This window comes from Columba livia, chromosome 3, assembly GCF_036013475.1.
Source record: "Columba livia isolate bColLiv1 breed racing homer chromosome 3, bColLiv1.pat.W.v2, whole genome shotgun sequence".
Lineage (NCBI taxonomy): Eukaryota > Metazoa > Chordata > Aves > Columbiformes > Columbidae > Columba > Columba livia.
The window spans coordinates 50,449,143-50,521,231 of NC_088604.1; the positions used below are offsets into that span (position 1 = coordinate 50,449,143).

Here is a 72,089-nt window from a genome sequence, read left to right on the forward strand (position 1 = left end):
CTGGGAGAGAGCTGACAATACACTCTAAAGCTTTTCATCCCTCATGTACCGAAGCAATGACAGCCACTCTGGCTTTTTCAAGTCAATTTGCCTTAACAGCTGGAGTTCTTGACAAATGTATCCATAACTGAGATGTCATTAAAGATATTCTTAGTAAATGAATCGCTGGCAAACTCATTTTAAACAAGGGTTTAAAACTAAATTAAGAAAAAGAGAGAGGGGAATAATGAAAGAGATCTACATAGTATGCAAAAAAAAATGGCAAGTTGATTTAAAACTCCTTAACCAATTTTCTTCAACCCGAGAGTGTTTTCTTGAAGTGGCTATATCATAAGTGAGTATAAAGACTTCTAGCTTGCCATTTTTGACTTAAACAGATGCAGACAATTTCAATAACAACATATGGAAGGTATTTTTTTTTTGCCATGTTCATTTAGCTGAAACTATTTTGTTCAAATTTTTCTGACATAATCCAAGAGTAAAACCAAATATGGAGATCCTCAGTGCCAGAAGAATGTAAGAAATTAATGAGAAGTGCTAAGTTGAAGCTAAAATGAAAGTTGGCACTGAACTATGCTTAAACAGTCATTAGAATGGATTTTTAATAGAGCTGTAGTAATCGTGGGTACTTCATTAAGAAAGAAAAAAATACACCCACAAAAATCCTCCCTGGTCATTCATGTATCTTTTAAGGGCAGCCTCACCAAGCTCATTACTAGAATTTGAGATGTTCCAGCAGGCCTTTTAAAAAATACCACTTTTACAGTATGTGTATATATATACATATATATATGTATAAATCTCCATATGTTTTGCAGGAGATGAGTATTGGCATAGAGCACAAATGAACATCAGCTGCAGCTTTGAAAGCCAGTATTAAGCATGGCTGCAAACGTTTCGGTGAACAATGGAAGTGGTAACTGTGAAGTGTAACTGTCAGAATAGAAATTGGTAAAGTCATCCCACCCCCCCATCTAAGTCATGGCCTTATATAATACTAGAATCTCTTTGTCGTATGTCAAAAAAAAAAAAAAGGTTTTATTTATAAATTCATTCTGTATACTGAATCTCGGGGTTGGTAATTTTACCAAATAAGTTATACAATCCACGGTGAGAGCACAGCTGTACCTGCGTGAAGCAAATTTTTGCAGCATAAGTTATTCTCCTCCCATGGAAGAATGAACTGTCAGCGGGATGTCTGACAGAATGAGCTGTCAGAGGGATGTTTTCTTACACCAGCCCAAATGCTCTCAGGCAGGGTGGACAGGGAAGCAGATGCTGGGGATCTTGCACTGCTGAGAAAGCCAGTGCAGCTCATGCAGTATACTCATGAGGACAACGCTGTTCCCCCAGACCATGGGGACAACCATGAGCAGACAGGCATGGATGTGGTGGCACCCACACCGACATGTCCTGCAGGAGCAGTGTGGGTGGCTGGAAGAGGCGAGGCTCCAACTGCCCTGGCTGGGTCTTCTCCTGGCCACCACCCCATCCATGAGTTGCAGCATGAGCTTCCTCCAGCTGCAGACCAGACTGTGCAGCCCTGGGTGGTGGCTGCGCTTGGACTCTGCTCAGAAAAACCTCCTCGGGGATGCTGAGTGCTGCCAGAAGTGTAATGCAGCCTGGCTCCTTGCAGTTGGGGAGCAAAGTTAGCTGGCTTTTGGCCACCTCTTTCATAGGAGCCCAGCAGGAGACTAAGGGTTCCCTCTGCAGAAACATAATTCTCTGTAGCTTGCTTGCAATTTGAGCTATAGCTGTCAAGAGTGAATGCTGCCTGTACTTACCAAGATGCACAAAATAGTGTGAACAAGGATGTCCCTTGTTAAGGAACACCCATTGTTTAACAGTATTAAAGAATGGAATGAATCATGATATTTTTACAGAGAGCATTGCACTAAATCCCTAGCAAAAAATGTTTTGTGTGCAGGCCACAACTGCTAATTGATTTTATCTTGCTGTGCTTTATTCAGCCTTTGCTATGACTGCCTGAAATAAACAGCAAAACTTCAGGGTTTTTCCTGTCAAAGACTGAATTCTGCATGCTTGCTTCATGGGAACCATCTAAACAACTTTATTGCCAGTATATGGAGCCCCTACATACAGCAGGAGCAAGAGCTTATTCTCATGTACAGCACTGCAGTGTAGTAAGTGCTGACTTATAAACAGCTAATGATATAATTAGTGCCCAGACTGGTTCATTTTCGTTATCTTGTTCAGCTAAGCAAACATATTTCAAAGCTCCAAAGGAGTCAGTCAACTTCCAGAAAAGTTGATTTATCAGGAACAGGCAGCCAAAGCTGTTCTGTATCCCTTTCAAACAAAGAATCCTTTCCAAAATTAAACAAGTATATGAACTGCTTCCTGAAAGAAATGTGTCATTTGTGCAATGAAAAAAACATGAGTTGTAAGATGGTTTCTGCTTCTTTTTCGCCTTTACCCCTCCAGGTTTTCTATACTGCCAGCAATTTGAAATCCTACAAAAAACACATCAGATTATAAATGAGACAGAAAACTTAATCAAAGCCTCTAATTTTTAACAAACTGACCATACGAATTATCTAGTATGGAAGTGGAACAGCTACAATGGAAACATTGTGTCATGCTATTGTACAGATTAGGAAGCACCTGATTATTGTTCACTTTTAAATAAAATTCTAATTTATTCTCCAAAATCTATGTTTTCCTTTTTTAAAAATTCAATGAAGCAGCTTTTGCAGTCCATTGTTCATATTCAAACCATCAGGTGAATGCAGATCTAAGAACAGACTTTGCCTCGATACTCTATGTCAGCTGTTTATGTGGCTCTGTCTTCTTGAGATGTTTCCTTTTCAAGAATCACTAAATACTACCAGTTTGAAAAATAAAGCACTTCTGACATATTTCAAGTAGGGAAACCATTAAATGAAAATTATCAAAATCATGGGTCATTTTTTGAAGTGCAGATCATGAAATTTAATTGTCCCTTACAAGAACTGGGCAAATCAAACTCTTATTTTTTTTAAAAAAGATCTAGCTGCTAAGTTTGAGGGAGGTATAACTGTTCACTTCTTTTTTTTTTTTTTTTTTTTTGATTGCACAGTAGTAAAAAACACTGTATAGTGTTTTAAACAACTGTATTAAATACAACCCTCTCTGACCATTTTTGAAATAGAGATACTGTCATTTTCTTAGCATTACAAAATAATTTAGGCACTGTAGATTAGAGATATTAGAAAACTCTTCTGGATCATAAGATCTGTAGTAATTATCCTTCTCAGGAACATTATTTTATTTTATAAGGGATTTAGAACTGATGAAAACAACACAACAAAAGACATCTGTGTGAGGTTTTGAAGACGCTGTGAGAAAAAGAGCTATGGTCAGCAAACTATCGGATTAGCAATCCCATGAGCTAACACTGGTCTCCTCACCATGGTGGGGTCTGCCCAGCTGCTCCATGGATTGCTGTGCCAGCAAGGGTGTCCCATCTCAGTGAAGGAGCTTTTCTCCCAAATTCATAGGGTGCCCTAGACTGCCACGAGCAAGTCCCCACCACACAGAATTTCAGCTGTCCCAGACAGAACATCTGTCTCTCAATTCATTACGACACTCTCTAGGAAGGTACTACCCCTTCTCATTTGCTGTATGCCATTAGTCCTACACACAACCCCATGACCTACTTTCCAGCCTATCCCATTTTTTTCAAATATCCACAATTATCGCATAAGGCTAGAAAGAAAGAAGGATCCCAAATATTCCCTGATGGCCACAGAAAGGGAAAGGAAAAACATTTGCAATCCTTAGTGCCTGACCCCTCTCAGCATTACGCTACACTGGTGAAACACCTTTCACTGTATCAAGAACAGGGCAAAGCTCCTGGAGCTGCTGCCCAGCCTCCTGGCCACTTGGGGTTAGCCCTGCTCCTGGGACCACACTTCCCTCCAGACGTGAGGTGATCAGTCTGGAGGTGACAATTTCAGAAAGTAAAAGTCCTCTATATGTCCCAGTGCTGAAGTGAGCTCCAGCCCTGCAGGGCAGATCACTTCTTTCTGACCCAGCAAGGCTGCATGGAGTGCTGAAATGCCTCCCTGATCACCGCAGGCCATCCCTATGCTGCAATGCGTATCAGTCATATGCTTATGTCCCAAACCAGTGTGGTTCAAAGAGACACACTGGCTAAACTAAAAACACTTGTCCTCGGCTTGCCTTTTTTATTTAAAATCTCTAGCAGGGAGAGAAGTAGAAGAGAAAGACTCATGCTGGAGGAGGACATGTCATCTACCCATCCAACCGTTAAAAAAAACCCAAGTTCCCAAGCATCATTAATCAGGATAGATAGAACATGTATCCTGACTCTGAGTCGGGCCTTGGAAGTTCCCCTATGCCCTTTCTCTTCTGTAAGTGATCAGTCTTCTTCCTTTGGCCCCTCAGTGTGGGCAGCACACGCTGGGTGAGAAAAAGGGTGAACAAAGGGGGCCTACATTGCATGATCTGCCCCTAGACCCACAGGAAGAACAGCTAGCTGCACCACAGTTCTACCACATCTCAATGCCTCTTCAAAGAACACCCTTCACCCAGGAGTTATTTGACTTCAGAGCTAAGTTCCACTTCTCCAGCTTTTATCCCTCCTTTGACCCCTTTTAGGTGTGTGCTAGGAAGCAACTCCTCTCCAGCCAATCTGCAAGCCCACCCCAGCATTTATAGCAGTCATCATCTTCTAGAGACAGGGCATGAAAGGGTGGTGTCTTCACTCTGCATGGGATAAAGGGGAGGGATAGACCTAAGGGCCTTCCCAAACAGCAGTTAGTCCAGAGGAGACATACTGTGAAGTGCAAAAATACTCTATTGTTGTCAAGTGCAAACAAATTTTATTGGCCTCACATAAAGAGGCTGCTGGCAAGGAGTAAACTCTGAAAGCCAGTCCATGCTTGATAGCCTTCCAGGGACTCTCTGCCCCGCTGGGACACTAAAAGAAGAGAAAATATGTACACACAAGCCAGGATTTCTGACTAGAGTCAGCCTACATTGCAATGTCCACAACCAGAAAACATTTTCAGATAGGCCACCCTTGTTTATTTGTGCCATTTGAATACCCTCGGAGTTCATTCAGATTAAATGTACGTAGAAGTCTTTCTCAAGCAGTGGCATGAGTTGGGTTTTTCCAAGAAAAACAGAACACAAACAGGCGATGTTCTGGCCTGGCCCATAAAAACACCTGAAAGACAGAAAGGCCTCCATCCTTCTAAGGACCACACATCCTTAGAAACAGAGTAAACAAAAGCAAGTGCCAATAGCCCTTCCCACCATGTAGTTCTGAGGCACAAACCCAGACAATAGGCTGTCTGTAAATGCACTCATTAAAAAGCATCTGTTATTACAGGCTATGAAAACATAGACAGGGCACTCTGCCCCTAGAGATGAAAGCAACCAAAACCAAGAAGCCCAGGAAGAGAACTTTACATCCCCCAGTGGTCTTATAACACCCTTCTTCTGACCTCCATACCTATGAGCTCCTTTGCTCCCTACAGCTACTTGTTCATCTGCCTCTGGGCAGGGTGCACACTGCCAGCATTCAGGAAGCTGCAGCCTCTCCCACCCTTGTCTGCAGAGCTCCAGGCAGTCCCACCACTGCAGCCTCCTGCCAGCTGCAGAGGGGCTGTGCTGGGAGACTCCAGGGGGAAGATCTCTCCTCATAGAAAAGCTGTGGTCCTGTACCTTCCGAATAGCCCTGATACTACCCTGCTCCTTATTCCCCGTGTTTGCTAGAGCCCAAGGTTATACTCTTCCCACTTAGCCCATCCTTCCAAGTGGCCTGGAGAAAGTAAATGTAGTCCCACATGACATCTACAAGAGCTTTGACTTTCTGGAGGCAACATGTGAAGGGATCTGTGGGAAAGAAAGTGAACAAGGCAAGATCTGTGCTGCTCCTACCCTTGCTCTGTTCATACAACAGAAATGAGATTAGCTAGAAAGGACAGCACGGAAATACATTTTTGAGGGACAAAGTAAAGACAGTTTATCCATCTCTTCATATTGTGTGCCCTAGAAAGGAAGAATAAGTTAATCTTTTCTTTGGCTGTTGCAATTATACAGCTCGGAGCAGACTGTCTACCTTCCTACAGGAGATGTGACAGCTCTCAGTGCCAGAAAGCTGCATTCCTTTGCTTTGAAGAGCAGACTTGTAATTCATGAGCAACAAAATCTAAAGGGAGCTATGAAGGTTTTCTCAAGTAATAATAAAAAAGAAACAACAGTTACAGCCTCAATTGTATGTGAAGGCTTTGGATCTGTTTTTAGTATTTTCACATGATAAAAGGCATTGGCTGAACCAGAAAAAAAGATGACATGGGCCAGATGTTAGGATGCATTATAGACGATTTCTGTCACTGCCCAGTGTCAAGCTGTCTTGGCCATCAGCAGACCCATCCTAGGGTCAGGGTGGATTCTTCTTGCTCCTTCCACACCACACCCTCATGCAGGCAGTGTGGCAAAGGCGGGCGGGAGCTGCAGGCAGCCACTTCAAAGCAGCCAGCACCACTCAGAACTTGCCTCTGGTGGCCCAGAATAAGGAAGATCCCAAAGACACTCATTTTGGCTTTCTTCCTTATCTGCTCCGTTTTGTACAAGTCACATTAGTGGGTCTCTTCCAGTTCAGCTTACAGGAAAAAAGATCTTCGATGATTTTCAACAGAAGACTCAATGCTCAATGAATTGTCAATGCTCAAAAGTTTTTCTCCATACAAATAATAGAGGTGCAGATTTTTTTTCTTTCAAAAACAGTGTAGAAAATTCATCAGGCAGTCACAAAATCCTCTCTCTGTCTGTTTTCCTTGTAAGGACAAAGGCCTTTTTAAAATGGGCCTGAAGAGTAACAACTGGAATAATTTTGGTTTGAACTAATATCTTGTTAGTAGTGTACAAGTGTAGTTTGAGGGACACATAGATGCCTTTCCTCCCCCACAAAGCTTTTTCCTTCCAGTGTTTAGCCTACCTGATACATTAATGACACAGCAGGCTTTAAGATTGACCTTTTCTTAATAGCCATGGCAAGAGCTCTATAATCCTTATTTTCCTAATGAAAAAACAGGCCTGTAGGGAAGTTCTTCCTGTCTCACCAAATACGTCACATACAGAGTTCCCGCTGCTTTTTGCCCTCCTCCAAAGTCCCATATGATCAAGCTCCTCTTCAGTCCCTAAAGATTTATCTTTCCTGCTCCCACCTTCTCCCCAGAACGATCAGGGCCTTGCATGCGGAGGATGGATGAAGAGGAGGGACTGATCCTCCCAATTGCTTGGGTCCCCCATGTTCCTTCCTCAAAGCACGTGAAAGAACAAAAGATGCCAATAGCATCACCATGTGCCCTGGCTGTCAACAGCCAGAAAGGAGAATTAGAGTAACCCAGTCACTCACTCCCTGTCAGGTAGGCACCTCTGTATTTTTAGCCAGAATTTTGCCTATAAAGCCACACATACTTTCTCTGCGTAGCACAAACACAGGGACTTCAGTCCACAGGGACACCCCACACACATTGCCTGCCTGAATCCTGCATGTCAGGAACACTGCTCTTCCTAGCTGTGATTTGTCCAGGAAGAATGGACACAAGTATTGATAAATTCCAAACAGTAAACTAGACACATTCTGCCTAAACAAACTTTCTATTTTTTTCTGGAAATACTGTAGAAACACTACAGATTCCAAACGAGGAGCTTAGTGAAAAGCAGAAAAAGGACCATATATTCCCATTTACTGATTTCACAGCTTGTTAGTAGTTTTCTCTTCATTAGCTTACACAATTTTCCTTGACCTGAAGACTCCTTGAAGGAGCATGCTATCACTGGACTGCCTCCCTTGCAGCTGTTTTTTAAGTAGCCATTTGGTCAGAGACAGGGAAGGTAATTAAATCTCTAAGTACTTCTTCCCAGCTGTTGACAGGATCCTATCTTTGTGCTTTAAACTGAAGGGAAACAGCCATAAATTAAATCTGCTTTTCTGGGAGGAAGAAGACTAGACTTACAACTTAAAACTGTTCAGTCTTAATAAGAGATAAGAAGACCTAGAAAATAAGGTACTGTATGTGTGTTCATCTGTAACATAAGAACTGGCAGGTCTGTAGTACATTTGGTACAAAGTTCCTGTGTTCCCTGGGCAAGTCTTCTCACATGGAGTTATGTCTGAGGGCAATTTTAAAGAACAGGTGTAATACCCTACAATTCATATGGCTAAAGAAGAAAACACAAATGTAACTTTCTTATAGCAATTTTCCAGGCTTGAAGGGATCAGGAACTGATTTGGGGGCATTTCTGCAGAGCCTACCATCACACAACAGTGACACAACCTCCCTGCTGTCCATTCCCTCCCTGGAAGCTGAAGGGGGTCTCCTTTCGCGATGGTGAAGTGTTTGTTGGGCTGGTTTCATGCTGGTGGCTTTGTGAATGCAGCACGTTAGCTGGGGTGAGTGTCTGCAGAGACAGCTTGAGATTGGCCTTTGTGTGTGTCCCCTTGCAGCTGTTACACTGATGACTTTAACAGGATGCTGAAGAAAGCAGATGAGAGCCCTCCACAGTTTTTGCTGTGCACTGCTAGCACATGGTTCTCACTGGTTTCCACTGCTTAACACCTCAAACCAAAACAGACCCTGCCTTTGCGGTTGTCCTGTGCACAAGGGAAGCCCATGTCTGTGTAAGCCACTATGGGGGATTCTCCCTTCCCCACTCCACTGAAGCTGGACGACCCAATTTTCTGCCTTTTTTTACAGTTTGTTTTGTAGGTGTGAATGTCCCTTAGGAGACAGTGTTAAGAAGAACCTTAATTTTCTTGATTTCAGTAACTGTGCCTTACCTCTCAGGTGAGCCCTGCACAGGGTCAAAATAATTATGGTATTCAATGCCAACATGAGATGGAAACACAAGCGATCTCACATATTCAGGCAATTTTACTTGCTCATAATCCCTTATCTTCCTTCTAGATATTGTTTTCATTCTTGCGCACACTTCTGTTGTGAGTTTGTTTCTGCTGAAATAGATCTTTTCAAATTTGGGAGCTGAAGGGCTAAATTTGCTGATATTTGTGGAACTCATGAGAATGATCCAGGCTGAAACTGTTGCTGCACTGACTCTGTGCTGCCAAGCCACTGCATTCCCTGCCCAGCAGCCAGAGGAACTCCAAGCCTGTGTCCCAGAGAAGATTACTGCCTTCTCATTGGGAACAGAATATTGTTTGGTATGTAGCCATAAAGAGAACCTGAACCCTAAGAGCGTGAGAGAGACTGAAAGGTTCCCCTCATACTTAACCTTAGCCATGTTTTCTAATTGCCATTTCATTCACATAATTCTGTTTATAAGACTGGGGCTGAATAGGAGCAACCAAGATAAAAATTTGGTTCTTATTAAATTTCTGCAGCCAAGGGAGACAGAGTTTGTGGTCCCAGAGGATCAAGAAGGGATAGCCATGGAAACAAAAGAGTAAAAGCTGGGTCATAAAATAGCCCAAAGAATTTTTGTAGTTTTTCTTGAGCCATTCAAGGACAGGAGAATGGTGTACATAAAGAAGAACGGATTGAGACCTAGCTGGAAGAAGGAGGGTGTGTAGTCCACACCACATGTCAAACTCATTATCCTGGGAACCATCTTCATTGGACAGGTACCTAATGTAAGCCTCTGTATTTTTGATGAAAATATTTACACAGCTTGCTATGACAAAATCCACCTCTGTGTAACTCTACAGATGAAGAGTTCTCCATTCAGGCTAATTTTTCTCTGCTGCTGCTTTAACTTCATTATTTCTGTTCTGTTGTCATTAAAGAATGATAAGGATTCGATTGTAACCTGTTCTTTCAGTATCTCTTAAAAAAATCAACAATCATGTTAATTCCTGCTTCCACTTTCAAAATAAAACTTACAAGGCAATTAAGGTTGTTTGAGCAATATGCCACCATAACAATAATTGAAAGGACTCACCTTTCCAGGTCACTCTGTCCTCATTGTTTTTGACTTGTTTTCTCATCTGCATCCACTGCTTAAACCTCACAGGCTTTCTGCAAGACCTTTCAAACTTTGCATAATGACTCTCAGAAAATGTCATTTTTGTACTGGCTGTAACGATGGACTGGTGAAGTTTTGAATACAAGTTGTGTACAGCTTTGAGTTTCACTGAACAACTAGTGCTAAAGCCTGTCATACTAGCACCATAGGACTGACATTGCCAATGGACCTGAGTAGCTATGTTGCTTAGTGCTAATAAAATTCCACGAGATTAAGCTGAATAGAGGAGCAGCTCTTTGTATGACAGGTTCTTGCATTCTGTTGTAGATCAGTGTAGCACTAATGTCACTTTAGGCTGGATGAGAAATGGGCCTGCTGCTTTCAATTATCAGGTGGCCAAAGGCTTCCTTTAGCAAAAGTTAATTGGAACATTCGTGCAGTTAAAAATTTACTTTGGCTGTTTTAGCAACTTCAGTGGTGGAAACTAGAAATGCATGAAAATTGGAATTTTACAGGAAAAACAAAATAAAACAAAACAACAAACACACGCACACCAAACCAAAACAAACAAAAAAGCAAACAAACAAACAAAAACAAACAAAAAAACCCCAACCAACTAAAACCAAACCACCAAATAAAAAACCCCATAATTAATAGTCTTAACTCCATATTTTAATGTATTTTATATATTTAATAGATATAGTTCTTCTTTTGTGAAACTTTGGTGCCTACACAAGAGTTGTAATTCTCAAATTGTCTACCCAGCTTTAACTTATCTGAGTAACTAATTTTTGGGGCAATAGAGCCCCTCAGGCAGCCTGTGCTTTTGCTCTCGGGCACACAAATAACATTATTTTGACCTCAGCTTTGGACTACGATGCCTAAAGAAGGACCTTCCACAGAACAGAAATGTTAAAGTCCTGTTCTGAATCTATTCCTGAAAATGACTGAGCTTAAGGCATAACCCCTTCTTTCCTATTTCCAGTCAGTTTACAGGCCTGCATCCCAGTCTGCAGACTGATTTTTGTGGGTCTGATTCTCTGAGCTCCCAGGGACCATATTTAGACATCCTAAATTCCACCTAAAAGTTCATGTTTCCTCATGGCAGTGCTAAGCTCTCAGAGGCCTCTTGCTGACAAGAAACTGAGAGCTCTGGATAAGGCTGGAACTGAGGCCAGCTGAATATGACTCTGATGGCTCTTTGTATGAGGCTTTTATTACCTGAAGAGAAGGGGGTGCTTACAACTTAGGCACTGCAATGCCATTCTTATATCACCCTTGCCAATGTATCACCTCCATTCTTGCCAGATGTCTAATAAAATAGTCTGTGGAATTATATCTTCATGGATCAGTTTTAAAATAAAATCTCATGTTTTAAAAAGGAAAAATTCCAAGCTGTTAGCTAGTATTACAGAAAATAAGGATGACACAGTGTTATAGCTATAAGCTATAGGGTAAAAACAGTCTGCATAAGCTATTTCTGAATCTTTCTTGTCTCCAGGGAAACACAGGTAGTGCACAATTACACATACTCTTCCCTGCAGAAACTTCAGTGGCAGATTACTGATGGAGAAAGGGAAAAAACAAACAAACAAACAAACAACAACAATAAAACCCACAAACAACAACAACAACCGCAAACAAACAAAAACCCAAACAAACAAAAAACAACAAGAAAAACCAAACAAACAGGCTTTAGAGAGAATCACATGGTGAAACTCAAGCCGAGCTGAAATACTCCCGCTCTTTACACCCATTTTCCTTCTGGAGCACTATTGTTACAAACGGTATATTTTCATTTACCTAAATGCAGATCGTTTGCCTTTCCTTTTCAAAATTACATTCAGACTTTGTTTCTTCCATTTGCTATTCCTTGATGCATATTTTGATCTGTTCTTTGTTAGCTGGTACTTCATTACCTAGTCTAAAAGACCAAAAATTATCAACTGTGAGATAACATTATGTTAGTATTGATCAGATTGCCCTTTATATTCAAAACAGAGCAAATGTGCTGTAAGGGACATCTCAGCCACTCAGATAATCAGAAGCTTTTGTAAACAAAGTTCTTTTTGCTATAACTATCAAAATATTAATTCAGGAAAGCTGGAACTGAATAAGTGGAGTTAACCTGTATTTGCCCTTCTTTTTACACATACATATATTTACAGAAAGTTTCTGTCTCTTCTGGTTGTGAAGATAACCTTTCAAGTATAAACTGAGGGGAATGCTGGCTTGAGTCTGGAGCCAAACACATGGAAACAATAACACTAGACATAAGCTGCCTTCATTCATCTCAGTGGGATGCTAGCAATGAAGTCTGCTTATGACAATGTAAAAGCCAGACTTGTTAACTGTTTCACTGCCACATTTTGGTAACAGAAAATCTGATGCAGCTGATCTATTCATCATAGCCTGACAGTCTTTTCCTTTGAAAGGATATGCCATGTAATGTGACTATGTATTTGAAACACATACATTATTTTTGCCTTGACCAGATTATGCTTTCTTTGACTGTGTTAGTAACTGAAGTTCTGCACGTTGAAGTCTGCTCTGTACTAAATGAAGAACAAAGCCTTCTCTTGAATAAGTTTTCTTTTTCAAGCAATCTTTTTCCCCAAGGTGTATTGTTTTGTTTTTCTTTTCAAAAGAGAGTTGTGGCTGAGCAATCCAAGGACTAAACTTAATAGAAGGCATAGGGGCAGATACATCCATCCAAAGGTCTGTCTGTGCTGTGTTTTTTCCAGAGAGCAATGTGTCAGTTCATACAGAGGGGGAATGAACATGAAGCGCTCAGTCAGCAAACAAGGGCTCGGTCAAAGGAAGTTTGCTTTCTCTGGTTCCTTATGGGATTCACTGACAGGATCTGTAGGACCTGAAAATCAGTCTGCCTTAAAACTCTGTTGACTGGGATCTTTGGCTGTAGCTACCAACCTGAGAAGAGTGAAGTATGACAAACTTCATGGCTGAGCAGAAAGCCCGTATGGCAGAAAAGAAAATGTTAGGAAAACGTGCTTTGTAAAAGAAAATAACTTTGTTTACAATGAAATGCATCATAAGGAGAAACAACTGTCAGTTGTCCTGTCTCTGCTGTTCCCATGGAGGCATCTGCTCTTCCCCTCTGTCTGCCTCAGCAAGGGCCCCAGCTGGACACAGGAGCAGTGGTTCCTCTTATCACCTCTCTCCAGTTTGTATTGACAGGAAACAAATATATTTATTAATATAATGCTTTTATGTTATTTACTTTCTGTTGCTGCCTCTGTCCTCCTTCCTCTGTCCCTTGCAAGGCAAATGAAGCCAAAAGGGAACATGATAGCATCACTCTGAGGACTGGGCTGGGTTATAACATTGGAGGGATACAAGAACTTGGAGTAGTAATGTTATAGCAAGTTTTTTGGTTTTGTTTGTTTGTTTGTTTGTGTTTTGTTGTTGTTGTTGTTGTTGTTTTAAAAAAAAGCATCCTGGATCTCTAAAAGATGTTGACTATTCTTGATAATGAAGATTCAGTCCTGTATGGTACCTTGTAGTTTGTTCCTAAGAAATCCTCAATAATCCTTTCCTTCATTCTTGGCTGTTGTTTCCAGTTGCATTGTGTCCCATCCAACTCAGTCCCACTGGACAATGAGGAGAGGTCTTGGTTTTGGTGTATTTGTGATCAAACTTGTAATGGAGATACTAATGGCTGTGTCTCTCTGTGCAAATAGGCTGCCTTTTGCTGAATCCCATGAAGCTGAACAAGTCATAGCAATAGTAAGAAACATTTGAAATTACTTATTCTTATCAGAGACATCTGGTACACTGGATCTTGTTTGCAAAAGTTGTGAGTTCTTTCTTTAGAAATTTTTCTTTGGAAAACTGCACTTTCTCCCCATCAAACTGTTTAACATAATTCTTAATGATTACACATAAATGTTGTGGCATTCTCTTTCTCCAGCTGCAAGCTGCTGTATATTGCAAAGTGTTTAGGTTTGGAGCAAGCATTTATAGAAGAAGTTTACTAAGTTTACTTTCTTAGAAGTATCACTTAACTAATTGTTTTTGCAAGCACAAAACATAATTGTGATAATTGTTTAGTTCTGCGCTTGTGTTTTTGTTGAAGACTGCTGTTGGTGGGCCTGGAGAAGGCTCTTTAGGTTGCATGGGAGGCTTAGGAGAGGTCCTGTTCTCTTCCTTTGGCTTTTGGTCTTTAAATGTCACACTCTGAAGATACACCCCCTGAATCCAATTTAGCACACTGTTTTACAGATGTTAAAAACTGAATGTCTGGATGATTGAGGAAGATCAGGGAGGTAGGAATGGGATATGATGCTTTCTTACACTCAGGTTAGTTAGGTCCTACTCCTCCAGAAAACCACTCAGAGCTCTTAACTGCGGGCTCCTCAGTAGCTTATGTGAAATATGTGGGATGTGCTCAGCCTAACTCCCAAGGGAAACAGGTCTATCTGAAAAACAGATACTCCCTTTCACACCCTCCCTCAACACAGACAGGCAGCTCACTGGGACAGGGGGCTGTAAAATTTTACTTCCAGCTGTGACCTCTGTACAGGGATTTGATTGATCCTGTTCTTGGGCTGCCTTGGGGCTGGTTGCTCCTATTCAAACCCATGGAGAGGAGTAGCAGCTCTATGAAACAAGCTGAAGCAGCTCAAAATAGGTGGTATTGAGTGCAGTCTGTTCAAAGCAGAACACAAGTATGCTGATGGCACAACACGGATTCGTTTTTATTGTTTTCTTTCAAATGCCTCCTAGTGCTTTAAACGGAGAACAAAATCTGTCTTTTCATAAACATTAAAGCCACAATGTTCATCTCAATAGATAAATGCAGATGCAAATATCAGTCCTAGTAGCACAGACTTACCACCCTCACACCATATATAAACACAGTTTCCCGCCATTTGAAAGAAATATTGTATTCTCTGCATTCCAGCTTCACTATTATGTCACTGTTATATACCTGGATAAAATGCCAGCGCTGACAATGTTGGGAAGGTTCATACCTGTTAAACTGTCAATCAGTAAGTGATTTTCTTGTCAATCTGTGTGCTGCTGAAAAGAGCCAGTTCAACAGGCTTACTCCATTTCAGCTTTCTTCTTTCTCTTTTGTACTCTCTCAGTTCTTTTACTGGGCTTATAGGAAAATAAACTGTAAACTTATACACCTAAAAGGCTTTCTTAAAACCATGCAGTCCTTGTTGAAATAATCATTTGCAATTAGATTTTTTTTGAGGGGAGAGCAGCATATGCTTGCATGCACACACACACATGGATACGGAGAACTAAAATCTCAGCCATAATACTGTATTTTTTCTATTGCTGTGATGGGAATAATAAACATGTTCAACTTCCCTCTAGACCATTGTATAAGGTAAATGTAGCAATGTGGTGTTTTCCTTCAGTCTCTGTACCCTTGCCTGGAAATGCGGTTTGTCCTCAGCAGTGAAACACCTACCACTTTGTCTCAGTGTGGAAGGAATTTAAAGCTCTGGAAGTGTTGGAGCTGTTTTTCTCAGGAAGATGAACATCTTATCAGAGGAAAATACCTTGCCTTCAAACATAACTAGATTTGGTTAAATTAGTTTCTTCTTTTTCTGTCCATCTTAGCTCCTTGCATTTTTATTCCTTCTCCAGCACTAACACAGGCGTTTTTACCCTGAAACCCATGCTCTTGTGACTGAACTATCACTATTTTTTCTTTTTTGTTTGTACATATATTAATTTGTGATTCTCTTGAGCATTTGCCCATTCTCATAATTTAAATTTCTGTCATTATGAGGCTTTCATATTATGCATGGCAAAGAAACTGTATTATCTTAGGCTAAAAGAATGTTTCTAGGATTTACAAGTCCATCAGATCACTAAATGCTCCTATAGTAAAACTGAACAGAGCAAAATTGTATTTCATAGGATTAATGTTTGTTAGTTCAAGGCCTTGTCACTACGTAGTATAGGAACTGTCATTTATTCTATTAGCTGTGGGTACATGAGAGAATTTCATTAGCTGAACCACTTTGGAAAATTATGCATCCACAGTATCCACTGTAGTGACTGTGTTTCCATAGAAGATTTTCTTCCCTGGACTATGATGTACTGGTGCTGCCCACCTGGTGAACTCAGTCATCTCAAATCAAAATTAGCCTGAAGTTGCAAACAGCACAGAGTGGTTGCCAGGGCCATTGGGCATATGTGTGCTGACGCACAAGCAGCAGCTCTGGACAACTGCATGGACACGGAGAGCTGCAGGACATGGTGACAGCGCACTGTCCTCTGAGCAAAGTTTCCTTTGATGGCATTGGGGACACTTGGGTCCCATCATGAGAATACCAGAAGCTTGCAAGGCTGGTTGCAATGTTGGTTTTCATTGTTGTTTTGTTGTTGTTCTTGTTTGTTTGTGGGTTTTTTTGTGTTTTGTTTTGTCTTTTCTCCTGTAGTTACAGCGTTAGAGGAAACTGGGAGAACACAAGAGTTAAAAATGGCCTGACAGAGTGCAGGAAGGTCCCAGCCTGTGGGATCCTGACTGCACCAGAGGATGCAGTGCATCAGCTGTGCATGGGGCCAGTCTTACCAGCAGCTCAGCTACTGGGATGAAATGAAAATGCACTCACTCTGAATTTTTGTTTCAGTAAGGAGAGCACTTTAGGAAGCTGACACCTATTTAGTCACCTTGAGTTCTCCCTTTGAGCTCCTGGCACTCTGCTGAGGAGAAATCCAGCTCACCACACACATATTGCTTTGCAGAAGTGATTGCTGCCTGGCAGGGGCACACTGGGGAACAAGGATGGCACCAGGACCTCCTGCAGATGTCACTGCCACAGCTAATATCCATCCACTTGTGAAATTAAAACCAGAAGATTACTTTCCTGAGACAAATCACAGTTTCTTCCTCAAAAGCTTGCTTTTTCAATATTAATGCATGCCAACAAATCCAGGATAATTCATAGATGCATAGAAGTTAAGGCCAGAAGGGATGGTTAGATCGTCTACTCTGACCTTCTGTACATTCTAGACCAGTACATTTCACCCAGTTACCCTTGCACTGTGCTCATAACTGGTTCCTCAGAAAGTTGTTCAGTCTCAGTTTGGAGACATCAAGAAAATAAAATCCTTCAGTTTTTAGCCACGGATTCTTAGTACACTCCTCTCCACTAGATTAAATATCTTATTATAGTACTATCTTCTCATGAAGAAACTTATTCACTGTACTTCTCAATCTTTGATAAATTAAATAGATTTGATTTCTGAAATTTCTCACTGAAAAACACTTTATTCAGCCCTTCAATTTTGTGATTTTCTTCAGTATCTTTTGCAATTTTAACATTGTCTATAAGCCTTGAATAAATGATTGTTCTCATGAATACTGAACACAGAGGTAAACCCCCTTTCCCTAGTTTTCTTTTGATAAAAGGTAGGATAGCTTTGTTCAGAGCACTTTCTGACATAGTCACAGTGCAAATCAGGGGCCATAAGGTAGGCAGGCTGGATAGGGGAAACTGGAAAAATGACACAATTCTTCTTCAGGTAGGGCCACTGACCACCAGGAGAGGTAGTCAAAGAGAAGATGGCTTTTTACTTTGTGATGTCTCCCAGCCAAGTATGGAGGTCTTTCTGGAAGACTCACATTGGCTTCGGCATCACTCACATGACTGTACAGTAAATCAGCCTGGAAACCTAAATGGACAGAAAACTGAACCACATGGGAGGGCATATGGGTCACTCTCTGCTTCAGTCCCTGTGTGTGGGCTGCCTGTAGGGTCAGGTGTCTGCAGAGCCCATGCACATGGAGGAACAGGATGACATCTGCAAGCAGGGCAGCAGAGGAGTGATACACCCATGACTCCTGCTCAACCACAGCAACTGGATCAGCTCAACTAGGCTGTGAAAATACAGTTTCGGTGACCACGACCACCTACTCCGACTTCAGAGTGTCTATGGAATTCCAGCCCAAATTGCAAGTTATATTTGCAATTTGTTTTTGAAATTTCAATGCCCAGTGATTTGAATGGAACACATGATGAGGGACTATCTCAAAACTCCTAACAGAGCAAGACTTCTAGCACTTAAAGCACTATTCCAGTTCAACTTGCTGGGAAAACTGATTTGAGCCCAATTTTTCGTTCAGACACATCTAAAGCTGAAGTTTACCTTCTTGATCATCTCAGCCACAAAGAACATAAAAAAGCAAGGAATTTGTTTCATGCAATATTCTCTCAAGCAATAGAGCAAATATATTAAATTCCCAGATATAAGAACTCTCCAGCCTGAACTGCTTATTCCTATTCTCAATCTGCACTTTATTGCTGTTTCTGTTCTGTTTATAGGGCTGTGCAATAAACCACATCAGTTAAATGATCCCATTTATACAGAAACAAATAAGCAATTGTTTTGTCGAATGATAGGAGAAAGTTGGAATATCTTAATGAAACAATTTGATTAACAAAGCAGCAGAACAGAACAATCCCAGCAACAAAACCAATCTCTGCAGACACTTAAAAAAAAAGTAACTAACTCAGATTATTTCGTAAGACATTCTGTCAGTGTAGCCATGCAACATGCCCCAAATGAAGGGACAATAAATGTTGTTTGTGGATAGAAATGAGTTTGGGAGGAAAGCGAGAACTGAAGGAAAATGGGAAACACTTTTCTGGTAAAGAAACTGTAGTGTGGAATGCACCTGATGTAAAGGAACAAAAATAGGCTAGAAACTTAGTAATCACTAAAGCCCTGATTAAATCACTCCTTTTGAACTCTGACACTGATTCATACTTGAGTTTAGGAGTGCTTGTTTCAGAAATCCTAATCCAAGTGATGATCAGGTAAACAAGTCTCTGCAGTAGACTTGATCCAGTGGGGAAAAACAAACAAAAAACAACAACAAAACAAACAAACAACAAAAAAACCCCTAACAAAACAACAACAAAAACACACAACACAAGGAATTGCATTCAGTATTTTGCCAAAATTCTGCACATGGTTAGTGTAAGTCTCCTCTCCCAGGGATAGATCAGGTTTAAAATAATGATGTTTTGTAAGAAATGCAATTTTTACTCCTCAGATTTTATCCACATGATTTGTTTGTAGAGGCTGTCACACTGTTATTTGATTTTTATTAGTTTATTGTTTTCTAGAGTTTGTGGCATTTTTTAATCGATGAGAAACATGTCTCTGTGATTTTCCCATGTGTTCTCTCACATCAGTGTTTGAGAGAGAACTTACGGACATCTTTGTTATTATTTGAAGTGACAGAAACAGATTGAGTTCAGAAAGTTACTGCTTTTTCAAATAACAGTATGCCAGCAACTGGAACATAACACAGGTATGGCTTTTCCAAGAATAATGTTACTGATCTGTCTGCAAGTCCAAGAGAAGAGAGTGATATAATCTTAGGATGGCTCTATACCAGGAAGGAGAGAACAAACCATGGATTGGGTAGGAAATCACAGACCCGGCCATTGCACTTACTGATGTCCACAGGAGTCAGCATGAAACTGAAAGATCCCAAACCACTTTCATCACATCTTATGTCAAGAAAGCAGCCAAAGCAGCCACCAACAGACACCAGGATGCTGGCTGCCACCACAGTGCAACAACATCAAGCCTCGTATCAGCCTCTCAGCCTAATGTAGCAACATAAAACATTTTGGGACTAAGTGAAGAGACGTGGTTTGCCAATGAAGGTCATCTCCTGTACCGTGACCTTCACAGCAGATGCCATGAAGGCAACTGTGGCCACCATGGCTCTCTGAAATGACAGGGTTTCACCACTACATGTTCAGGGGTTAAATCCTCAAAGCGGATTGCTAGAGCATGTTTTTCATTTGGCCTTATTTACGCAAGAAGGCCACTGTAATCAGTCATTGTTTACAAAACTCCTATAGCATCTGGTCAAATCCATCTTTCTTGCTACCTTCCTAGAAGCAGTTAAAGTATTTTCATTTCTTGCTAAGGATGGTGCTCTTTTCAATAAGAATGAGTGTTTAGATTGCTGCCAATACTATTTTGGATACTGGTATTACTGAAGCATCCCTTACTCTCAGTATCTTTTACCCTTCCATCCCCAAAAGTCAGAATACTTCCAGAAATACAGCTCTACTATTACACTTTAAAAAGCATAACGATGAACAAAACATTTCTTCTGTATTCACTGTTTTCCAGACATGCTTTTTAGTGTTCAAGAGTAGGATGAGATTTACATTCAGCCTCTTCTACCAGAAAAGGAATGTGAGCTATTTCATCATTATAAAACCCAGTCCCATTACACTTGGAAATACTAAATCAATCCAATAAATTATCACTAGGGTAAATGAACACACTTTAAGCAGATCTCAGAAGACTATTCAGGATTCTCCCAGGGAGCTGATTTCAAATTAGTTTTGCCCTTCCCCTGAGATTCGTATCTTTTTCTTCAAGGTGGCTAATTATGAATGTAACTGTAAAAGTATGTACCTATCCATAAAAACTTTCCTTTCCCTCTTCAAGGAAAGATCCTATTACAGATATTGGCACAGATTTTCAGCTGTCAAATCAACAGATTACATAGTATATAGAAACCATGTAATATTTATTAATGTCTCTGCTTTCCACATAAGAGGCAGGCCAGCTTAACAACCTCTGGAGAGCTTGTATCACAGTTAATAAAGACAACAACCTGGAACCCAGGTGCAGCTGCATAGATATTCCTATGTATTCACGTCTTGCATATACTATTGCATTATATTTTACCCTTATATTGATCCCCATACACCTAACTTGTTCAAATCTTGAATAAGAGAACAGAATCAGGAGTGACCCCAGGACTGCAGGGAAAGGGGAGATAAGTCTACAGCCTCCAGCACCAGAATTGGCAGCAGACCTGTGCTGAAGATTGCTGGGTTTGCTTTTTCGATTGCTAATCAAAGTGAACATATGTTGATGTGGGTTATTCTTTGGGGTTTGGTTTTGGAGCTTTTTTTGTGAACCTTAAAAACATACAAAGAAAACTGCTTTTCTTTACAATAGGAAATTATAAATGCAGTACTCACCACTAATTCAGTTTTACTTCTAGATTCAAAATTTATTTAAACATAGTTAGCTTACTAGGAAAAAATATTTAAGAAATAAAATTATTTTTTAAAATGAATTATTTGATTATTCTGCATAGTTTTAGCTTTTGGAAGGGCTCAAAATGGTTTCAGTCAATTCTAAGTGATGTATTTTGGGAGTAAGATCTGGAAAACTTAATCCTAACTCTGAATGACCTATTTTACAGCTAGAACCAAAGTTAAAAAAAAAAAAAAAAATCTAAAGACATTTGACAAGTCTAAGAGCTTCAGTGAGGACTGGAAGACTGGATAAGTCTAATAGGTCATGGTATCTGCAATGAGGAAAAGGAAACAGCTTCACAGTGTACAGAGGTCCAGAAACTAACCTGTTACATGTCTAGCCAGTCCACTTCAAATAGCAAGCAGAAGGTTTGCTGAGATCACAGAAACCCTGACAATAATTGGATCCAAAGCAAGAAGAGACTGCAAAACATTTTGATTTTACAAATAAAAATGAAAGAGAACAGAAAACTTTTTGTAACACAGAATTCTGGGCCCTGCTGTTTAAGTGGAGATTATAAACACAGATATTGGAAAGCTGCAATTGCAGCATGTGATATGCTCTGCAAATAAACCAAGTATCAAGCAGAAAGTGCCACACACAACACACATCACATGTTTTAAAACATCAAATGGTTTCACAGCACTAATGCTTTTCCTGTCAAGAACATACACTATCATAACCTTGTTTCTTCCTGTTGTTAAGATGTTCAGTTGGCCCAAAAAGCAAACCCATAATTTTAAGGGCCCTACCTGAAAATCTTACATAATCAACCTTCCTCCTGCTAAGACAGAATAATTGATAGAGAACTCTGTAACTTGATCAAAGATGTTATGTTTCAGCAATGCCACAAGATGATAAGGCAATATAAATACACACATACATATATATATGTGGTTATGAAGTTACAGAACGCTTGGATCTTTCAAAAAAGTGCAAATCCTCATTTCCCATGCAAGACTGCAGAAGGTTATAGACAGCATGTGCTAAGTCACCAGGCTATAAAGAAGGATATTGTGTTTTGTTTGGCAGACGACAACAGAGAGATTGGCAAAGCACTGAATGCCAAAGGTTTAAAGAATTACAACATCCAGCCAAAGGAGAAAAAAGAAAGTGTAGGAGGAAAGTGACGTTTTTCAGGATTGTGCCAGGACCTTAAGATTTAGTAACAGAAATTGGTTTTGAAGAAGGAGAAACACATTCTGCAAACGGAGGGGAAGGCTAGAAATAGGACTTGGGCATTTTCAAAGCCTTGAGTTACTTGCAAAGAATCCTAGTGTGGAAGGGAACCCATCAGCAGCACCAGTAATGGAAAGAATGATGCTGTCCACAGGTACAGTGATTTCCATGTTAACCATTAGCCTAAAAACACATATGGATCATTCTGCCTTAAAACAGAGAGTATACTTGTTCTATAGACTGATGAAGATTTCTTCAGAACCTACCTAGCTCAAGGTTGTTTGTAAAACAGACTGAAGATAATTGTGAGGTACTCTTTGTGACCAACACATATTTGTGAACCCTCATGGCCTTATTTTGGTACAACAGGAAAATATTAACTGTACATATAAGCCATTCCAGGTACTGAGTGTTTCTTGGAAAAAATGTCAGTCCTAGGAGAGATAGAACATCCTGAGAGCATCTCAAAAGGCATTTGCATCCAAATACAATCCTGTGTTGAGAAAGCATTATTTTTCCCCTCAAAAAAATGGATGGTCTGCTATAGCCTTACAAAGGAAAAAAAGTTTCAGTCATGCCAGGAAAAATGCAGCTCATTGTGCATCCTGCTAAACCAAACCATAGACGGATGGACTGATAAGGTAATTAAAGCTTTTATTTAGATCTTTAAAACCCTGATCTACAGTAGTCTTTCAAAGAAACAATGAGCACAGACATTCACTCTGAATTCAAAAGCAAATGGACCCAGACAGCCACAAAATTTTCACGTGGAAGAAAAAATCTTAATAAAATAATCCTGAGCTAATACACAGAGACCAGAACTGACACACAGAATCCAACACAGAGCACAATTAGTGGATAGTGCATCAAGAAGAAGAAAAACAACAACAAACACAACCCCACACAACCAAAACAAAAAACAACCCAAACATTCAACCCAACTTTGAAACATGTAGGTGGCAGCTTATTGAAAATCTTAGTCTGTTTATTGAAAAATCTTGAATAATACAGCTTTGCTACCTTCTACGGAAAACAACACATTCAAACTCGGCTATTGAAGTGGAAAAGGCTTGTATATTTGAATGTAGCTAGTAAATAACTATATAGTGAGCAAATGTGTTCATACCTTTTCTTGTTTTGTGAATGCTACATAGTAACAGCAAGAATTCAACAGGGCTGATATCATTATAGCTGCACCTGCATACATCAGCTGAGAATTTTCCCCAATGTCTTTTGTTAAATGCGCTTTTACCGCCGCTTCCTGAATGAGGCATTTCCTTGTCATCTGTGGTTGACCTTTTAAAAAATGTTTTTCTATAGCTTCTGTGTTACCCAGCTACTCAATTTTGAACGATTTGTCCCTTTTTCATGGATAGTTATCTGGAAAAAGTATGATCAACTAATGCAGAGCATCCTGTATGTTAAAGTAATATCTGTGCCCTTTGGGTGGATTATCCTGGCCATCAGATTGGCACAAATAATTTAATTAACCAGTTGTTCCATCTTGATCCTACACAAGGTTTAGAATCCCCAAAAAAACCCACAAACAAACAACAAAAACAACAACAACAACGAAAACCAAAAAACCCCCCAAAACACAAAGAAAAAAACAAAAACCAAACAAACAAAGACAAAACAACAACAAAACAACCCAAACCAAAGCAAAAAAAGGTGTTTTCTTCAGCATGGTCATTCCTGGAATGAGAAAAGAGGATCAGGATTTTATCAACAGAACTACTATAATGATTTTCAGAAAATGATTTTTAAAAGTGTCTGTTTAAGCATGTTAAGACCTATCTTTTTGGTCTAAAACATGAACTGAAAGTTTGAATCGGCTGTGCAATGGAGTGCCAACAGAGATGCACAGCTACAGCACTGCATGAAGACAGTGTTTTTCCAGCTAAATACAGATCAGCCATGTCCATATGATCCTACACTGCACAAGTCTGTGCTTCAGCAGAACAGGTGTTCAGGGGAACACCATCCGATGTGATTATGCCACATCTAGTTCCAGAGACAGCTCAGGAATGTCTTTGTCCGCAACTCCAGGATGCAATGCTGACAATAGCTAAACTTTTTTCTTTATCTAGAGACCCTTCAAGAATTTCCATGTTTCCAGTCCTACCCTTCTATTTGCCTTCTAGGCAAATTTAATTTCTGGAATGCAGCATGACCAGCATGTTTGCTTTATACAATGCCTGAAGATAGTGGAGAACACAATGAGCAACTATCCATTCCCTGCATTGCCATACAACACAACCACAGGACCTTCATCTAGGAAGCCCTGTGATAAGAGAGAACATAGTTGGCTGGAGGGGGAGATAGAGGGAGTAATCCAGACACAAATATATTGAATAAAGTTTTTAGTCATACAGTCTGTTGCTATCCTACACACTGGAGAATTAAAATCATATCCATGTAGAAAATTAAGCATCCCATGCTATTCCAAGTCAATGTTAACATACTATCTAATCTTGAAAATGCTGCAGTGGCAGAAGCACACCGGGTTTCAGAATTCTGATCTGTGGAGCACATCCAGGGAAGATGAACACCTAGGAGCCCGCCCACTGTTCCTCTGCTTCTCTTATAGGAGAGCCTTAAGCTTTCTGCATCCCACGAGGTCTCCTACAGGGTATTTCTCCTTTTATGGATCAGCTGTTATGGAACTCACCCAAAATGAAAAAAACTTTAGCTCTTCCTCTTCCTTCTGAGAGAATTCAACCTCACACAGATTGTGACTTGTAGAATCACTAGCCCCAAGAAAGCATGATTTAATCACAGCTCCAAAGCTAAAATGACTTGTGCAAGAAGCAGCATTAGCCTTTCACCAACTGTGATTTGCAGAGAGGGAAGAAAAGTAAATTTCTTGCTTTTTTTAAAATTCAATACTTAGGTACCTACTTTCAGGAAGACTTGACTAAAGAAATTGGAAGGAAATGAAGCACCTCTCAGTGCATATCTGCCAAAGGATGCTTGAGAGGTAGTTTAAAACCATACGTCAGCTTCTATTAAGGCCTACTTCAAGAAGCTACCTGTTCAGTAGGCTCCCAGTGTAATTGTCTCACATCACAGAAAATTTAGGAACAAAGTTAAAGCATCGGCATTCTCCCAGACAATCAAAACTTAGGTGCAGTGATGCTAAAATTCACAATGCTTAAGTCCAATTTATTCATGTAACTCCCAGATACATTATACAGAACACAGTTTCCTGACTTCAGAGCAGAAAGGAAAACTTCAGCTGAAAAGTCTACACAGCTAAAAGAGCAAAATCTTTCTAATGCTTTTTTATAGCATTCATACAATTTTAAGGGAATTACTTCTTCCCTAGAGTATTCCAAATGATGGATCCAAATCACACCAATAGATTGTCATTCCACAGTAGGTTATTTGGCCTATTTAAATAAGACTTTTACAGAAGACCAGTGAACTTAGGGGCTTGCGAGGAAGGGTTCAGATTGGCTAAACCAGCCCTTTTGAAATCTTCAAAATGCATTTCTAGCCATGTGCATAACAAGGGCTTTTTCTTCCATTTCAGGGCAGTGACAGGGTGCTACAACTGCCTTATTTGTTTTCAGAGGGTGTGTTTAATTAGAAGTGATTTATTTCGAAATATGCTGCTTCCAAGTGGCATTAAAGGACAAAGGTCAACATGAATATATGTGTTGCTAATATTTTATACCCTGTGCTACACATGCTTTTTCAATATCTGACATTTGTCTTGCCTGCAGCTATTTTCATTAGGATCTTTATCTATTGTCTGCTTCAGACCATAAAAAGGAAACTGAGTGGTGGTATGAAAACTTGAAGAGACAGGAGGGGATGGAAATAAAATTTAAAAAAAATTATAAAAGACTGTCTTTCATTTACACTGGGCTAGGACTTCCTAATTGTTGCCTCCCTGTTCCTGTCAATTTAAGGAAGCAATAGAATTCACCTAACTAACAAGGGCTCACTGAGAAGTACGCAAAGTGCCAGGTCATCCCATGATGCTGTATCAAACAACAACTTATTTCAGAAGGGACTTTACACTGGTAAGTAAAGAATTCTACACAGATTGCATGACGGTTAAATTGGGATTTTATGATGAATCAGAAAAAAAAAAAAACAGCAAATAGTGGAAGTAGGGATAGTAAAGAAAAAAATTAAAATAAAATCACAAAGCAGCTGAAAGAAGCCTATGACAATAGAATATTTGAAGGATGTGTTCAAGTACTTTTGGCAGAGAAGCAACACATTAAACCCTCACCCCCTACAGATCTCATCAAGAAGAGAAACTCCAAAGGAATTTACAAACAAACCCTCCATCCCTAACAGAACTTCGGGCAGAAGTTTAACAATAAATAAAAATAAGCATAGTAGCAGGAGCACAACAGTGGGTTGTAACAGCTCTTCAGTGTCAAGTTCATCAATGAACACGGGTAACATGCACCAGCATTTCACTGGCCTCATCAGCCGGTGTTGGAGAATATGGATAGAAATAAAAGAGAGCAAAAACTGTGAGGAGATCAAACATGACAGAGTATTTTGCAGACACCTCCTTTTTCTAAAATAAAATAAAACAAAACAAAACACAAAAAACCCAAAACAAACAAATAAAACAAAACAAACCAACCCAAACAAAACAAACCAAACATAACACATAAGGTTGTGCCCTGAAAAGGTAGCCAAGTTTTTGTCAGACCTAACAAGATGTCCTTGCCAGAGCAGCAGCCTAGGAACTCAACAGGAGTTAGGCATCAAATGCTCAAGGCTGTTTTTAATTGGGAACTGTTCTCCTTTTAAAAATCAGATATTTTCCAGTTGTCTTACTAAGCAAGGACTATTTTACTCACTACTTGAACATTAATACTGAAAAGATGAGGCACCTTCAATATGGAATATTTCTGCAGTGCTGCTTTTAAATTGATGTAATTTGTACCCTGAAAAATGAGTGCTATAAGTAAGAAGGAGAAAGAACACCAGAAAAAAACTGATAAGCCCTTCTGGTACCCCATCAAGTGGCCCCTGCCTCTTCCCACCTGCTGTCACCGCTGCACAAGCCTTGCAGTGGTGCCAGCTCATGTCAGAATGAGAGCAAAAGCTTTTTGCTAGGTTGTTCCAAGTCCCAGATCAATTCCCCAACACAGACAGTTATGTCACCTTCCACTTGGTTACTGGCAGAGGTGAGAAGGTGTGAGGGCAAGAGAAAAATGAAAAGCAAAGCTCATCCAGTCCTCCTGGTCTCTGGCACCAGTCTTATTCCACTGGGGTGAGATGGGGATACTCTCAACACATTATAGCCCTAAACAGGGCAACAGTGGTCTTAATGCCCATTCATGAGTTCAGGGAAGAGGCTATAGGAGTTCACTGGGTATTCTCTGAGCTTCTTTTGAGAATCAGAAGCATGTTAGTTAAGTGCTTGCTAATGAGGCTTTTGGCTCTGGTGTTTTACTGAGTCTTCTAGAGGGCCTTGCGCATCTTTTGTATTAGCTGTGTTTAGATTATTGAGAACTATCATGTGCAGGCAGCCCTTGTTTACATTCTTTCATTGCGAGGGAACCGAGCTGACTGAGGTCATACCTCCTCTGTTTGTCCTGGGGGACAGGTCCCTCCAAGGGTGACAGCAGAACAAAGTCCCACATAACTTCCTGCACAGGGAAGAGGGAAGAGGTGGAGACCCCGACTCCTCTTCTGCTGGCTGCCAGCCCCTCAGAGCCACAGATTTGTGCTTCCCAGAAATCACTACAGGTTCTGTTCGGGCACAGGCAACCGGTCATGCCCACCAGCTCATACAGCATGTGGAGCACAGGCAGAACTGAGCTGCGTGCTGCCCACAAACAGAAACGATCCACCAAAAGAAAAGGAACAGAGGAGTGCGCCCTAGCTAACCTTGCAACATCTGAAACTACATAAATATCTTACCCAAAGGCTCTTCTTGCAGGTTTCAGTACTCCTGGTAACTCCCATATCCTCTTGTTGGAGAGCTCAAGTAGGAAATGCCATGGTTGGGACTGTGCAGGCAAGACCTGTTTGTTTTTAAACAAGCAGAGATGAGATTGCTGTGGGGGAAAAGGAGGCTCTGGTGAAACAAGGTCTCCAGGACTAACAGTAAGAGTCCTACAATAACAAATTTCCCTTCTGTCTCCTCTCACATATCTTAGTTTCAGTCTTAACATTAGAGTTCAACTCCCCAGGGCTGGGATGCATTCAGCCAGCACCTCAAAAGCCTTTGTTTCAGTTATACACAAGCTCAGCCTACCCGAGACCTAATTTTAAATCAACCTGAGCTGAACTATGTCCTGACAAGACTGCTACTGAAAGCTGGAGCAAGGCTGTTTCAAGCCAGTGTGTTATAAGAGACGCGCCTTTAGTTGCGGTCTGTGTCAACACTTGTACCTGCAGGAGCTACCCCAACTGTTTGTCAAGGTTTCCATCACTCCGAGCTTCAAAGAGCCAGACCAGTCATGGTATCATGCACTGTTGCTCCTTTGTAGCGTGCCTAGACATGCTTACCACATACTAACAATGAACACAATAGGGGCATGCCAAGACCTGCATTGCAATTCTCTAGCCTGCTTTCAGAAGACAGTTTGGCAATCTGAGAAAAGAAAACAAACAATGAACTCATAGCAAAGTGGACTTGTAACAGTACTGGAAATATTTTTAATATTAAACCCAGAAATTTGTAAAGAAACTTTTTGTGTCATCATGGAGCACAGAGAAACCAGAAGAGGCGTGTATGCAGTAAGTAATCATTGTTGCTGTCACATAAAGGCTTAACTCATGTTCCAAAATTTCAGTTCATCAATTTAGAAACTACAAGAATGTTCAGGCTTCCCATAGCAACTTTCATTTGGAGGTGCTGATTTGTAGAACTGCTGTTAATCTGCCTTTCAACATTAAATCTCAAATGGCTCTTTCAGATTAGGCACCAAAAATAGCTCATATCTTAAATTTAACCCATTGTTTTAAGAACTAAGGCACCAGCCATCTGGGAATAGGAAACACCTAGTAGGGTAAACAGAACAGAAAATACTTTTGTCAAATGGCACAGATACCAGGGGTTGGATGTTTTCTTCCTCCAAGCCTGTTTCTCTCTGACACAGCAAACATATCTTTAGACATAGGCATGAAGAATGAAGGGGGTTTCCAAACAAAATCGATTTAGGAGCTTATGGGAGTCTTAGAGCTGTCTTCTGCATGCAGACCAGACTAAGAAACAACAGCCTGCAAGGTGTAAACAACATAAAGTTTAAATTAGACTAAACAGAGACTTGTATTGTCCCCTTTAGACTGCTGCTGAAAGCTGACCCTTAAAGTACAAGGGACCTGCACTATGGTTTGCAGAGCAGCACAGCCTTGCAGTGGTGCTTCTTCCTCATCCCGTACGTCACACACGTACAGCACAAGTCCTTACTTCTGCAAAACACAAAGCTGTGATCTCAGCACCGCTGACCAAGGCACTGCTTTCCTCATGCTCTGTGAATACATGGAGTCACGGGCTCCCGCTGGTTGTGGGTAGAGGGAACAGGCTTCTGTGTTTCATTCCTGTGCTGCCAATGGTTTAGACCAACCTCCAGTCTGATGAGAATGTGCCACCTTTACTTGTTTTAATGTTTCCCCTTGATTGAAGAAGGGTGTAAGGTTTTACAGGGCAATTCTAGCAATATCTGGCTTTTTTCTTTCCTTTTCCAAAAATTAAAAAAAACAACCAGCAAAAACCAAAACCAAAAAACCCACAAACCAACGGCCCCCTTCCCCCCCCCCAAAAAAAAAAAAAAAAAATCACCAAACAAAAAAAACAGAACAAACAAAACAGCAAACAACACCCCCAAAATAACAGACAAAAACAAAAACAAAACAACAACAACAAAAACACAAAGGAGAGCATTGATGTTTTTGATGTTCAGGTACATAGTGCAGTTTTTTAGACTGATAACATATGTATCTACAGTTGCAGCAGCGTGGTCTATTCATGGACTCCTTTAGTATGTTACCACTCACTGATCACGGAATAAAAAATCCACTGCCAAAAAACTAGGAAAAAAAAGGGAGGGGTGACAGCCAAAAAGCCCTGCACAGCGATGCAAGTAGAGAAGCATGCCCCATTCATTCACATAATGAAAAGGTTAATGTGAAGACTGTTAGAAAAGAAAAAGATTCCATTTAAAAATCCATGGTGTTTAAGTCTTTTTCTTCCAATCTGGGCTGTCAGAAATCTCCCTCATAATTTTGGTCTCCACAGAAAGGTACTAAATAGAAACTTTAAAGGAATGTTGCTATTGTGTTGAAAAACCTTCCGGCCCAAATGGGGTCTCAGTCAGCCACAAACCAGCATGGTTTTCTGACTCATAACCCTTCTCACTCACACTGATCTTCTCTTCCTTTCAAGCCTGAATGCTGATTTGTCCGTCTTCAACTGCTTGCTAGCCTGAAAAAGAAAATAAAGAGCAACTGCTTTTAAAATATTGAGTCAATTTTGTTCTAGGCTTTAATACAGCAGCATGATACAATCTGCAATGATACAGACTTTTTTCCTCCACCAGCTAAGTCTCTGGGGCATTTTATGGAATCAAATATTGTTAAAAGAAGCATCTCACAAAGAAAGTCTTAAAAATAGATTTAAAAACAAAACAAACACACACCAAACAAAAAAAGCCCCCACAACAAGAAAGAGAATTCAGCATATGCATTATCCATGTGGAGCTGGTTTGGCAAATGCAACATGGAATTACTTAAAGCTTGCCCACAGCTTTTATTTTCTTTCTTTCTTCCTACTTCTGGCACCATGATCACGGAAAACATTAGGCCTAGACTATTATTAGTGTAAGTTTCTAACCTAGAAAGTTATTATTCTATTTCTGCCTGCTGCTATCCAGCTTCCATAGCTAGTTTTGCCAAGTCATCTATTTACAACTAATGCCATTTCAAAAAGATATTGTACTCTCTAAGGTAAGCTGAAAAACATTAAACACTTCACTAAATTTACTGCTATCTGTGGCATATAACTTCTTTTTAAATAAGCTCACAATTCCCTGTTCCATTTGCATGTACTCTTACAGAGGTGATACGACTGAACAGAATGACACGAGAGACAGAAAAAAAGGCAAATATTTTTGATGGATTCTTTTGCTGGCAAAAAAGTAATAAACCTGACACGAGAGACAGAAAAAAAGGCAAATATTTTTGATGGATTCTTTTGCTGGCAAAAAAGTAATAAACCTGTCACTTAGAAGACAACATTTTCAAATGGTTGTATGCATTCATAGTTTTAGTGAGCTAAAGAAGCATTTTTTGGTGCAAAATTATACCATAAAAAAAAAAAAAAAGAGGACTAAAAAGAAGATACAGCCATAGAGGGGGAAGAGATTGCAGCTACTTTTGCAGTGGAATGGGGAATAAATAACATATTTGGTGGTGCCGAGGAAACAGCAGTAGAGGGGAAAAAGGACAATGGCTGTAGTTTACCTAATCCACTCCCTCTGCAAATCTACCATTCTTGCCTGTGCTTCAACCACACCCAAGGAACAGATGTTTATGTTTGAAGTTACAATTATATTTATTGAGGTCAACCTTCAATCATTTGGAGTGAATTATAGTATGACCGAATATGGTTCACATGTCAGTCTCCATTTTTGAAATCTTCACCTCAAAAATAGGTAATTATTACAAATTATTACATTAAAAAATAACAGAAAAAAAACCCCACAAAACCAACAAGAAAACCTAAACCACCAACAAAAAACCCCAACCAACCAAAGAACTCACAAACAACAAAAGACCCCATGGTTGGTAACTGTATTGATCATAGGTACTATTACTGCTGCAATGTTATGAACAGTATCTTACAGACTGTAGGTTTGCAACATATATTAACCATATGCAATAATCCTTTTAAATATGATTCAATTTGCAGATTTCTAGATCCCACTGAAAATTTAGCTACAAAGAGCCACATCATCCGTCTTAAACCACTAGCATGTGTGTCAACAGAAACAGGCAATTCTAGGCTCTAGGCAGAAGAAATTCTGGACTCTCAAATTCCTTTTTAGACAATTTTTTTCTCCCCACACACAAGTTCCAGGTCCCAAAATGATACTTACTGAAAGAATGGGAAGCTGTGAGTACATGAAATATATTTTCAGTTGGGCTTATGAATACATAAATGCAAACCACGTTATAAACTCAAGTTTTTGGCTACAATTTAAAGTCCATTTCGAAGCAGCTTTTTTTGCTAAAAGGACAGGGCTACTCCTCTCCAATTACTTCTGTCCTCCCTGCAAGACCAGCCAAACATTGCACAGTCACTTGGGAAACAGAACCAAAGAAGGAATCAAATGTAAAGAAAATAAATCCTGATCCTTCTCCCTCCCCTCCCCAAGAAATAGCTGCTGATATTCTTGTTGCAGAATGAGTAATTAGCAATATAAACAGCTGTTTTGGTCTGTACAGCAACCTATTGCAAAAGCTTCATAGAATGTCTTGGTACAGGTACTGTAGCTCATTAAATCGGAACATCACATGTTTATACCTGAGCAGAAAGTAGTTGTTTACACCAAAAACCAGCCTGCAAAATATCTGAACACTGTATTTTGGAAATACTCTTGAGTATCCTGAGCTCTTCCTAAGACAAGTCATTCACTAAGTGACAACAATATCAAACGTTTTACGAGAGCCTTCACAAAAGAATGGAGATATTAGTAATAAATGAAATACAAGAAAAAGTAATTTAAAAAACCCTTCAGCATTGATAGCCAGCAGGAACATTTTTAAACAAAAACCAACCTATTTTTATTCTTAGCTTTCATGTTTTTAAAAATTGGATGGTGACTGTGTTTGACATAAGCAAAAACATTTTCTTGGATAGGTAAAGCGAAAAGCAAGTTGTGCTTGAAACATGGATGAGTTTTTAAGGACAAGGGAGATAAACTTCCTTCATCCGGGCATAAACACAAAGCATAAAGTAACTGTACACAAGGCACTAGAGGTCATCAAATCTTGCAGAGAAAGTCTGCACAAGCTATACCAGTATCAGCAACAGCTTTTCTGAAGGGGATGGAGCAGTTTAAAATCAAATGCTTGTGTCCAGGGAACTTGTATGGTTAATTCAAGGAAAGTTGCCTGAGTAGTGAGGCTACATACGAAGTTATGTATTTTAACATTACACCTTGCTTTAATAATAGAAGAGATAACCATCAATCCTCAGCAAGGTATGAGTAGCATTATTATTTTCAATAAATGATTGAGGATGAGGTAAAAAGGTTAACTGCTTTGCTTATCTTGAGTGAGCTGAGGGTTAGCATCACTTACGCATATTCCTGGATTTCATTCCTTTAATAAGGTCTCCACGCTTTGCTGCTTTGCACTGAAGCGAGCCAAAGTCACAAGCTTGGATCTTTTCAGTACCTGTATCTGGAAAATCCAGCTACTGAAAAATAATTCTTGATCTACTTGTCATGGTGGCAGACATTGTATGTTACTTGGACAAGAATCCTGTAATAAACACGAACAAGGCACATAACAACTTAAAAAAAATACTAAGATGTATATACACTGCAAATACAGACATGTATGTCACCTTCAGTTCTGTGAAGTCAAAACTTCTGTAATAAAATTTGGAGTATCAAGCTCCTCACAAAAATCAGCAGACACACTCCTCGCAAATATCAGTGTCACTGATTTCATCCCACCCTTTCGGTACAATCCTACAGCCTTTCTACCAGTTCCCTAAATACAACTTTTACACTCTTTGCCCTAGAGAGCTGATTGGTCATAAACTCACATGGGAGACTGCACACCTGCTCCCACATGTCTCTAAGTGCAGGCCTCAATCAAGAACAGAAAAATGCAGCAAGTCCTCCCCAAGCCTCTTAAGGTTGCAAAGAGCATCTCAGAAGTTCCAGATGCTTTGTGTCTAGAGAGCACATCTAATCTACAGAAGCTCAAGTAATTCATTTTAACAGAAAACCCCCTGCCCCCTGCCCAAATACTCTTCCCCCATCCTTGCAGAAGTCAGCTCAACTGAACTGCAGCAAAAAAATTTAATCAGATTTTTCAATACAGAGTTGGACAAACCCTAATGGGAATCTTACGGGTAGTTTCCTGGCAGGAAGAACACAGCACTAGTACACAGGAATTGAGAAATCCCACTAGACCTTCCCCTGAACATTTCAGAATCTAACCCTTATTAAATTTACCCAAGAGTCCAAACAGAAGAGATTACAATATAAAATAAGATGTTCATGCAGATTAAACTAAGATTTAAAAAAAACAAAACAAACATACTGAAAAGGCTTCAAGAAAACAAAACTTTCCTCCTCTTACATATTCAAGTACTCCTAGTTTTAGTGAAAGTTATTCTCATTGGAAAAATAAAGTCAAATTAGTCAACACATGACATGCCTTCAGAGGAACTTTCAGTGAACAGAACATTTGGACAGAACAAATGCACAAGTAATTCAAAGTAGTGCATTGGAATTTTAACACTAATGAATTGTTTAGGCCACAGACCACAATCCTAGAATTTTATGGAAAAAAGAGAATAGGTTGTTTAAAAAAAACCTAACAAACAAAAGTACTACAATTTATTTTCTATTAAAAGAAAATAATAAAAAAGAGATTGGGTAGCAATACAGGTCTGCATACTTCTGTGCTCACTGCTCTGAAATCTTGCTGCCAAAGCCTGCACACTTCATTAAATGTCAACCTGTAAGACAACTGCTGTAGATTGAGAAAGAAAAAAAGAATGAATGCGTGCACTTAGGTCTCTGTTTTAATTCAGGCAGCAGAACAAATTAATGAAGCAAAGGAGAAGGCAGGCCACAAAAATCTTTCTTTTTAAGGGGGACAGTTTTATGTTGCTCATAGTAGTTAAAAAAAAAAAATAAAAAAAATCATAATGGGTTATAAATTAAATCCAAACTTTCAGTGCCTATCTTGCAAGCTCTGAAAGGTGACCATACACAAACTTAATGAACAGCAAACTAATCACTCTTTTGGGTAGATTCTGAGGTGGGAAAGGTTCTTTGACAGCACAAGGTATTTGACCACAGGGCATTAAACCTTTAAGGTTAAAACACACGTTCATACAACCACTGTATACCAACATCTCACCCATTTATTCAGCCTGTTCAAATCTCACGTTTGTGTGCACCCCATGCAGAAGCCACTGACATGTGAAGTCGATGAAAGCAACACAGCTCAACATGTGTTTGCCCACTGGCCATTTAACTCCACTAGCTACCCGTAGCTCAATATAAGTCTGCTTAATTTCTACAGAGTTCTTCCTCTTTGTAGTTCAATGACGGACAAAAGACAACCAAGTACCATTTTTTTTTAATAAAGATAAAATTACAAAAAAGGTAAAATCAGCTCAGGAAAGGCAAATTACTTTAATAGATCAGTTTAGACATTTAACGTAATAACTCACATCCATTTTTAAATACTATTACATAAAGCATGGTGAAGAAAGAAATTTCTGCCTCATAATTAGAAAACTCACAATACAACTTGCCAAAAACCAGAACAAAGCCATTTGAAAATAAATACGGTCCATGCCAAATAGTACAAAATGAAATCAGCAGTCTCTCTCAATATGAAAACTTTTCTTCTTTTAGGTATCCTCCACCTCCAGTATTATGTTCTCCAATCGATGACAGGCTATCGTTTGTTCAAGGATTGCTGAGCTGTTCTGATTTTGCTCTGTACAAAGGCAAAAAAAAATATGTTAAAATATTTCATTTTTTCAATTATCTGTTTTAGAAATACAATTTTGAACTACTACTCTCATGACTCTAAAACATTCAGTATTATGAAGAATTCTAAGTGATCTCTACAGAAATCAACACTTTGTAATATTTTAGATTAATAAACACTCTTCAAAAAGGTGACATTCATTATTAATTAGTTAGTGTTTACCCTTTGGCATCTGTCTTTTCACCACTGCTGTCCTTGGATTTATCCTCCTCCTTAACATCTGAAAAAAAAAAAAAACAAAAAAACAACAAGATTTTCAATACAACAAGATGCAAGAAAACCTTAAGACTACAATAAAAAAAAAGCATGACCAACTTATATTTTTTTGCATATATTCCTAGCCGAGGAGAAGTAGCTTTTAGAAGAAGTCACTGGTTACATATAACATACAGTGTTAAATCCATCCATCCAAAGGAGTGATCCGAGCACAAAACACCTCAGGGCAAGTCTCTCCTGCCTGGCCATGACGATGGTATACAGTAACGAGACCTGATTTCTCCTCAGCTCCATGGGGTCTTACAGCCCTGAGATGTAGCTCCTGTTCTTGGAAAGGTCAAGAGTCCTTGGAATTACACTAAACCCAGAACCCTACTCGTTTTCTGTTTCACAAAAAAATAAAAAAACAACAAAACACAACACACCACAGTTGGCTCACCCCACAAAAGCAAACAGGATAAAACTCTTTGTCTAATATATTTAAAGCAAGAACCCCTTTTTATCCTTATTTTCATTAACCTATACACATTCCTGTTTTTAAATTTCAAGTTTGTGGGGAAACAACAATAACCCTTGGCTGAAAATAGTATTCTAGTGTGAATAGCTGTATCTTAAAACTGATTAATTTAAAATAGAGATGCTTTAAATATGCTGGAAAAAATAAATCATCATCTCAACAGCTAATTAACTATTAACAGCAAATGCATCTTTCTCCTGGCAGAAGTGACATTGGCAGTTGTAAAATACAGCATGAAATCACAGCCAAGTCCCACCTGTTTTTTTGTCCTCTGTCTCTTTTTTGTCTTCCTCTATCCTGGCTTTCTTTGCTCCTTTCTTATGATCTGCAACATTTCGTCGTCCACCTTCCCCTTCATCTTCAGAATCTGAAAATTCTTCATCACAGGCTATGCGCTTATCAGATGCTCGAACTAGGATTCAGAGTTGTGAAATTAATTGAGCATAAAGTCCAACTACAACAGGCCTAATAACAAAAGAACTATCAAATTAAGAATGAGTAATAACATCCTATAGTCATTTAATGCTGATGAACTAATTATGGATAAAAATACTATCTTTCATGATACTCTGGGACTCTCACAACGACTTCTGAAAATAGCTTTACAGAGACACTTGGGAGGGTGGGAGTATTTGTAACATGTATCAAGAGAATTTCAAATCCTGAAAACTAAATCACAGGAAAAAACATCATGGTTTCAACAGTGCACCAGTAAGAGGTTACCGAATTACTTCAGTTACCATCAAAAAGTTAACTGTAGCAGAAAACTCTTATCTGTAGCTCATGAATGACTGTCTATACAAAGGCTAACAGTGATAGAGTGAAGGGTAGTGAGTATGGAAAACCTCTCTCGCAACAAAAACAAAAAGATTTTTTTGAAAACACAGTATCTTACTTGAGATCAATGGGGAAGAGAACATAACTTTTTTTTGTGAAGGGCAAAAGGCAGAAGCCAAGTCCTGCATACCCTTAGCTACACAATTCATCTGAGACCTCTGGAGTATCTACTCTAGTTTTGAAATAGTCAAGACTGTTTCATAAAATGAAAAAAAGCCATGTTCTTTCAGCATGTTTTTAAACCCCTTTAACAGGTTCGGATTTGTGCACAGATGCCACGCACCTTAAGAACAGCAAAACTGGCAGACTGGTGGCAAAATTACTCAGGGGAGAAAACTGCCAGTCTTCCAATACTGCACTACTAGGACTAAGGTTCTGAACAATCAAATTTAAGACTCTACTTGGACACGCTCTTTCATGAAAACACATTTCTTACTAGAAATGCGTTTATCTGGATCTTCTCCATCCTCGTCTCCACTATCTTCATGAACAGCATCTTCAGGAATGGCCTGCATCTGTACACCAGGTGCATGAGGTAACATACGCAGGTTTTCAAATAAGCGTTGCCTGCAAATAACAGACAAGGAAAGATATTATTACACAGAGTAACACTTCCTTGGACTTTCAATTTGATTCTGAAAACTCTGCATTCAAAGTTAACCTGTTTTGCTTTGTAGTCATTGTTTCATTTCCAAAAAAAAAGGCATGCCAAGTTCAGAAAGTTTTCCGTCTCTAACAAATCATTAGCATCCAAAGTATACTTGAGTATCATTTGCTCTGAACTTTTTAAACACTTATTTCAATCAACTTCAATTCCCCACAGGGTCAGCACAAGTACAGCACACATGGGCTGAAATGGGTGACAGTATTACACTGTTTTAATAAGCTAGAGTATCAAGCAGGATAATAAACTATCCTCTAGGTTCCTTAGAAAGCAAGCCAGACACTTAAAGCATGAAGACTTCCACACTGTGTACAGCAATGACTGCAGAGTCAAAAACGATCCATCTGAATAAGATTCCCTATTGGCTGTTTCAGGGAGAACAGAGATAATTTCTCTCCTGTCTAAGCAACCTGATGCGATGGACCCCACACTCCAAAGTACTATGTGCAGGAAAAGAAAGGACATTAGGCTCCACCTCCAGTAACATTTAAGGCCAGGCTGGACAGGGCTCTGAGCAACCCGATCTAGTTGAAGACGTTCCTGGAAACTTCAAGGAGATGACCTTTAAAGGTCCCTTCCAATTCAAACCATTCTATGATTCTTCTTGGACTTAAAACTGTCATTCCAAATAAGCCCGAGCAGAGAAAAAGGCGTGGCAATCATCACATATTAGCTCTTGTAACAACTATCTCAGTATCCTTCTGCTCAATTTGAAGAGCTAAATAGCAACTGGTGATTTTTTGGAATCCTTACAGTCTCTGCCTCTGCTCAAATCACATGATCTGGCAAAACAATTTTGCCAATCCAGGGAGTCCCCTAAAGTTAGGTCTCTGTGAAAACATACAACTAACTGAAGGATGATTCCCTGAAACAATGGTTCATTGCTCTTTTTGTGGGTGCTGGTACAAGTATGTGAGATTCTATCTCTGGCAACAGAACACACATAATCCATGCTCAGGCAGGTGTTATAGAGCAAGCAAGTTTTACAGCCTACTCACACCACAAACACTCAACAATACACAATATACAGCAAGCAGCCTGGTGGATCACCAGCTAGCGCACTATTACTACAGAGAAATTTCGTAGAATGACATCAATGAAAAATAGGGTTTCTTTCCCCCCTTGCACATTATTAAAAACTAAACCCCTTTCCTTTGATTGTGATTTATGTGTTTGCGCTATGAACACCACTCACAGTCTATACAGCATCCACTTCAAATATTAGAATTTTAACTGCTTTGGTGAATTTTGCAGTTTGACAGTTTTACAGATTATAGCAGTACTGGCAAACTTATACAGTTACTTCACATCTCTTTTCAGCTATTTTTAGTAACCAAAAGAATTTCTGTGCGCCATTAACAGCCCATTAAACTTTAAGTAGGGGTGGGGGTTTATTCTTTTAAACCCAGAGCAGGGATAAGCCTCAGTAAGCAAAGAGTACTCCAGGCTAACTGATTTTCTCTTATTAGTTGAGTACAAGATTGTATGTATGCATACACCATTTGTGGAGTAAAATACTTGTTTACAATCAAACCTTCAGGATGTGAGGAGGAATAAGCTAAGTATCAGAAGCAGCACAGGCTAAAAACGCAAACCCACTATAGCTTGGCAATGAGCACTTCTCAAATCTTGTGGATTTGTCAAACCACAGTCACTCAATTGCCTGCACACGTATCACTATCCACAGTTCTGGATGTCCGAGCTCACACGTGACTTTTTATTTTCACAGCTGACAGCTACGAAGAACGACAATATTGGTTCATGTTTAGACACAGAGATGAGAATTAGAAATCCTAATCATCACCAGCTTCTTTCCTGATGTGATAAACTTCCTACAAAATTAGAACGGGAAGCCAAGTAAAACAGTAATCTCTTTAGTTGCTGGAAAAAGTGAAAATCCAAGCTGGGTCTTAAAATTTTCATATTTATAGCTATAGGACTTCATATGCATACACTGCTATTTTAGGAACAGGCTTTTAAAAAGTAACTCTTCTGACAGAAATTAAAAATATGTCAAACCTTTTCAGTACTTCTTTTTAGTGTGTAACAGAGAAAGGGGTACAGTTTTCAAAACTGCCTAGCAGCTAAACCTCTGAAGAAATCTGATCCACATGACCTACTTGATAGGTAAGGTAATTGCTACTTACTTGATCTTCTCCATATATTCTGGAGTATTCTGATTTGTCATATTTGAAGGGCTAATATGAAGCTTGAAGTCTGGTCCAAAATACTCAAAGTAGTCATTGTATGGCAACTCTGTAAACCCAAACACAAAAGATAACTTTGTGACCCAAAAAGGACTTTAAACATTCTAAATACATCAGTAGCTTTGACAGATTTTCAGTTAGAGAACTATCAGACCTAAAGCATTCAGGCAAGCAATAATATTTAAGTACCATCTGAACTCTTCAGTGTCTTCCTCTAAATTATTCAATAAACAAAATTAAATCTGTTGGCAAAATACAAAGAGCAAGAGAAAGTTCCACTGTAATAATGTTAAAACATACACTGGAACAACCTAAGTAACAAGTTTGGTAAAATAATTAAAAGTGCTACATCTGCAGAAAAGATCAACTGATGATTTCTTATAGCTGCTTTCAAAGCTAGTCCAGTTTGCAAAGTTTAGGTGAGCCATTCGAAATACTCCTTCAGCAAAACATGCAGCAGATATTATTAGGCTGAAGTTCACAACTAGTTCAATATTGAGTGCTGTACAGTGATGCCCTTGTCTGTCTGTTCCCTCCACTCCAGTTTTTGTATTTTCAGAGATAATGGTCCCCCGACTGGAACATCTAGTCTCCAAAATAAAGATGGAGAGTCCATATCAAGGAAAGTCTCAGTAATTTATATTGAACACAACTGTATCTTCCCAGATAAGGTAACACAAATCTAAAAAACCTAAAACCCTTAAGAAATAAAACACTGAAATCCACTTGTAATTGAACCCTATGTCTTTTTTCTTCCTTTAGGAGTATTACAGAATAAGCAATTTGTGAGTTAGACAGAAAGGAGACAGGAAGATTAACTTGCTATTGCAACATTTCAAGATGCACTGTTTCTTCTCAGGATAGATTAAACATGACAGGAACCCACAAAGTTGAGAGGAATGTTAAAAAAAAAAAATCCAAAAGACCTCATATATATCCACTGAATTGGACATACTAATGGAAAAAAGTTCCCAGATAAGGAAAAACTGTCTCTTCAAAAGCTCCAGTTGGCAACAAATATATATATATATTGACATGCAATATGGAAAGTATACATCTTGAAAGGTACTGTCCAAATATTCTTTTCTCACTGACAGCAGCATTCCACTTAAGTCAGATAGAAACACTATGACTCCAGCAACAAATACACAAACAGCAAAAGGTTATCAGCAAAAGTTGCAGTCCAGCAGGAAAACTGCCATGACTAACATAAAACTGGTGTTTGGACTGGTTTGTTGCACAAAAAGGCATTCTAAAAAACACATCCAGAAATATATTTGGCCAGAAATAAAGGGAGTGCAGGAGCTTCGGGGATCTTCCTCAGAGAAACTGCTTCACTATGCAACTATTTGAAAGAATAGAAAGTTCACGATTTCTTCTTTGGTTTTCCAGTTTTTTAAGATAGCTTGCATAGTCAAAATTGAGACAAATGGAAGAGTGGAAGTCAATATACTTTCACTTACTTTTAAGCCACCTATACAATGAAGAAACAGTTATGTTTTACTATGTAAAATGGACACTTGCCTATTGATTGATTACTTGTGAATACCATGTCTGTGGGACTCAGCTTCACAGATCTGCACTACTACAATCAAAACACAGTGTATAGTCTATCATACTGATGACATGCATACTATAAAAAGTTACAAGTAAGGTTCTGTCTTACATGTTTTAAGTTTTCCAAAAATGATCCATTAATTCAAAGCTTTTGCTAAAGCATTAAAAAAGCCCCAAATGCTTAAGTTTATTTAATGCATAAGCTACTGAAAATTTATTGACTAAATTGTAACAATAGCTTTCTACATAGATTATTCCAAACCGATGCATTACAGTTAGCAATAGGAATATTTGCTATGTGTCCCTGATTATTGCTTAATAAAATAATAATTTGGGTATTAATATTTACCATTAGGAATTTCACAATCTAAGGCAACAGCAGTTTCATACGTCCAGCATCGAGCAACATTACGAATAGTATATCCTCCTCCTCCTAACATCAGCAATGGCAAGTTAAATGTCTTTACAACTTCCACGCATTTAGCATGACCTGTCAAACACAAAAAGAGTTGATAATATATGCAAAATATCCGTTAAACAGAAAAACATATAATGAAATATTTAATCAGACATGCAGTCACACTTAACAAGTAAGAATTGAGTTGATTCAAGTAAAACAGAACTGTCTCCCCCTAGAGCTAAGCACCACCTCACAAGAAGTCAAAATCTACAGGTAAGAAACATACAAAATCAACTGAACATTGTCCACCCCAGTCTTCAGAAATTTTGCATGACGGTCTATTGCTGCTGTTCTGAAATTCTCCTAGAACACTGAGTATTTTGTTTTTTCATAACTGATGTCAATACCCAGTGACAAATCCAGGGACAATTTCTCACTCAAATGCAAAGGAGGAAGAAGGAAAACCAGAAAATCAGTACTTGGTCCTTTCTACTTCTAATTTTGAACCTGTATTAGGGGTTACTAAGTCTTGCTTACAGAAGGAACTGGTGCCAAGACAGTACACACTCCAGGGACATACAGCATACTGAAAGGCATCTGTAGCAGGCAGCAGCTCTCTTGATTTCCAAGATATGTAAGATGGAAAAAAATCTGAGCTGTATAGGCAACTGAAGTAGCTTTGCCACCTGGTGCAAATCAAAAAAAGAACCCTGAAACACTGCAAACTCAACAGATACTGTACTGCAATTTGTTGCCTACAAAACTCTAATTGCCTCATTAAGAAGACACAGAAGATGAGTGATTCAAAGAGGCTGGATTCAAGGCTTCACAAAAGTTCAATACACATTTAACATTTGAGCACTTAAACAGAAATAATAAAATATAATAATATTTGCTAAATTAATATCTCATCCCAATTTTAAGAATCACTCTTTTGGGTAGAAATGTAAGTAATACTGAAATAAATTAATGCTATGGAAGTTAATAAAAAATGGCAGTTAAAATAAGGCTCAGTATAACAACCACCACTATAAATTTAACAATGGAGTGAGTGGTCTCACTTCAGTAATACCTATTTTATGCCCAAGATGGTGTCTGATGTTTAGTATCTGCAGTTCTACTAAGTGAACCACTAGTTATTTGCCCATCATATTAAGTGTTGCAAGTTGTTGTCATCCTATCACTCCAGAACATTCCTTTAAAGTTACAGAAAACATGTGCACAGAAGAAAAGGAATCACTTGATTGGAGAGGAAGAACATGGAAAACCAAGCTTAACTTTCTTAGATGGAAAGAAAGAAAAAGGCAGCTTCTGGGTTTCTTTTGGCCATCCTTGTACAGCAAAGAAACAAGTGATTAATAACAGTAATGAACAAAATCTTTGTGATCCCAGTCCTCATCATGAAAGTGATAGAGGTTTCTATTAAATAAAAAGTTACAGACAAACACTTTTACGCTTACCTTTAACAGTAAGATTAAAGCATCCCAGCCTGTCACCAGACAATGAATCTGCTCCACACTGTAATACCACAGCACTGGGCTGATACATCTCCATTACTTTGGATATAATCTAAAACAGTAAGTTGTTAATTCACATTAGAAAAATAAATCGACAAAATAAAACCAGTATCTTTCCAGAGCTTAAAAAAAAAAAAAAAAAAAAAGTACTCACTGGTTTGAATATCTGTCCATACGATTCATCATCTATACCATCCCTCATTGGAAAGTTGACAGCATAGTATTTGCCTTTTCCAGCACCAATGTCCTATAATCAAAGATTCCAAATGCTTTATTACACAGAAACACATGATTATATAATTGAAAAAAGTTACACAATTCTGATATACTATTTTGTACCATTATTCATGTCTGCGTGGGGAAAAAGCGGCGAAGAACCTTACTTGATCCCCCATTCTCTCATAAAATCATTCTGGAGCGCAGGAATTGTAAACCAAGACTAAATTGGCAGAAGACTACATTTTTTTTTAATTGATAGATTTAAGACAAAAAGACAAAATGTAATCGATCCGTTTAGCCCGCTAAAACTAGAGAAACAAAAACAAGCAAGAAAACTGAAAAGATCAAGGTGATATGCATGTTTTCAGTGCTGTACAGAAGGTCTGGATTTAAGAAGGTTTTAAAACCATATTCTTTGCTCCAAACGCAGGATGAAGAACTAGCTGCAGCAAAAGGGAGAGAAGAAAATCAGAGGCAACTTATAGGTGCTTTTGAAGCAACTGAGACTTTTTTAAACAAAAAATTAACTTGCAGATTATGCTCAGATCCATCAGGTGACAAGGCAGGAACTGTAGTAGTCTATCTAACCAGACCTTCCTGGACAACACATGTACTGAAAGGAAAATGTTTGGAGAAAAAAAAAAAGGTGAATAAACCCTGAATCCATCCACTTCTGTTTTTATTTGTAACTGATACTTGCATTGGTTATAAATTCTAAAGAAACAACATAACATTCTGGTATTTGCCCATTCATCAACTGATCAAATTCCCTTGGAGAACACAGGCCTCTAAGTAGCACTACAGTATGAACTGACATATCTACTTACATCCAGGACAGCATCAGTCCTATGATCTAAGATGTACAGAAAGTCAAATAACTTACTAAGGACACTGGAAGTTCAGACTGCACAATACCTTCAGTAGAAAATGGATGAACGCAGCTGAACTAGACAATTTCTGTGAGATTCGGCTACACTGATAGAGCTGAAATCACAAAATCATCAGCTGATGCATGATTTGTTTCTGCATCAAATCTGACCAACAAACTAAAGAATAACAGAAACAAGCATGAATGGAGCCCACTGACAAAAACAAACATAAGATCTGGCTGTTGAAGTTGATGTAAATCAACAGTAATGGCAGATCAAGTTGAGTAGAAGCAACCAGCACAACACTGGTCTCCAGAAGAAATGCTGACTTTTCAGAGAATTAGTTCTCCCTTTAGTTCAATTAGCTTTGCAAGCTCTGGAGGCAGGAAAAGGTTAATGTTTGTTTATGGGGATGTAATAATCACATTAAAACCTACTGAAGTCTGTATGCAAACAACATTCACTTCAAAATACTAGCTAGCAGCACAGAATAAAAGTTATCAGGCCTGAGGTACTGCCTGTCACTGACACTGTGCTAAAAAAATCCCAATAAAATACAATACTCTTCTATCTATTTCAACTACGTATCTTTAAATTCTTTGTCCTGGGTGTAGTGAGGTGAAGAATCCATAAACTTCTCTGTCAACGGGAAGTGCCATTTCTAAAAAGCCAAGATAGCTAACCCTTCAAAAAAATTCTAGTGAAATTCAGCAACAACAGCTTGTCTTTATAAACATCCTGGTCTGAGCTGCTTTTTGTTTGAAGCACCACTACCACCTTGTGGCCAGTCACGTTAAACTACAAGCATAAAAACAATGCCTAATGTGATTTCTACCTAAATAAATCTAACAATTGTAGTAACATTCAGCTCCAACCACACGAAAATGAGCACTTAGCACCCCACTGATTTAAAGCGCAACTTTAATCTACTCCTGTGTCCTCTGGGTATCATCAGCATGCTGGGGAGCGTACACTCCTGGAATATTAGCAGAAAAACGTATGCGTGCATCTCTAGAATCAATATAAAAGTAGTAGGAAAACAGTGAACTCTTTCCCAGCACAGAAGTTTTGTCAGTAAACTTTTTAGAAGAGTTTACATTTTTTTTTTTTTTTAATATGTACAAGCTAAAGGAGAAAGTTGCTAATACCACAGGAATGACTTATTCTGGGAGTGTCTCTGATAAAAAGGTATAATGTAAGAGTTTGAAGCTAGGAATTTGTTAATCCTAATACTTGAAATATTCTTTCAAATTGCAAAATGGAATGATTTCCTGTTTTAATGGACAACAGTCCAACATGAGGAATGATTAACTAACTTAAAATTAATATGAAGGGCCAGGAAAATCAGTTTCCATTCTCAGCTTTGCCAAAGATTCTATAACAGGTTAAATTATAATTATTCACAGGCCAATGCTCCCTCCTTCAAGCTAGCTATAAGGCTTAGCATAGTCTGTGAGGCACGCTAAAGTTCTTCAGTAGTGAGCATCGTAAGAAGTCAAAACACACTTTATGACATAATATTTCCAAAATGAGCCAGCTGTATTACTAGGCAAATAGCATACAGTAAATTAAGGAGGTTATAGCAAGAAGGGTGTTGGACTCTTTTCCCAAGTGACAAGCAATAGGACGAGAGGAGGTGGCCCTGGGTTCCACCAGGGGAGGTTTAGATTAGATATAGGGAAAAATTTCTTCATGGAGAGGGCTGTCAGCTGTTGGAACAGGCTGCCCAGAGATGTGGTGGAGTCACCATCCCTGGAGGTATTCGGAAGACACGCAGATGTCTTCTTGGGGACATGGTTTGGTGCCACTGTTGGGCTGCTGGTTAGACTTGATGATCTTGAGGGTCTTTTCCAATCAAAATGATTTTATGATTCTATGAAATTCAAGTTACAATTGAAGCTCTGGCATAAAGTTATTTTAAGATTTGAAGTAAGTTTTGAAGCCATGTGATTTCCAAACAGCTACTTTTCGCTGTATATATAGAACTGAAATGTATAGATAATGATTATAAATACACCAGGTTTCCAAAATCTCAGTGAACTAAATTAATTATATATTTGAACTAAATTTTCATTCAATTTATCTAGAAGTGAAGGTGTTCATTTCATGTAGAAGCAAATAATTTACTTCCCCACTAGGCTGCATTTTTTTCTTATGTTTCTCAACAAACCTATCACTCAAGACTAACTTATTTTCTGAAAACTTACTGAAGTATATTATTACTGGACACAGCTATTGCAACCTAGTACTACAACAGTATCTACCAGGAAGAGAATAAGAGGAAATTTATCACCTAATAAAATTTCATGTTCAACCTTACCCTAAGGTCCCCCGTGCCTGGAAAATATTCACCATACTTATGGAATGATACTGTCATCACACGATCTGTGGTATAAAATGCTTCTTCGACACCATCACCATGATGGATATCAATATCAATATACAACACTCTTTGGTGATACCTAGGAAGAAAATAATGTATGAGGAATCATCATTATCTATTATGTTCATAATATACTGGTATCTAAAAGGAAAAATGAAAAAAACAACCAAACACTAAAATCCAAGATTATGATCATTTTGATTATTTTGATTGAAGTGATTATATGCTCTTAGAATTCTCAGTACAGTTCAGATAATAATGAAAAATAAGTTTATCTTCATCAAAATAAGTATTTTAAGTACATACTGTATTTAGTATGTACCCGAAGCTGTCTCACTCTGTAGAATCAATACCTTGTATTTCTGTTCACATCACTTTCTGTTGTTCACATCTGCTGAATTTGCCCCTTTCACAGGGCATTTCTTTCTGTGTTCTAAATAATTACCAACACAGCCTGCACTAAAATTTCTCTTAGTGCACACTTCAAACAGCATAGTGCCAGGAGCTGGAATAACCCATGTTCCATAAAGCCCACAACAAATAAATTTAAATATTTGTTTTACATCAACTTTTCTTCTTCACCTCTGTAACTTATCAAGGTAGCAACATCCTTACTTCCAAGCGTATCACACTATTAGCATGAAATAACGACAGTACTGCTTAGCATCTCATTAAATACTGCAAGTTTCAGATCAGTTCATTTGAAATTAATAAAGAAAACAATTGTTCAAAGCCTCAGACCATTGAAAACAACGGTAAGTACCCCTTATATTCTATGTTGTTCAGTAAAGAAAGTCTATCAACATTAGAAGACACATCTTCATCATGTTTTGCATAGTGCTATAGAATGTGAGTCTAAGCAGCCATAATTTCAGGTAGGCTAAGATTTTTCACTTAACAAGACACTGAGCAGGACAGTTTCCTATAGTTACATAACCCATGACTACTTGAAAGCTTCCTTCCTTCACATGCACTTTAAGCTAAAAAATTCCAAGACTGGACCACAGAAAACTATATAGCTTTTCTTAGATTGCAAAGACAGATCCTCCAAACATGCAGTATATTAACATGAATGTCTTAATTAACATGTTAATATTATCTATTTGTGTAGTGTCTTTAGAAACATTTTTCATCTTTAAAAAGCACTTCCAGATCATAGCTGCCTCCCCCATCCCTCACCAGCAGACTCAGCTGCTCCATTCCTAAGAGTCAAATACCTAGAATATTTTTTTGTAAAAAATGAGATTTATGTGTTACTAGAAAGGATACAGTCCTCTGAAGCAGTACAAGTAACATTTGGGATATGAAGTTTTAGTGAAGCATTACTGTTTGAAGTTAATTATTATCACTTTTTCACTACTCCTCTCATTTTTTTATTTTGCAGTCATAGCAGCACAGCTGTTATTTCATTATTTATTCATAACAGCCACATTAATTCATGTAACAATGCAAGGAAGCTCAGTGCATGATTGTCCCTGGATAATCCTGTTTGATTTAGTAAGGACTCCAATGACTGGAAACAAGCAGGCATATTGAGAAACCAAATCGGTGCATGATTGTGAGCATAATGACTGCCTTAAGGGATCAGGGCAGTGATCCACCTAGCCCACTGCTCTGTCCCTATAAGTAGCAATGGCAGATTAACATTTACAGAAAGCATGTAAACCTGTCCATTTTTTTGAAGTCTGCTGCCCTAGTACTTCCCCACTATCTAGAGCTAGAGTATATGGAGTTTTACAGGCTCCACTGCTGCTTGGATCTTTAACATCCATTTACAGACTTCTTGTCCATTATTACGTCTAACCTCTTCTTTGAATCTGTTGTTGCAGTCTGCTTCCTTCCGCCTCCTGTAGCAGCAAGTTCCTGAAGTTCACTATTCTCTGTGTAACAAAGTACTTCCTATATGTCTGTTTTAAGCATATCTCTTATTAGTTATATTTCAGCTTGCCTGTAATTTAGTTTAAACTTCTTGCTGAAGCCAAATCAGGAACAGCTTATAGTTTTCTTAAGTGAAACTGCATAAGTTTAACATAGGCTATGAAAACTCATTGAAATAATAATTAGAATTCGTATCTTCAAACATTTAAGTATTTGAATTTGACACTTTCTATAATTTTATCTTGTTCTCATCATAAACTTACTTCAATAATTCAAGGATGGCAAGCACTATATCATTGACATAACAGAAACCAGATGCCTCTGATTTCTTGGCATGATGAAGTCCTCCAGCCCAATTAACAGCCATGTCTGTTTGTTGTCTGTTCAATTTTACTGCCCCAGCTGTAAGAAGACATACACAAAAATGAAAGGAAATGCAGTCAGAAACTTCTGAAGGCCTTGAAATTTATTACAAGAAATAGTATATTATTTTTAAATAAGCTGATATTAGATCTGATCTCTCATCAATGCTGAGATAGAGACTGTCAAATATGAGATATATCAAGTAACTGATAAACAATTAATTAGTAAAAAACCCCCTTATGTTTGATAGTATATTTAAAACTGAAGCAAAGTTTTAAGTTGCTGATACAAATATAATAAAGTTACAAAATAGCTGGCAAACAATCTGTGCTTACCCACAGAGCCTCCAGTCGACAGCTGACAAAACTCAAACAGGCCATCAAATACAGGACAATCTTCTCCAACATTAACTGTGTAAGAAATGCATTACTTTTCAAAACCACCATTCCAACAGCATTGCTATATGCATGGATAACATAGATGCAATGCATAGTTCATTCAGCATTTTAACTACCCGCCCATGTCATTTTTGTCAAGCTAAATGTTAAAACACTGAAAACAAGGTAAAGTCTTTATTATCTGACTCTGATCTAGCTCTTCTTTTTTCCAGAAAGCTTTGTCTCCTCATCAGCAAGAAAATAGATAATTTTTAGATTTTTTTTTAAGTAGTGCTGATTAATACAGGCCATGTTAAGAAATATAATTTGCTGAGAAGAATGTATCATAAAGGGGTTACAATACTGCCTTTTAAATTGATATAACAGCTGTCAAACTGCATTCCTAACAGTACTTTGAGCCTATTCCTATAATTAAAGAAATAAATTTAACAGAAAGGGTGAGCAGTGAATAATGTACAATTTTTACTATTTCCCTCCAACAGGATTGAGTAACTCCTTTTCTTGACTTTAACACATTTTCACACATTGATTTTTAATTCTCTTCTAAAAGCCATTCTTTTTCAGAATGATTTTGCATTAGAACAGATTTTTAAGACACTTTTGCAAACAGCTCATAAGTGAAGTTTAATCTGTGCATTAGTTTACAGAGCATTATTTCACATCTAGAATAGACCCTGTGAATAGGGAAGCAAAATTCCTTACATAAGGTTAAAGAACATTTCTGCCAAGATGGCTGCTTTTAATAGAGAAGTCCCAAAACTAGCGTAACTAAATGCAGGCACATGCTACTCTTGTTACAATATTTCTCTAACCCACCCACATCATTAAGCCATGTTCATACCTCTGTACTATCGAATATTCAGCTTTAAACAAGGCTAACCAACAAAGTACATACACATAGATTTAGCCTCATGTTGACACTTACATCTCTGCATTTGCTTGCTGTACTCAGACATATTGTCAGGCCTTATTGATCGGAGAAATTTGATGTATTCATCACTATGGTACTTGGTCATTTCCTCAGCAGTAGCTTTGTGGGGTCGCTGATAACAAGTTATAGAAATAATCAATGTTCTGCAAAATCAGCTAATAATTAGCTAAAACAGACAACTTGAAGGATATCAAATCTACTTTGAATGGAGAAGGGTGAAATTTATAACAGTACTGTTTTAAATAAAGCAAGGGCTACTCTCTTGTTAGTATACAGCTTAATTAGTTCTTTGTGCAGTTAACCCAATGTCCCCCCAACACTCCACCCCCCCCCCCCCCGTCATCAAAATACTGGTGAAAAGTCTCTACTGGGCCTCTATATCACTTCTTCCAGACATCGAAAACAATCTGCAGTCCTCACCAGTTATAAAATACTGCTTCATTTCTAAGAGAGCTCTGAATACACTATGCAAGTATTTTCTATTTCCACTTCCACTTCACTTAATTTGTGTGAGAATACTTGAAGCTGTCTAAAAATAACAAAACTAGTGAACATTCTTTTGCTCATACTCACATAAATTTCCATTTTTCTGTACAAGCCATAATTTAGCAGCAAGTTGTGGGTCATTCGGATCCTATGAGGTTTCATTGGATGCCCCTGTCCATAGTAATAGTTTCCAATATCACCTGTCAATATTACACAAATGAACAGCTAGTCATACCATAAAACAGCTTTTCATTGCTAGTTAGAATTATTCCCAGCAGAAAGCAGGTATGGTGATTGAAATAATAAAAAAAACAACCCACACACACCAAACAAAACCCAAAAACAACAACCGCCACCCACTAAACTGATAAAGGAAATAATCTATTTCAAAAAGGCCATGATGAAAATAAACTGCCTATAAAAAGTTGTATGTCAGAAGCAGAGGGCAAAAAGGAGGCCAAACGCCTTTACTACAAGCAGACAGTAGTAGGGGAGCAAAATGCCTACAAGAAATGTTTTCAAATCAAGTGTGAAGAAAATAGTGCACAGGAACTAAAGAATAAAGAAATGGGAAGCAAAACTGGAATTCACAGGAGAGTAGAAACTATTGATGACACAGCCATATTATACCACAATATAGGCTGTGGTAAAACCTACTATTTTGCAGGAGCTGATTTTAAGATATCACCTTCAGCCTGCCCTTAACTACTAACTCTACCAGTTACATTCCAGAAGTTAGCTTCATATCTATTGCTGCAACCACATGCACAAACATTCCCCAGACACCTGCCACTAGGGATCAACAATAGTTTAAAAGAACCTTGTAATCCAGATTAGCCTGGCTCTGCCAAACTGCAGAGAAACTAGACACATAATTAAAATAACTAATTTGATACAAACTTCCAAGAAAAGAATGGCTGCTATCATGGGCTTGTCAAGTTTTCTCCTCTTGGGTACTGTTAGAACATATGTGCCTCCCCTGTGAACACCGACATTCCCAAGAGACAACTCATTTTAACCAGAACTAGTGGTCCATGTTTCTGGAAACACAGACAAGCCTAAATGGTATGTCCAGTTGTAAACAGCTTTGAGTTGGAGAATTCCTAATAACTCTTATTAATAGCATCTCTTTTTTGACAAAATTTCCTGGCAAGACTAATTAACTTTACCTTCTTGAAATTTTTACTTTTCTTTCACATCCTCCAATATGCTCTGCCTTGTCCACTTCGGACAAAATCAATACTATTTTCACAGTGTCATACTATTTTACAAATTCTGGTAGGCAGAGGTAAGAAGAAGCACCACTACATAATGGCTTCAATTTCTTCAACATGAGCTCCACCTCAGGAGGAAGGGAAAACGTAAGCTCACAGTAGCATCACCGACTATACAGAAAAGCAAGCATTACAGTAAGATTTTAAGTCTCAAAGCATTCTAAAATCTATCTTTTAAAGTGACAAGGAGAATAACAACACTTAGGAAAACAGATAAAACTTCATGTAATGTAAAATGAAGTTATGTAGAAAAACAATCACTTAGCACCTAACTTAGTCATCCCACAACAACGGATATACCAAGTTTTAGCACCAAGTTAAGAACTTTGAAGAACTTGGACCTACCCTAATTAAAGTATTTAAGTGGAAGATTAGCACTTGTTATCAGTTATTAAGACCTGGAGTCTTGCAAATACTTCCCACAGGCCTGCACTTTTTGTTACATGCACATCAAGAGCAAAAGGTATTAAAAAAGTATATCCACACCCCTTCCCATCAGCAAAAATATTTTCAAGCATTTTACAAAGCACTACCTTACAAATTTGTTGTTCAGGAAAGATCTACCACATCTTTGAAAACTAGTGACTGGTAAAAGGAAACCAACCATTTATTAGCCCTACTTTGTTTTGTGAAGTTACTGTTAAATCACAGATTCACAAAGCTCCAAGCTAGTAAGAGCTTAAATTTTTGAAAATTAAGTCAACAGTGACTTTTAACAACACGATGCCTCTGAGGAATCTTCATTCCAAATGCATTTGCGTCTTAAAGAATGTGTATGTATCTCATACTTTTTTTTTTTTTTAAACAGGTAATTTAATTTTAACTATTTCACCTTGTATAGTCATTATCACTTACATTTTACTCAGAATGCTGATGAATACGGAAGTAGACAACTATTAATGATTTTTTTTGGTGTTATGTAAAATGCAAGATTTTGTTTTCCCATATGTAAAACAGTAAAAACACCCCAAACATTAACAAGCTTTTCAAATATACTTGCAACAAATACGTCTATATATTGCAATAAATCAATTAAACATTCAAAAGATAATAATATTCTAGATACCACACACTGCAATATACACTTTAAAAAAAAATCAATATATTAATCATACCTTTTAACTTTCACTTTATTTTTTACCAGAAAGGAGAACTTTTAAAAGAATTGTCAAGTTACAAAATTTAATGGGAGTTTATTTAATCAAATAGAAGACCTGTGCAGGAGCATCTGGTAGAAGCATATTGATCTTTCCATGTTAGAGGTCAGCAGTAATGATTAACAATAAATATTGATATAACACACCTTAGCAACAGGCAATACCATTTACATCTTCCAGGTCTTAGCATCACCAACAAAAAAGGGTTTTGGCATTAGCCTCGATGAAAAACAAACACACAAACAAATCTCACAAAAACCAACCAAACAAAAAATCAAACATATGGACAAAAAGCCCATTACGTTTCAAGGGACTGTTGCAATGTGTATGCTGACAGGAGGGGGGAAGGAAAAGATACAAAGAGGTTCCTCTTTCTTCTTTAGCACCTTGATTTCCAGTCAACATCACATCACAAAGTGACTTATATTGGAGAAATCCTGTGATGAAAGCTAAAGTGTCAAAAGTCTCTCCTCCTTTACTCAGTGAAGGTGCCCTTCCTGAACAAACACTTCATCCCCTGGCCCTGAAACATATGTATCTCCTCTTCACATATCACAGTACTGGAATACTTTGGAGAGAAAGACAGAGTGTACCAAGAATTAGTGTGTGCAGAGATGGGACACCTCCCCCACTAAAGTGAGCTAAAAATTCCTGCACTTAGTGACAGACTAACTCTGACTAGCATATACATAAATATGAGAAATGGGTACAGTGAGGCCAAGAGCACAAGACTAGTATTGCAGGTAGCATGAGTACTTGATCCTCAACTTGTTAATACAAAGAAAATAGTCACACATAAGTGTTACGAGCATATTTTATATCACTCATCAGTGTGGGTGCATGTGGAAAGTGCAGAAGAAAAGAACATAACTGAAAGAGGAAGGGGAGGGAAAAATGCAAAGTAGTATAAGCAGAAAGTTGGCAAATCTATTGATGTTTCACAGCAAGGCTTCAAAGACTGAAATTTACTGTTTTATACCAGTAAAAACATCAGCTTAATGGTTCCCATCGAGAAGTAATAACTTAATCTCTGAAAAATTGAGTCCTTAACTAAAATCAGATGAAATAAGTGTCAATTTAATGCTAGCACAAGCTTATGGTCCTGTGCTTTTCACCACGTCACACAAAATGTGATACCAAGAAATGACTAGAAGACCTGCCTGAAAATTCATTTGCTACATACACTGTCAGGTTCTGGATTCAAATATATTAAAAAAAAAAATTATTTCTCAATCAACTTGCATAAATTCTAGAGAGATATATCAAATAAAATCAAACTCACACGATTCCTTTTGAGAGCTTAAGTTTTAGACATTCACTTCTCCAGCTAAGCCTTCAGCAAGGTCTACAGATGTTAAATAATCTAATACACAGAAAAATACAAGAGGCTACATGCCCTCGGGGAACTTCAGTTATGTCTGACAAACAGAAAATGAACCAACAAAAGCTGCAACATCTCCAAAAAAAGCGTGTTAGTGTCTCTAGTTACTAAGATATATAGAAAAATAACACATTTGAATTAACATATTACAAAAGTCTCAGTGGCCTGAACAAAGGGGCAAGATATGACTTATCTTTTGGTACTTTGTAACTTGTAAGGTACATTACTTTGTAACTTGGATAAATTATTATGCACACTGACCATATCTGTTTATTTTAACTATGGTTACCACGAAATCATGAGGCATTTCAGAACTGTACTAAGTGCAGAAACATAACTGCTACAATGAAAAACACACCTAAAAATCTTTACAGCAGTTACATTTGGATTGACTTCTGCAATACTAACGGGTGAACTCATGTAAAGATTAATCTTGAAAAGATCATCAGTGTCTGATCAGTTTGACAAACAGCTATTCAAACAGGCCTAAAATTACTGCACTAGCATTTGAAGGGTTGGGGTTTTGTTCTGGTTTTTAAAATACGACTGGCAAAGTTCTAACTACTGAGCAGAGGGTGAACACCAACCACCATGTTTGGAAGCCACCACACAAAGCATTTATCAGTCTTCATGAAACACTTTTCAGTTCAAGCTTACATCTGCAGAGAAGATAAACTGCAAACGCTAATGTACTTAAACAGTTCTGAACATAGCAGCACATTGCCCTATTAAAACAGGTTTAGTCTCGTCTTTATGGGTCGAACAAACCACATTCTGATGGAGATCTCTCAAATTTTTCATGAAGGTAGAGACTTTTGAACATCCACATTAAATTATGCATAACGAGCAATCTAAACAATATTGCTGGTGAACTGGCATGGAATAAATACACTTATTAACTGTAGCCATGATAGTTGCTGCATGATTCTCTAGAATTGTGCTTTGCTCTACAGGAGCAGAGAGTTGGAAAGACCACTTGGGTCCTGTCCTCACTGCTGTGGGCAACTGTACAACATGTACCTGTTTGGAAGAGGCCGCTGAACTACCTGAGCCTCATGTTGCAGATCGTGACAACAACCTGAAGACACATGGTAAGAGGCTAAAATAAAAGCTACAATATCCTTCCATATTTAGCATGGTTCTAAGCAGTGTGAGCAACAGACTTCACTAAGCTATAGTCATATATACATATATATAAAGACTAGAAGCAGTTATTAAAATATTTCAGCTGAGATGACTGAAGTATCTTAATTTGTACATTTATAGTTCTTCTCATAGTATATTGGCTCAAATTTAAATAAAATTCTTGTCTGGAGCATGATGAGCAATGCAAATTTTGCAAAATGGATGTGGCTGACTTATAAACAAACTGCAGAAAATGAAATCAGGCTGTTTCTATACAAAGTTTATTGGTTCTAGGTACACTCTGAAGACTTAAAACTGGTAATTATCAGAAAACATTAACAGCAACACGGTCTAAGAAGATCTGGAAAGTGACAGACTAATTTGAAAAAGTAACTTCAAATGACAATCACACTGAGTTTCACAAAAAGCATGTAGGAATTTACTGCATCTCAAAATATATGCATATATATTACTCTAATACATTAACACTTTTTAGTGTATACTTTTACAGGCACAAAGTGAAAGTATGTGTGGAGGGAAAATGATGAAAAAAAGGCCATTTACTTTGGTTATGACATGCCTTGAGCATGCTTGAGGTATCTTTGTAATTTTTGTTTTTCAGTTATTTAAGGCTGCAAACACTCCCCTTACTTTGATTCAAGACTTCGCTGGTACAACACAGTTACAAGATACGCAAGAGTTGCCAGTTGAACCACAAATTAGTATTAGCAATATTTACTGCAAGTATTAACTCTAAAAGTTCTAGTAACTTTCTTTCCAGAGGAAGTGTAAAACAACTGTTGGCTTTGCCAACAACAACAAAAAAGACATCAAAATCATTCCAAAGCTGTTCATTTTTGTCACAGATAAAGCATTTTTTTAAATCACTTTCACAACAGATATTCCTTTTACATTATTGTTATCTACATTTATTCTAGCAAGATATGAGCTAAAACTGCTTTTAAGTCGCCATTACCCTGCCACCTGAAAACTTCTTCCCTCTCTAGTTTCTCCCCTCTCTTCACTAGTACAGCTTTTTGTCTGTTAAGGGAGCCTGACACTAGCACTCAGTACCAAAATCCAGGGATTGCAGAAAAACTGAAGGTATCAATATGTCCTTAAGTACAGCCGCCAGGCTTCGTTTAATATTTTCCTTAAAAAGCATATTTATTTTAAAAATGCAAACATTTGCAGAGAGAAAGCTTCTAAACTATCATCACAGTCCTCCTTTCAACAAGGCAAAAAGTGATTCCTCTTCTCAAAGAAAAGAAAGATTCCAGCCTCACCAAAATTATCCCTAACTAGGGCCTCCTTTCCCCTTTAGGCTGAACAAAGAACCAGAGCTAGCAACAAAGAGAAGGGGGCGGCAACCACCACTCTGCCTCCTTTAGTGTGGTTAAAAAAAAAAAAAAAAAAAGGCCCCACAAGGTCTGCCATTTCTAAAGAATGGCAGATTTGTTACAGCAGCAGATACCTTTAATATCTTAGTGGGTTTAGCCATCCATCTTCATTTCCAAAATGGTGAAAACACCAAAGCAAGACGGCAAAACAGCCTCAAACCTCTGTCTCCTGGCTACTACCAACACCAGTCTCAGATGCCAACTTAAAGGACTGTTACAATAGAAGGCAATTAAAAAAAAAATCAGATCTCTTAACTAATCTGACCAACGAGTTTACCCTCCCAGTACAAAAAATGAAAAGCAAATGCAAACTCAAGAGGAAAACGAAAAGTTCTCGCTGCTGTGGTCACAGAGAACCACAAACAAGTTGCTGCAAATATCTGAAACTAAGCACGAGCTTTATGTACTTTTTCGTCGTGACTTACAATGCAGATCACAAGTCACTCTGTCCTCATCAGACAAGGGTGCAACTTGGTAAGCCTGCAAGCAACTCAAATTTCAGTATTATTAAACACCTACACATGCAGCTTTTGTGTTTTGCTGGAGGAGAGGCTTCTGGCAGCCAAACCTCCACTCTAATGCATGTTCGTTTGAGGTTGGGGGGGCAGAGCCCCCTCCGCACAGCAGATCTCTGCATGAAAGCCAGAGAAAAGGGAAGGCCTCAGCTCAACAATCACCAGGTGCCGAAGGCACACATGGCCTACACTTTTTTTTTGCAGGGGAGGAGCCAGACTCGGCAGCGACTCCAACGCCTCTATGCTTGGCGAATGAAGGGGAGTGTCTCAACTTTTCTTCTTTTTGGTGGGGAGCGGGGGAGTGTGTGTGTGTGTCGGGGAGAAACAATAGACGTAGCATACACCGCCGGGCCAGGCAGCTCCCCGACCCGCACCTCGCCCGGCTCCGACCGCCGCCGCCTCCCCCACCCTCCCCGATCCCCGCCGCCCCTTTCCCGTCGTCCGGCGGCCCCCGGGGCTCAGTCTCACAGCGAGGGCCGAGGGCGCCGGGCCGATAGCGGGAGCGAGGCATTGCGGCGCAGGTGGAGGCGCCGGAGACCCCCGGGCTCTGTGGAACCGAGAGGGAGAACTCGTTCCGCGGGGGAGGGGGCGCCCGTAATGGCGGGGCCAGGGGCAGGCCGACCCAGGCAGCCGTTACAGGGGCTCCCCCCACTCACACACACGCGCGCTCCCGCGCCGGCCCCGCTCACCGTCATAGTAGTAGCAGACTTTCTTCTTGCCGCCGCCCTGACTGTACGCCATAGGGCTGCCGCGCCGGGGCCGAGCCGGGGCTGGGGGGAGGGAGCGGGAGGTCGAGGCGAGCGCCGAGCCGGCACGGAGGGAGGGAAAGAGGGAGGGGGCGGACACGGGAGAGCGGGAACTCGCGACGCCGGGCCACGGGCAGCGCGAGCGGGCCCGATCATCGGTAGCGGGAGGGGGAGAGCAAGCGGGAAGCGCCCAATCCGCTGCCGCCGGGGGAATCGAGGGAGATAAGGAGGCAAAAAGGAGGCGTCCGAGCAAGCAAGGGCTCTTGCCTGCTTGTCACTGCCCTTGTCCCTTAGCCGCACACAAATTCAAGCAAGAAGCCACCGGAAAATCCTCACAATCGAATTATTGGAGAAAGCTTTTTCCTCGCCCACCCCCACGCCGCGCAGTGGTACGGTCCGCCGGCGGGCATCGGGCTCTGTCCCCGCCCCTCAGCGGAACTCTCTGGTGCATGCGCGGAGTGGCTGCCCGCTCCAGCCCCGTGCGGGCGCGGTATCGCATGGCGGTGGCGGGGAAGGGGTAGCGCCCGGGCAGCGGCTGCGGCGGGGCAGCCCGTGGCCAACAGGGAGCCCCTGCTTCACCGGGCGGCCCCGTGCCCGAAGAACAGCGGGCCCGTCCCCTGCTTAGCGCGGGAGTAAGATGTGGTCACTCCCTTCAGCTTCCCGCCCAGGAGCAGCCGGGGCTGCAGGGCTGCCTCGCCCGTGACCGGGAGACGCTTCCCGCCGCGCTGAGTGCGGTGGTGCCTCGCTCTCGGCCCGTCTTCCCGGGACGGGGAGGGGGCAGATGTTTGATATGGTGGGGGCGTCTTGCCGTGTACCACCACTCCCACCCCCCGCAGTGAGAAGTCACACATTCTGCTGCTTTCCACAAGAAAAGTGGGATTTGGTTGGTTGGTTAGTGGAGTTCTCTACAACTCTTTCTTGGTTGTTTGTTTTTCTTTTTTTTTCTTGTGTTAATTAATGAAGTCCTGAAGGTTGATGGAAGAGCTGCTTGACCCCTGTTTGAGAAGACCCCAGCTCTCCGTCCCGCATCCCCCGCCGCTTGCCTCTCCGCCGGGCATCTGAGGCAGCAGGCGGCTCCTGCCCAGGCTCTGGGCTGATGCAGAGCTGGGAATGCTGCTGGCGATACCTGGGCCGTGTTGACACTGTTGCTGCTGAGGATCCCTGCTCTACAAGTTTGGGGCATATCCCACAGGATACGTAGCAATTGCTTTTTCCAAAATTAAGGCATGCTGTGCAAGATGAAGGTAGTTGGGATTTGATATAAAGGGCTTGACATCTGAGTCAAGTTACAGTTTGACATCTGCCAGCTATATTCTCTGCCTGCCTCAGCTCAGCTACAAACACAGGAGGAGGAAATACAGAATGTTAGCATGATCACATTTGTACTTAACTCAGTAACTACAGCTTTCTTGTATTTGCATCTATATAGAGACTCAGACTTGTTAGAACTTGAAGTCTGATGCATCTGAGTCTAGGGATGTGTATCAGTTACACAAAAGATTACTGTTTCTTCAGCTGATGTGAAAATACGATATTTCAGCACTTGCACTCCTTATAGAAGTCCTGACCAAGGTTTCTTAATTTATTGGAGATTGTAAAAGTACCTAGAAAGCCTGACTGTTGCCACATGTACCTTTATATTAGATTATATAAATGCCTACTTGTTATCAGTGTCACTCATCAAAACCAATACATGCCCAAACATAGGATAGTTCATTGTTCCCAAAATTAGGTTATTTTCACTCCTAGAGATACCTAACAGGAAGCTGCTGATAAAAACTGCCTTTATATTGTTAAGAGAGAAGTAACTGTAAAATACATTTATGTTAACCACATGTATTCTCCCTCATGAGGAAAGGCTGAGGGAGCTGGGTCTCTAGCTTGGAGGAGACTGAGGGTTGACCTCATTAATGTTGATAAATATGTAAAGGGTAAGTTTCACCAGGATGGAGCCAGGCTCTTCTCGGTGACAACCAATGACAGGACAAGGGACAATGGATACAAACTGGAACACAGGAGGTTCCATTTAAACATAAGAAGAAGCTTCTTCACAGTGAGGGTGACAGAGCACTGGAACCGGCTGCCTGGCAAGGTTGTGGAGTCTCCTTCTCTGGAGACATTCAAAACCTGCCTGGACACCTTCCTGTGTAACCTCATCTAGATGTTCCTGCTCTGGCAGGGGGATTGGACTAGATAATCTGTCGAGGTCCCTTCCAATCCCTAACGTTCTGTGATTGTGTATTCACACAACATCCTGAGGATAAACCTAGGACACACTGAAATAAAAATGGGATCTGGATTGTTTTGCCCTCTTTGTGTTATAACAAAAGGATACTATTTTTCATGTAGCCAGGTGGTATAGCATATTTAAGAAGCATTTGCCATATTCTTTTTGGAAATACCTCTCTTAGAAATAATGTACAAAATTGATTTCTACAGCTTATCATACAGCTGGTAATATGCTTCTTGCTGCAAACAGCAGCAAAATACCTGCATGACATTATAAGCCATAATAGGCATGATATTATTCACTTACCACTGAGTTCCTTTTAGTCTCAGACTGCTTAATGCTGTCACTGCTTGAACAGAGTTAAAGTGGACTCCAGAAGCTCTATAAATTGGTTACCTAATATAAAATAAAGTATTATATACTTTTCTGACCTTTGAAATTCAATGCATTTGTGAAGTTACTTAGTGTTTTGTAGTTGCCTGATAAACATTTGTATCCAAATAATATAATAGCACAAGTCAGCTGGCTCAGTATGAGGAACACTTTTACTTGCACCATGAAGGGAATTCAATACAAGCAGTGATGTATTGTCAAAGTTCTTCTTAGGGACTTTATAAAAAAAAAATAATTATTATATTAATAAGTTATAAAATTACTTTCAGATGGGTACTCAGCTTCACATAGAAAAAGGTGATTAGATTTAAATGAAACTGAAATTACATTAGTTAAATCAAGAGAAGTTGCTTTACTTTCAGGATAAAAATGTCTGTAGGTGTTCTTCTAACACCTCCATCTACATAGGTATAGTTCTCATTTAGAGAAGCTCCCAGAATGGTAACTCACCTGAATCAAGCACATGCAGACAAGCATACAAAGTTACCCTTTAGTCCAAGACATAACGATTCATTCACTGAATTTGCAATAAGCCAGTATCACAGTAAAGACACTATTAGTTTTAACAGGTCAGTAAAGCTTAACTATCCAGTTTCAAAGGTATGCATACAAGGCTGATTGCCCAGCCCAGACTCACTTCTAGAAATGCAAGTTTTGCAGATACGTTCAAAGGTACTTGTTAAGGCAGTGGCACAGCAGCCATGCTACACTAAAGCTAATGACATGGAAGAAACTCTAGAGCAGTTGTTCCCCCTGGTAAGTGCACATGAACATCAGCTGTTTGAGTCCTAGGCCAGTTTTGAGACAGAAAAATGTATATAACAAAGCATTAGTGGAAAAGGTGACTATTCAATTTTAATATGTAGCTACATCCAGACATGATTTTACAACATAATGGAGATATTTTTATACCTTCCTATAATTGCTTGTTGCTGTTACTGGCTGACTTTATTTCACATTTTTGCTTTATTTCACATTTTCTCTGCATCATTATACGAGCATTAGCTTGTTCTTTCACACAGTATTTATATTGTACCTTAGATAGTGTTTATTTATTAAGTGACATGAAGAAGGAGCAATAAGGAGCTTTTAAACAGAATACCTTTCAGCTTCAGCATTTGCAGCCAGCATTACAATATAAATTATTACTATTTCTTTCTTTCTCTCCTAAAGCACATCTACTTTGAAAGCTCAGTGAATGGTTATGCAAATAGCAAATGAGATATCTCTAAAAGTTTAAACCTTTATTTTTCTTATCAAAAAGTGATCAAGGTGGCATTCTCAAATCCAGAGTAACCCTGGTGAAAAACAAGCAGACTTTTAAAACAGATGTCTTAGATGAAGGATCTATAGCACTTCATTTTTTCCTTCTGGCAGCTGCTGTAGAAAAGTGGCATTGCTCATATACTACAGGAATTATGACCAGATCACCATCCTTCTCTCTCCTTGCATAATCTAGAAATGGAACAATACAGCTAGAAAACTTGCCATCACCTAGCTCATTTCTTATCCAAAATATGTAACCCTGTACATGATCTTGTACATACAGCTATCTCAGTTCATTTTAGCAGAACTCAGTAATAAGCCTCATTATCAAAGGCCAAAGAGAGCCTTTTAAACTACCTCACTGCAGATCATACACTCCAAAAAATCCAAAATAATTTAATGTAGAGATAAACACAAAATCTTTTCATTAGTTTACTTTTTCATAGAATAGTTATCCCTTATAGCATTAAATACAGTACAACCCAGCCCTCCACATCTTTCTTTAACTCTTGCCATAGTCATACTCATTCTTTTTACCCCTGCAACTTTTTACCTGTGACAAGTATTTTCAGGTGCTACCTATTAGCAACATTCACAACTACAAACTTTTAATCACACATACATAAATGCAAGGAGAAAGTCACAGACAATACTATTGACTTCTCCCATTGTCTGGTAGTGCTAGCAATCTCTTGAGAGCACAGAAGAAAGTTAACATGGAAAAAGTAGTTTTCTGAAGACATTCATAGACTTTACAAAAGTTCTAAAAAAAAAGTAAATAGGACTTTGGGGCTGCTTTCCTGAGAAGGAAACACAGGTTTCATCATGCAGATACCTAGCTAATGAAATCACTTCATGCAGTATGTCGAAGTCATTAAAGAACAAACAGATAAAGAGAACTAAACAGAAAACTAACTCTAGATCCAGATTTTCTCCCTTGGTTATTTGTGCAATAAGCACAGGCAACATTGCTCTCTACTAATTGCTTTTGAATTTCAAGGGGGCAGATTGCTGAATATTCTTCCTTAATCATTGCTGGAAAATGCTAACACTCATAGTGGTTTTGTATTAATACTATAGAATAGTCATTACTGTTGGTCTGGGAGCTAAGAGAACTTGCTCTGCTTCTGTGTGTTCATGTCAACAGTAAAACACGGCAGTGATTTCATTTTAAGTGGCAGGCCAGTATATTCTCTTACATGCCTATCATTTCTCTGTGTAGTGTCTTCATCTCTATGTGATGCGTGTTAACACACTACATCAGTAGTATATTCTACCTGGGGCAGCCATACCCACCCACTGAGTCTCTTCTGAAACTGGATCCCTGTTCCTTTGTGCGTCTCACAGTCTAGCAGCCAGGAAAAGTCTGTCTTGGGTGTGCACCATGTAAACACAAATGCAGTGTTTATGCAAAGCAGCATGATATGATACAATGGCCCTAATGCTTGTTTTTCTCTTAACAAAAAAAATGGCTGCATAATGTTTTTAAAACACATAATAATCAATATTCAAATATTTTATTTTAGAAAACTTTTTATAAAGTGGTTAGTAGGAGGAAGGTAAATCAGAAGAAAAATGCAGCGCTAGTTATAGTATGATGAGAGTAGTGTAATTCACCTTTCTTATTTGTATTGAAAGTTTTAACAGACCTAGAGAAAATAGTATACATTCACCTCTGTACAAACTTAAATGGCTATCACTTGTTCCTGCAGTTAAAATATTGTTTCTTGGTGACTGCTGGAGTGCCTGGTATGTGCAATATTCCAGTGCTGTTGTCTGCAAAGAGAAATCAGCTTAAATTATGCTAGTTTTTGGTGTGATGACTGAATTATATTCTCTATATGATAATGCCTGAGGAAAGATAGACATCTTTTTAAAAAAAATATGATGGATAGTTATGAGATTCAAAAAGTACAGATAAAAAATAACCATCCATTAGAATAAATTTCACAGAGCCACACACCTCAAGCACAGTACTTGTGACTTACTGGTGTCTGCTTTGCTTTGCCTTGTCCTATGTACTTCTGAGCTAAATACCGAAGTTGAATGGAATGTGAACTTGTGTAAAGTAGCAGACAGGTCTTCTCAACCTATATCACAGCTCTGCATGCTTACAGACTGCTAGGGTTAAATGTTTCTGTTCTTAGCAACAACCTAGTTTACAGAAATTAGTACAGACAAACACAGTTAAGTTTTTGCTTTCAGTTAGTAGTGGGAAACTTGTACCCCGTTACTAGGAAACAGTCTGCTGGTGTGAAGTCCCCAGATGAGGAGCATATCAGGACATGGGTGAGCAGTGTGCAGAGCATCACTGTTCTACAGCAACTCCTGAAGAGTGAGTCCTGAATTGCTATAACCTATAAATCACTTCCTTATTTCTTCTTTGTCTCAGGGGCTGAACAGGTCACAGCTGATAAGACATTCTGGTCCCTGAATGATGTACTTTCCCTCCTGATTCCTTGATTAACCCTTGATATCTCAACCAAACAAAAACCAGTGAGCAGTATAGTAATTTGTATCAATTAGAAGACAATTTAAGGGAAACAGGGTCAAACTTCTCATAAAACTGGTGCCTATCAGTTTGAATTTCCTATCTGATTGAGTCCTGGCCATGAATAAATTGCCGATTAATAAAAACAGATAAAATAAATGGAATACTGGAGTATGTAGACAGTTCACTGCTCAGAGATCAAGACTGCTAACCACTCTGTTTGCCGTACCAGTGCAAGGATAAAAAACAGAAAGGGTGACCTGAGGATGGATGTGTCTGAGGAGGTGTGCAGTTGTCAGCATGCAGGTGAGATTCTTGGCAATTATTTCTTGGCTTTATTTCCACTATGCAGGAATTACCAGCAGGCTGTGGATCAGCAGTCTCATTATTGCAGAGTCATGAATGTTCCTTCTCTCCTCATCTGTTCTTAGCGTGGATGTACCACAGGTGCAATGTACCACAGCATTTCTTTGCAGCACAGCAAACCTGAGTGGCAAAGAACAGAAGCAATGGCGAGCAAAAGCATTTTTACAAAATAAGTCCTGAAGAAAGATTTTTTTGTTGCTTCTCAAACATCTAGTCAAAAAAGGTCCTCATTTAGAAGTTTCTAAGCAACTATGATCTTATTTCCAGGGAGCCCATTGCATAAAAATAATTCTCTCTCCCAAATACCAAAATACCAATTCCACCTCACTGACCCAGCTGAATATTACAATCTTGAATCCATACTCATTTCGCATTTTAGGACCTGTGACTTATTGGTAGCTGTCTGTAATAATGTATCATATTATACTCAGATGGAAATACTGCAATGTATATACTATGTATATTTTGTGTTTTTACTAGCAACACTCCCTTTAGTAAAAAAAGCAAGTTCTTCTCTGTACATTTCTGCCATCATTTATCCTGGAGCCACTGGTGGTGGTGTGCTGGCTGTACACTTGCTTGGCTGCCAAGATTCCTGTTTCCTCGCTTCACCCTACTTGATAAGCAGATTTCTTCAGGAATATCACATTCATGCAGGTGGTGGCTGGGAGATCAAAGCATTTGAAATGCAGGCTGAAGCATGTTTCTTGGCATTGAAGTGATAGAGAAGTAACCTAAAACAGAGTCTTTAGATTCTTACAGAAGAAAAAAATAAAGAGAGAGAAAGTCCCTATTACATTTTTATTCCCCATTAATTGCCTGTGCCATTGTTTTTACTATTTAATCAGTTTTAGCCCATGATATATTATGAGGGTTAAGCAATATAAGGGCTAATAACAGACACCTTAGAAGGCTGTTTGAAGTTTGGCATGGTCACATCTGTCTTACTGGCCCTTACAGCACTTTCCTGTTTCCAGATTTGGCTGTGTACCCCAGCAGGCCAACTGGACCAGGGAAAGTGTCTCCATGTACCATCCTCATCTTCTCAGTTCCTTCCTTGGTTTCTGTGCAGGTCAGTGAATCCCTCGGCACATCCATCAGAATGCCATTTTGAGCAGAGGTCAGACAGGCAGGGGCATGGGAAGTGCCACAGGGTCCTTCAACCAGTGAGAAGAGTGTGGGGACCAGTATTTCCCAAAGGGAAGAGCAGTATGATGAGTCAGGTCTGTTGAGTACTCATATGACATTGCAATAATATGTAGTGTCCATTATGCTGAAAGGTAAGAAAAAGAAAAATATAAAATTCAATGGCATAAGACAGCGTAATAGAAGGGTTGCCCTCTAAAATGACCAGATGGAAGGAAGCAGTCTTCTTTATGACTTCTTTATGACTTCAAAATGACAAGGAAGCAGTCTTCTTTAGCAAGATCATAGCAGAGAGACTATGACCAGTTACATTTTACATATACCCTGACTCTAAATCTAGCCTGATTCTTTCATATCTTCAACCCCAAGTGGAATCTCCCACTCTTCCCAGCATCACAAATTCCAAAGTCTCCTGGTCATCAGTCACTTCTGTATTTTATACTTTCCATTGGTGGTGAAGCCTGAAGAGATGAAGCAATTAAAAAAGATGCATTGATCTGATGAGAAATACAGAGGGAGAAAGCTGTTTCAGAGCCTGAGAATGAATTCCTAAATTCTAAGTTTTAGCTAGTTTCTATCATCAAGCATTTTTCTTCTTCAGATGTTATTTACTTAAGCCTAAATGTCAACACAAACAGCTGGTTTAGCACCTAAGCTAACCATACCAGCTGAGGATCTGGATCTGGACAAGTTACATTCTAAGTGATTCGCAAACTACCTACTTTCATTGCAGTTTGCTTAAGTAGCCAAACCTATACTGAGAGCACTCAGTACTTATTTCCACTATTATATTTGTGTCAAAGGTATTAAGAGTTCTAAATATATCTTCACTCTCCCAAGAGACCTAGGTTTTAAAAGGAAAATATAGCAGAAACCAAAGGTGCTCTCCAGTTCTGACTTGAAAAGCAAATAACAGAACCAAATCTCATATATTTTTTCATAACAGGTATTTAACACTCTGTCATGGACAATATGAAAACTTGAGGTTACTCTATCATACATAACCTGATGGCCTAATTTTCCACTGCTTTCCTCTTTATGGAGTCCTGAATTAAAGCAGGATTTAATACTATCTATTAACTGTCCCTTGATTCAGATTTTCAGGTGGTAATGATTTGACATCCTGAGGTATTGATATGCAGCCTTCACAACATCGCTGTGAACCATATTTTTGAACCATAGGATAAACATAGGATAAACATAGGATAAACTGCTTACCTCCTATTCAAGGGCTGGGAAAGAAATAGCTACAGATTTGTTTACCAAAAAGCTAATGAAACTATTGTTTTCAGATTTGCCACTTAAAAAGTGGAGATAATGTATTTACCAGTTAGGAGAATCCACCCTATGGAGTTGTTGCATTTCGGACAACTGGCAGATTATCTGCATTGTCTAATGTTCAAGGAGTTTCCAAAGACTGATCAAGACCTATGCTAAAACCTGTCATTTTTCAAGAGAAGAAAAGCAAATCAAGTCACATTTATTGGTGCTTTTTTAGAAGAAAAGTATTGACTTTCACTGCATCTGAAGACAAGTCCATTCTCATTTTAAGCTGTAACTCTAAGCTTTGAAGTGACTTTCTCAGGGGACTATACTTCACAGCAAGTAGATAGATATAACTGGAATTTTATTGGTGGGAAGTGTTGGGGTTTTTACTTATTGTGCTGGTTTTAGCCATGGAAAAGTCTGTTTCAGTGTTCATTCTGGAGTACAGGAAGAACTTACTGTACTTCTGTCCCTGACGACTCTTGAAGCAGTACAGACAACTAGCTGAGTCATTTTCCAAAAAAGAGAAAATGCAGTCACCAGTTGGATGCTACTAACCATATTCAATAGATGTTTCCTCCAAGTCTGCAGCTGGAAAAGCAGAGAGAAGGAAACCGCTGTTGAAGATTATTATAGTTTCTCAGAGTCAGAATATAGGATGAAATGCCAATTGGTTTCACGAAAATTGTCCTCTCCAATAACCTTCTTCCTTCTATTTAAGGAAATGTTGAAAATTATATTTTGTGTTAGAATTCACCCAAGGCACCATGTGGACTCATTCATCCATTTTTTTCAAACCTCTACCTTACTGCTCTGATGAGTAAAGAGTGGTGGTTGTGATATGGTCTCTACAAATTATGTTTCCTTATACTTAATACCGTAACATCGTGAGCAGTTAAAATGCTGACACATTTGGGCTGCTTTGCTAGATTGCTTGTGGGGTGTGTCCAAAGGAAAGGGCTACAGGTTATAAAACCTTGCTTGTGTCCTTGCTCTAGCCCCAAGGGATGATACAAAACACCTCATTTATGTGTAGGTAACTTATTGTACAGGGTATCCTGAAAGGGGAACTGCATCCATGTGTCTGGAAAGACTTTCCTCAGCCCTTTTTTTATTTTACCATGCATGCTTTGTGACCTCTCTATACAGCGCTGCCTCCTCATGCAGCTCCTCAGCACCTACTCCAATCTCAATGCATCAATATCTTCTAGCAAGGACATCAATATGATATATGTGGTAGCACACAATGGTGGGAAAGATGAGAAAGGAACAAAAGATTTTAAAAGCCTCAAAGGAGGGAGCAGCATGCTCACACCCAAACTACTTAATCTTATTTTGAGATCACTGTCACCCTGTCAGGTGCCAGCCATAATCTCAGGTCAACTGCTCTGACACAACAAGAGTATCCCAGAATCACAGAATGGTTGAAGTTAGAAGGAACCTGTGAAGATCATCTAGTCAAACCCAGCTGCTAAAACAGGTACACCTAGAATAGATTGCACAGGAATGTGTCCAGGCAGGTCCTGAATGTCTCCGGAGAAGGAGACTCCACAACCTCTCTGGGCAGCCTGTTCCAGTGCTCTGTCACCCTCAAAGTAAATAAGGTTTTCCTCATATTCAGGTGGAACCTCCTGTGCTTCAGTCTGTGCCCATTGTTCCTCATCACGTTGTTGGGCACCACTGAAAAGATTCTGGTCTCATCCCCTTGACATCCACCCTTGGGATATTTATAAACGTTGATGAAATCCCCTCTCAGTATAACCAAGTCCTTGCTGTCAAGACTTGGTTCACCGTCTTAGCATTTCTGGAAGTATATATTGTGTGATGACCAACCAAAGTTAATTTCCAGATGGTTGTGTCTCACTGCTAAGTGAAGGAGCTTGGCTGGTGAGTGGGAGGAGATGGTGGAAGACAGCTGATGGCAGCAGGCAGTGTTGCCTGCTGACTCTCATGGAGAAGAGCTTGAAGGACTGGACTCTCTGGGGAAAAGGATCTCACTGCTTGCTCCTTGTTGTCATCTTTAGGGTTTCTGTGGTCAAGGCCATGGCTCAAGAAGGTCCCTGCTGCACAAGTTTAGTGCCCCATCCACTGCTTTGTGGATACTGTAGATTATTTTCTCTGCCACACAGCCCAGAGTTTATCACAGATATTATTTTTCTTTTTCTCTGGTCCCCTGCTGACTTAGAGGCTGCAAAATTTGCCGTCTGCTGTGGATCTCCTGAAAGCCACAATACACTGAGCAGTTATTTTTGTCCTTAGTCTCATGACAGCCTTTTTCTCCTTCCATAAGCACTACCTCCATGTTTGTGTATACCTGACTGGGACATCTACACATCAATAAACTTAGAAATGAACCAAATCAGGTCTACTTTGGCAAAGCTAGAGCCTTACAAAAATCTCCTCTAGGAAAAGGCTCTTCTTAGAAACTTCTAGTTTGAGAAGCAGGCTGAAGATTTCCCATACATGTGGCTCAATACCAAGTGAACTGTGGGGTTTTTTAAGAGCCATGTCTCATGCTCACAGTGAAGCTTGGTGTGAAGACTCAGTGATCATATTACAGTGCCTCGTGAGATGTATAGTGGTGAATTTGAGCCCTTTTTTGGGGAAGGAGAATTTCAGAACATATCTAGGGGTTTCTGGAAGCACTGTGAGGACTAGGTGATGATCAAGTTTGCCCTGCAGATAACAAGCAGATAACAAAGATCATAAAGGATAGTAAAGAACCACTCTGTGGTGTTCCCAAATAGTTTTCCAAAAGTTAGGTATTTAGTCTTGAAGCCATCGTAAGGGAACTTTCACAGAGTTTTGTTCATTGTTAGGTTAACCACTACAACTCTCCTATCTAATATAGTTTCTTGATTTAGATAATGTCCTTGGAGAAGGAGGGAAAAGCTCTGAAAGAAGCTATTGCAAGAGAGTCTTTGAAATACACTTCTGGCGGCACTTTTGCTGTTAACAGCCAGGTAGAATAGAAACAAAAGATGTTTGTTTGTGTTTCATACAAATCCTGATGTTGTAAATTAATTGGATTCCTAGTTCTTCTGAGAGAGAGAGAGAGAAAGAAGGAAGAAAAAAAGGAAGGAAAATAGAAAATATGCCCAAATTAAAAAATAATTTTTAAAATGGGTATTTTTTTCTTCCACCTATAACAACAGCTGCTAAATATTTGCCTCCACAGCTCTACTGGAGATACTTTGTCCTTATGTGAGAAGTAGCTATGTTAATATTTGATAGCATTTGTTATTTGTAACAAAAAAATATTTCATAAAAATATTTTCCTAGACACAGTAATGTCATACGATCAGATGACCAGGTATGTGAATGGCACATGCTTGGTTTCATGAACATGCACCTCCCCCTCCAGTTTTATGTTTGGGTTTCTGAGCCCAGTCCTGCTGCCTGAGCTTCATGTGTCCTTGGCTCAACCTTAGCTTGCAAAGGCAGAATATCTTTGGTAAGTATTTTAAGGTTCTTTTTAGACTGCGTGTTGGGGAAATTTGAGGGTATATTGCCTTTGTTCCTCTTTTGTCTCTGATAAGCAGTGATAAAACAATGTTGACATTTAAAGTGTTATCAATGGGTAGCTAAGTTGGTGCTCACTGAGAAGGATGCAGGAAATGGTTCCTCAGAACATTTTTAGTTAAGGTTCTGAAAGTGCAAGCAGATGCCACTACATCTGTTAAATCCTCTTCTTGTGTTTGAATGCATCTCTCTGACCACATTAGCTAGAGATTTTGTTCTGAGGAAACAGCAACAAACAGATATTTTGCCTTACCTCCCAAACCTTCAGGATCTGGAGAAGAAAGAAATAACATTTAAAAGATGCCAATGTATCTTGCAGCTTACTTGGCAAGTCCAAACTGTGCATGTGTTAACTACTAATATTTACATATGTAAAGCAGGAGAAACTTACTTTAATACATTTTGGGTAAATGGCTAAAAATG

The 72,089-nt window shown here is 39.1% G+C and overlaps 1 protein-coding gene across 1 annotated transcript; it reads right to left on the reverse strand.

Annotated features, from left to right (window-relative positions):
- Positions 1-35,510: 35,510 nt before the first annotated feature.
- HDAC2 (histone deacetylase 2) lies at positions 35,511-59,174 on the reverse strand. The gene is made up of 14 exons (XM_065056699.1): positions 58,930-59,174; positions 51,476-51,588; positions 50,897-51,014; positions 49,909-49,983; positions 49,474-49,612; positions 47,270-47,411; positions 44,016-44,108; positions 43,805-43,913; positions 42,294-42,434; positions 40,328-40,436; positions 37,953-38,083; positions 36,936-37,091; positions 36,109-36,166; positions 35,511-35,892 (listed from the first exon to the last, which is right to left on the reverse strand). The coding sequence occupies exons 1-14, from the start codon at positions 58,979-58,981 to the stop codon at positions 35,862-35,864; spliced, it is 1,467 nt and encodes a 488-aa protein (XP_064912771.1). The 5' UTR covers positions 58,982-59,174; the 3' UTR covers positions 35,511-35,861.
- Between the last annotated feature and the right edge of the window lie 12,915 nt (positions 59,175-72,089).

What these genes read in the sequence shown, in the direction of transcription:
- HDAC2 (XM_065056699.1), bottom strand. Translation starts at nt 58,981, where the DNA reads ATGGCGTACAGTCAGGGCGGCGGCAAGAAGAAAGTCTGCTACTACTAT. An exon ending in GTCGACTGGAGGCTCTGTGG is followed by an intron (nt 49,613 to 49,908) that starts GTAAGCACAGAT and finishes GTCTTCTTACAG; the next exon opens with CTGGGGCAGTAAAATTGAAC. An exon ending in TCCAGATAAACGCATTTCTA is followed by an intron (nt 37,092 to 37,952) that starts GTAAGAAATGTG and finishes TCTGAATCCTAG; the next exon opens with TTCGAGCATCTGATAAGCGC.